We start from the raw sequence: 72,089 nt of genomic DNA on the forward strand, positions 1-72,089 counted from the left end.
TCCTTGGAGCTTGAGAGGGCCGGCTATGGTGGAGAGAAAATGAGGGAATTTTAGTGAATTTTTGAAGATATTTACTAGTTGGGTCAAAAGTCAAAAATTTGTCAAAAGGTGAATAGTGTTTCTTAAGTCATAACCAATGAGAAAGTGACATGTGGCATCTCATTAAATGCCTTCCTATCTTTCTTTTCTCTCTCACATCAATCACTCAACACCCGATAAATTTCTCACAGTATCCGAAACTTAACCTTCCTTGAACTCCTTTGCTTAAAAATTTTCTAGCCCGAATCCCTAAGATAAGTGCAGACGAAACCAATTTACCCCTTACATCCAACTTTAGGGTTGCCTCCCCTGAAATGCACAATTCTACAATCTTTGTTCGGCAGTTTAACTGGGCATTATAACGGGCTAGCCAATCCATTCCTAAAATCACATCATATCCCTTAATTGCTAAACTTATTAGGTCGGCCAATAATTTTCGCTCCCCAACACAGACTTCACAGTCTCTATACACCAGGTTAGCAATTAAACTTTGATCCCCAGTAGGTGTTTTAACCTCCAAATCATACGGTAACTTAACTGACTTCAATTCTATCCCACTCATGAAATTAGGGTTTACAAAAGAATGTGTTGCACCCGTGTCAATTAAAACTCTAGCTAAACGATGAAAGATTGGATTGTACCTTCAACCACTTCAGTCGCTTTAGGGATTTGTTCATAATCCAGTGCATAAACCCTAGCCGGTACTTTCGGTCGACTTCCTCCGGCACTGGTCTGCTTAGAGTTTGACTTTTCTGGTCTCTGAGGGTTACCCCCTGTTTTTGGTGATTTCGGACAGTTGACGACTTGATGTTCGGCACTACCACAAAACAAACATTTCCCAATTTCCTCCAGCAGTCATTTTCAGAGTGGTTGGATTTACCACAGTATCCACAAGTAACTTGAGGAGTCACAGCCGAACCAGTAGAAGGCGCTCCTCTAGCCTGAGCCGGTCCACTGCGACCTCCTCTGGATAAAGCTCCCCTAGAAGCTCCAGTGGTCCTTATTCCTCCCACTCCTCTTCCCATCTTGGAAGGTTGTGCACTTTTACTAGCCTGCCCAGACGCAGAGCTCGAAAAATTCCTCTTTCTATTGTGAAAGTCCCTCACTTGCAGTCTTGCACTTTCAACCCTTTGTGCCTTCTTTAAAGCCTCAGTTAAAGTAGAAATTTGGGCTGCGGGCAAGTTCTCCTGAATTTCCACATTAAGCCCCTGTACAAACCGTCTAATCCTCTTCCGTTCATTGACTACTAGTTCAGGAGCGTACTTAGAAAGTTTAGTGAATTTTCCCTCATACTCTGCCACACTAAGGGCTCCTTGTTTCAACTTAATAAATTCATCCTCTCTCTTTTCTTGAATCAAGGGTGGAAGAAACTTTTTATTAAATTCCCTCGTGAAGTTCTCCCAGGTCCAAGGGGTTTGAGCTCTCTCCCATTTTCCTTTTATCATATCCCACCAAGCATGAACTACTCCCTCAAATTGGAAAGCGGTAAAATTCACTCGCCTATCCTCAGTGCAGTCTAGGGCGGCAAATATGTTGGTCATCCTCTCTAACCAATTCTCTGCTGTTTCAGGATCAGGTTCTCCAAGAAACTTAGGCGGATTGAACTTTAAGAACCTCTCTAAGGCTTTATCCTCTCCTCTTTCCTGACCCCAGGTTGGTTAAGCGGTCCAGGACCTTGTCTATCAGCTAAGCGCTCTAGGATATCAGTCATCCTATTAATGGCAGTAGCCACTTGATTACCCTCAATATTTTCCTGGCTTTGGGTCGATCTAGTTGCCGATCCCTGGTCATCCCTTTGAGGTTGGGCCTGTCTAGCCTCTCGCCCACGACCTCGACCACGGCCTCGACCACCTCTTAGTCCTTCCATAACTTAGGCGTGCCTAGTGCAAGAAATAAATAAATTATGCGATGCAGAGTAGAAAACAGGAACCAATCAAGAAAACATTGAAAATAACAATAATTGATATTCATTAACATATCAAGTTCATACAATTAGTAAGTCATGGGATAGTCACAAAAATATAGCACACAGGTGGCACAAGAGTACTTTTAGTCACAGAAGACTAAAGTAAAAGCAAGTGCTTCAAAAGTAAGCCACACAGTCATGCAAAATACAATGGCCTCAGCACTTAGCATCACTCCTGCTAATTCTAGCTGTACTAGTCAAAAGGGTCAAAAGAAAGGCCAATCAATCCAGACCTAGTCCACAGTAGGACTATCAGGAGGAATCTCCTCCTCAGGATCCTCCTCCGGATCAGGGCTCTGGACTATCAATCCTCAAATTCTTGGCCTATGGAAGTTGATTTACACTTATGAGCTTAGATATTCATGTGGGTGGCTTGTTATCGTTGGAAAATTTTGAATGTTGGCTCTATGAACTCCCACTCTTGGGTTGATGGCTGATATGATGCTTGATGATGGATTTAATGTTGGTTTAGTGCTCAAATTACTAGATTAATGGTGCATAGCTAGTATAAACTTCAAGAAGTGCATGGATGTAAAGTTTCCAATTCTGCGCCTGTTATGATCGTGTCTCTTTTTGCGGAATTTTGAGGTTTTAATGGCTTGTATATGATGTTTATATGTTGTATAGATGGTGTATAAAGTTTCATCGAAAATGGATTATTGCAAACCTGGATTTCCCGTAATGCTCAGACAACCTTCTTGTTTCATCCATAACTCTGTGCTCCAACATTGAAATCAAGTTCTGTCATGGCATTTAAAACTAGACATTCCCAGCTTTCCAACGGTATAAAATGTAACCCCTAATTCCACCCGAGTACCCCGTACCAACCGTTTAAAGATGACTGTCCTGTTTCTCTGTTTTCCTGGAACGAAGTTCAGAAGCTACAACTTGAGACTCAAATTTGAGCTAATTGTGTGCTCAATTTCAAAATGATTTCTTCTGTGCAATTATTTTTTTATGAATTTATTTTCCAACGCCACCAACCATGCTCAATTCTGAGTTGAATTGTGTGATTTGTGATCAAAATACAAAACCTGCCCTGTTCTTGAAAACCCTAAATTTTGGGCAGAATTGATGCTAGACTTGGTGTGGACTTGCCAATTGAGTTTTTTGGAGTTAAACACTTACCAAATGTACCATGAATGTTTCTTAGGCTTTTCCTACACAAATGAACCATGTTTGAAGGATTTTCCTTGACCAAATGTTTGGAATGGAAAACAAAAAAACTCAAGGCAGTTTTGCCTTAGGATTTTTCGAAACTTTGGTTGTTTGGTTGACTACCTTTCCGAAGTTATTTCTCCAGGAAATTTGGTAGAGGGACAACCCTTATATGGTAGTATTATACTGCTAATTATGGTGTTATTCTGAGGCCGTTTCATGGCTCAAATAAATTACCAAAGTTCATGACTCGAATTTGGAAAACCCATGTTTCACAAGGGAATTTTTGTAACTTTGAGTTGTCATATCTTAGTACTCAAAACTCCGTTTCTCGTTCCGCTTGTTTTGTTGTAAACTTGGATTCCGACTCTAAAAGTGTTCCAAATTTCAAAAGCTAGTTCCAATCGAGTGAATTGTCCCAAATTTTCAAAGTTGGCCAAAAACTAACTTAAATCTGCCTTATGAACCAAAACAGCGATTTCGAACTTATTTTTGAATGTTTTCCATTTGGAATCTTAGAAAAGTGTATTCTAGGAACTTTTAGTACCTTGGAAGGAGTTTCCAACGGTACCAATGTTTCCAATTTTTGACATGTGAAATGTGAGATACGATTTTTCAAAATATCGTATCAAAACTGAAATTTTCTGAATTTTAAGGAAATGGAGTTTTTCAAGTACTCCTTATTCCTTTGATATTAGTTGAACATTTTATACCTGATTTCCAAGATGAAAACTAAATTTCTCTTGTACTTTGAAACACCATTTGAGAGCCTCGATTTAGGATAATTTAGGCTCGTTTCACGAGACTTCTAAAATTGTACTATAGTACGATCTTCTTTAATAGTAGGGGTTTGTGAATGATAGTCTTTTATTATTTGCTCAGGCGCACACAAGGACCTTCAAGAGGATCCCACAATGAACGCCTAAAGCTCTGAGGGATATTTCTTCCTCATTACTTATGTTGGTGAGTGTCAAGTGTATGAATACTTGATACAAATTTAATTGTTATGATTGTTCGGAGATTTTGAAAATGAAGGCGAGTATGTACTTTACCACACTCGTCCTTATTTGAAATGAATGACTTAATCGAATGAAATGAAATGATTGAATGATTGAATGTAATGAAATGGTATGCTATGGCTGCATACGTCGTTGGAATGAATCTCCTCGACTCTCAAATGAAAATGGGGGACGCCCAAACTCATAGGCCGACCTTGGACTCGAGCCGGCATGGGTTTGGTCGGGAACCTTGGCGAGCCATGAGATAATGAAGCTCGACCTAATGAGAGGTCTTGCTTGGCATACTCGTGGAGTATCTACGGAATGGAAATACCGACCCGGTTGACGGAGTGTCATCGCGGGAAGGTATACGAATGACATTGGCAAAGCAAGTGGAAATTAGCTCCTGAGAGCTCCGATATCCTTGAATTGTTTCTGCTTACTTTTTCGTTCGAATTGTTGTTTATTGCAATATTGATGCTTTACTTGTTAAATTGGGGTTGCTACTTGATCAATGTGCTTGCATGTGTGTTCTTGGCCTCACGAGCGTTTTGCTCACCCTGTAGATTTGTTTTCCTTAATAGGTTTGGGCTTGGAATGAGGTTCGGAGGAATTTCTCTTATGTGTACTCATGTAATAGGGTTCCAACTCTTTTATCTCGACTTTTGGATATTGTATATTTTGGGCTATATTATGGAAACCCGATGTAAGGATTGGGTGATTGTTAAAAATCATTAAACTTAAACGCTTCCGCACTATTTGTATGTGTATTTGCTGGTTATCGACTTTTAGCACCGTTATAAGCTTGAATAGAAATTGCTTGAGTCCTGGCGAGAGTTGGGCAGGCGTCCCGCGGATATCCTTTGGTTCGCCTTAGGGAGAAGTGGGGGCGTCACAATATAGAAGGGGCATTTTTATCCTAAAACAAAAATAGGGGGTAAAGTGCCTATTTCTTGCGTTGAAGTGACTAAAGTGCAACAGAAGGTAAAGTTCAGGGGTTTAATGCTTTTAGCCCTAATTGCAGATAACTAAAATCGTAAATCAAGATGCCTCTTTTTAAAAGAAGCCTTCAAACTATTCAACCAATATATATAATTGAAATTAAAAAAAACAACTTATATAAATTATCTCTAATTCTGCATGCCAAAGATGATTTATCTCTAATTCTTTAAATTTAAAACATTTAAAGCAATGGAGTTTGAAGCAAAGAAGAATAAAAAACCAACCTGAAAGTTGAAAGCATCCTTCCAAAAATGTTGCATATGTCTTCAAGTGGATATTGGATGGTTCCATTCATTTGCCAAGTTACATTTTGGAAGGGGATGCATTCTAGTTGGCAAACTTATCCAAAGTAATGAAAGCATTCTCTTGGATATTGGCTTGATAATTAAGGATGTTCGTTTAACTTTGTTAGAACACTATATTATTGATGTAAATTGGATTGCTAGACAAGTTAATGAGGTTGTGAATAGTTTAACTCACTTTGCAAAATCGGGCAACTTTGCAGAATTTTTTTGAAACTCCCCACCAATCTTTGTCAAACAAATGGTACTGGATGAATTCCTACAATCTCATTAATACAATTATTCTTGTTTTCTATGAAAAAAAAAGGGGGGAGAATTGGAGTTTTGGTCCCCAATTTATAAACCATGTGTGAAATTAGTCCCCAATCTATTTTAAAAAACAATTGTGGTCCCCAATCCATCCAATTTTGCTCGAAAGTGAACAATTGACGGGTTTTCTTCAATTTTTGCCTGAAACAAGTCATGTGAGAGCACGTGCCGGCAATTAAAATCTGGTTTCAATTTTTTAAAAGTGGAAACTTGTAAAAAATTATTTCGAGCTTTCTGGTCCCCTTTTTTTATTAACAAAGACAAAACACAATCAGGAAATGGAGTTAATTAGATTAATTAGTATTAGTGTACTATATAATTAGGTTATTGCTATGTGGAAGAACAAAATCAACCCAGACTTTCCTTCTTTCTTTCATTCTCTCTATTCTTCCCCAACTGAAGAAAAACCCTTTGTGGCCAAATTCACCTTTTAAGCAACAAAGACTTGTAGAGATCGGGATTGAAGAGCTTCGGGTTTCCTTCATCCATTCACACTTGTGGCAAAATTTTGACAGATTTGTCTTCTAATCTTGTTTTATGTAGTCATGGTGCTAGAAAAGTTTTGCCACTATAAGTTGCAAGTAATGATGATTACCTCTTGGACACACAGTAGCCCTGGAAGAAGGTATTTCAATTGCAGCATGAAAAAGGTATGGGCTATCTCAAATTCTTTCTTCAGTTTTCGAATTTGAAGTTTTTTCTAAAGCATTATTTTCTTAACTGTGAAGGGCAGAAGAGATGAACAAGGTTGCAACTATTTCGAGTGGTATGATCAGATAATGTGCCAAAGATCCATTGCTTTGATTCCTAATTTGCTGTGGAGCAAGAATGCTAAGGATGCCACAATTGAAAGACTAAGAGTAAGGGAAAGAAAATTAGTCTGTGCAATTGTGTTGTTGGTACTGTTGTTGTTGTTTATTTTGCTGGTGTAAAAAGCTAGAAATTAGGATGGAATAGCTTTGGTTTAGCATATTGTAACAAACTACTAGTGATCATTTTGTGGTTCAAACTAATAGCTAAAACACATTCATTCAGAATTTTGTAGTTTTTGCTTGGACTGGGTGAATGTGTAGGCTGGGATGTATTATCTTGCTAGTATGTACTGTAAACTGTAGTGGACATTTCTTGATGCCAAAATGATCAGCCTTGCAGGATTTTTTGAGCCTCTATTTAATAGTGATTTAACATTTGAATTAGTAAATATCTGTCAAGCATCTTATTACACATGTAAAGCAATGGCAATTTTGAGGTCAAATGAAGGCATTATTTTGAAATTATCCCTGTAAAACACAAGTGCATTCGCAAATGAAACCTAGATATTCATAACTCAATTGAGAAAGGAAACTGTAGCAATTCTTCCCAAAAATCATTAATAACTATGAAAATATAACATAATCTTGCAATTTAGTCATTACAACCATCAAAAAGGCATATTTTCCCTACCCAAATTCTTTACAAAATATAAATAGACATGGTTATATTGCCATGAATTCTGGTTGCATTACTTCCAATACAACAAAAGAAATACATATGTATCCACACCTACAGCACAGTCACAAACAAAAGTAGTACATAATTAGTTCAATTTTGCTTTTCCTTTAACATTGGACTTGTCACCACGTTCACAACTAGAAGTTAGCCATGAGGTCCTTGGGAGTTTGAGATGAATTTGAACATCCCTGATTATAAATGGTGTAAAAGGAAAGGGACTAACTAAGGGTTGACTGATACGTGCCACATGTGGATCTGGAATTCCAAAAACCTCATCTAAGTTTGGTTTAGCAGTAGAGGCAGAAGAAATTATATGCAAAAGAAATACTCAATAACGTTGTTTTCAGTAGCTTGTTGGCTATTTTGGGATGAAGTTGCTTTCTGTCCTGCACTTCTGGTGCCTTTTCCCTGCATAATAGTGGTATGAGTAATGAGTATGCGTAGTAGTTATGTTGGTAAGAATATGAAATCAAATTCAAGTTAGAAAAAAAACTATACAGCTTTATTCATTGCTCTTCTTGCTATTTTCTTAGCATTAGAGCTAATGCCTTGAACTTGGAATATGAAAATAAAACCATTATCATTAAACAAATAGACAACATAGTACTTGAATTCAAATATATCAGATCTTATCACTCATAGAGATGCTTGGGTTTGTATCCATTTGTGACAAGTCACCTACACATTGTACTTCAAGCAATCCATCCTGAATATGTTATAGGCTTACATCTTCACTCTCATGAACATTCGCACTTCTTTGACTAGATGTACCATATTTTTCTTGTCTAATTTGCATGTTCTTGTGTTATGATCCTTTTGCCTATAGTATGTACATTTACTGATTTGTCTAAATCTTCTTACTTTTACTCTTTTATCTTTCATTTCCTGCACCTCATTAGCAGATTTCCTTCTTTGTTTTTCGGGTCTTATTGGTGCTCTTCCATATGTTGGTAGGAATGGTGGTTAGATATTCACATCTGCCCAATCTTGCTCTCCATTAAGAGGTAGTATGCATGGCTCATAACACTTGAGATAAGTTTTTGCACTATAGCAATCATCAACATACTCCATTGGATCCTTCATTGCAATCCACAGTGCTGAAATTGCATGATAGCAAGGTATCCCTATCAAGTCCCATTTCCTAAAAGAGCATGTCTTCTCTTCAATATTAATTGTATGCTTTTCACCATAGGGATCAGCAACTTCATAGTTAACTTTGTTGGATTTGCAAGGCACATAGTAAGTTGCCTTATCTATGTTTTCCTTCATTCTTTTCCTGATTTTTGGGTAGATTGCATATTTGTTCCATTTTCACCTAGCTCTATCTCTATTTTCCTGCATTCGCTTTTGCTTATCACTCATTTTTATCCACTCATAGTCCCTTTCAAATTTTAAATCTTCTTTGAGTAATGTTAGAAACCAAATCCAAGAGTCTTTGGTTTCTCCCTTAGTTGTTGCATAAGTTATAGGATACATTCCATTATTTGGATCTATTCTAACTGCTGTCCATAATTTCTATGCTGCCTGAATTACTTTTTTCAATTTTATTGAGAAATGGAGGTGGTTTATTATATTGATCCATCTCACTACCTTTGGCCAAATTCTTTGCAATTTTTTTAGTTCCATACCCTTGATGTCTACTAAGATAATGTTTTTAGATGGGACGATATTACAAAACATGTGTTGGGATTTTTGGAGTTGATGAAATTCTTGAACTGTTCAAATATTTGCTTAGTAGGTTTGTCGCATGTTTGGAAACAATTAGATTTGGTGTTGGAATTTGAAGTGTTTTCTTGGTGGTGGTGTTGTTGCAAATTTGGAAAAAAAAAAAATTGAGGAAACAGTTTTCTTTTGTTTTTTATAAAACAAGGGTAATTTGTCGTGTAAAAGTTAACATCCTACTTAATTATTGGAGGAATAAGCTTGTACACAGAAAGCCATTGGTTCGTGCGTGACTTTTCCTTAAGTTAATATTTGCCCCTTGCTTTATAAAATTATTTCTGGTAGCTGAAATTTGAAAAAGAGAAAACAAAGGTATGTTTGTTTGGTATTAGCGGATGAATAGAACGAATATGGCAAGACTTGAGTCAACTACGGGTGTCAAATACTTTTGAGAATCTCCTCTTTTCTGTTTTTCTTTTTTCAAAAACTAACATTTATTAAAATTTATTAATAATAGTATATCTTCATAGAATTGGGAGAACCATTCCAATAATAAATTGTGAATATAGGACATTTGAACATTGAGGAGCTCGTCATACATCCACAAATTTTGTGGTTATAGTGATATGATCTATGGATCAAAACATGGCTAGCGCAAGGGAGTGCAAAGTAAGGATGGAAGGGTTCAGTCATTATTTCCAATGGTATATTCATGTATCGATTGAAAAGGTATTGAAAGATAGAAGATAGCGGTAATGGAGGAAGAGCAACGTGAATTAATCAAATTTTTTTTAAAAGAATTTGAACTGCTAAGTGGTTTGGAGGAAAATTTTAGGTCGATCATGCCTAATAATTGTTTTCAAACCAATGAAAATGTTCCATGAGAACATACAAGGGTTCCACCTAATTTTATATAACATGTAAGTTAGTAAAAAAGGTCCTCATATATCCGCTTGGAACTTTTCTATCGTTCCTGGATCATACCTAGTAGTTGTTTCGAGCAGATATAAAATTCCTCGTGAAGCAAATGATAAGTTTTTGGTATACTGTTCAACTCCAGTTCAAACATTTAATTGTAAAAGAGAAAAGAAAAATAGTAAATCAGTTCCAGAGTTTGGATTTTACTGGTTGTGGCCGGTTTCATAAACTCTATGAATCATCCGACATATTAACCTTTCTTTCAACAATCGAAATTACTGGAAAGAACACAACAAAGTTAGATTAACACTCAGGGGTAATCGAAATCTTGGTGCAAAGCACAATCTAAGGTGGAACCCACAAACCAATACCATCTAGCCAATTGGTAACTGGAAGTGCGGCTGAGGACCTTAAACCCAGGATAACTACCCCACAATCTTTCGATGTGGGATGAATGACCCACCCCCGCCCCGAGCACAGTCTCACCAAAGTTATTGGTTTTTTTCAACAATCGAAATTACTGGAAAGAACACAACAAAGTTAGATTAACACTCAGGGGTAATCGAAATCCTGGTGCAAAGCACAATCTAAGGTGGAACCCACAAACCAACACCATCCAGCCAATTGGTAATTGGAAGTGCGACTGAGGACCTTAAACCCAGGGTAACTACCCCACAATCTTTCGATGCGGGATGGAATCCGACATATTAACCACTAAGGTGTTAAAAATAGGAAAGATATGCCAAAATAGTAGTTGAAAAAGCAGCCAACTTGAAGTTATAGCGTGGACTAAGTAGAAGTTAATTGTCAAATGAGCATTGAATCAACTTGGTCATAGCAAACATATACATAAGCTCTGAGAGCAACTATTAGTAGAAAATATTGATCTTTGACGGGCAAATTAAACTTTACCCTCCCATGGTATAACTAATTTTTACATAACTCTCCTATAGTTTTAAAAGCTATATATAATCCCTTATAATTTGAATTAAAGTGTCAAAGTGACGGAAATGATCATCTGTAATGGAACTTATAAAAATGTCAAAATTACTTTTGTTTAAAAACTAAAATAGTTGGAGTGACCAAAATATATAAACATAATATGCATGACACTCTAACCTTGTATGATTTTTATATTTTACCATATAACCCCCTTATGATTTAGTATTTTATCATATAATCCCCTTATGACTTTCAGTATATATACAAAACCCCCTATGGTTAATAAATAATTTTAACTTTACATAGGGGTATTTTTTATATTTTAATTCACTCCATTATGGTTTCTAAATTCCGTCATTTTGACACTTTAATCCAAATTATGAGGGGCCTATGTATAGTTTTTAAAATTATAGGGGAGTTATGTAAAAAAAATACTAAATCACAGGGGAATAAAGCGTAATTTGCCCATCTTTGACACTAAAACTAATGATTCACCGCACTCGTAGCATGAACCTCTTCTAGTTGTTATCTACCACTAATCTATATATCTCATTTTTTGGTCATTTAAAGAATTCGCACATTTAATTTTAATAACTTTTTCAGTGATATATTGTCCCTTTTCAATGCCAACATTTTTTTAAAAAAAAAAAGTTTCACAAAAAATTATGAGAAATTGTTAAAAAGAGTTAAATTAATTTGATATTATCATGATCGTTGATCCGAAGGTTCATAGCATTTGGTAACTTCAATTGATTTCTTTTTCCTTTTCCATTGGGCAACCATGTCATGTCTAGCTAATTGCTGACCTTACAAGATATTGTAGAATCAAGAATCGAGAGTTGAATGTGCCTTTTTTGTTTTTTCCTTTCAAAGCCAACTTCAGTGTGATGTTGATAAGGAAACGTGTGTGTGAAATAATAATGTCTCTTGTTCAATGTGGCCATGCAACCATTCCTTTGGTTTACATTTGCCACTTACAATTTTTATTATAAAACATGAATATTACTCTAGTTTTCGGAACCTGAAGCAATTATAATAGAACGACTTTGGCCAAGAACACTGACAATTGTAGTTGACACTCAGAATTTAAAAAAAAAAAAACAAACACCATATGAATTATAAGGAAATAGAATATGATGCTTCATGAATCATGAGTTTGGTTCATTTATTTGGGACCGCAGGCATCCAATGACTGAGTCGTGCAATTGAATATCAATATGCTTGTACAGGGAAAGCCACTTGCAAAAATTAATGGGTAACTTATGACTATGGACCATGGAGACTATTTAATTGTCCTTTGCATTATTGGAAGAGACAGCATCACAACCACTCCTTTTTCCATTGATCATTTGCCACTGTGAAGTCTTGGCCTGCCGACTCTTGAGAAATTTGATTCAGCATCATGGCAGAGAGTGTGGTACGTTTTTTGATTAACCAGCTATCAACCTTGCTTTCCCAAGAGATCACGCTTTTGGGGGAGCTTAAATCAGATGTTCAATTCATCAAAGATGAACTCAGTAGCATGAAGGCCTTCCTCAGAGAAGCTGAAGCAAAGGAAGACAATGATTCTCAACTCCAAGAATGGCTAAAGCAGGTTCGAGAAGTTGCTTATGATACAGAGGATGTTCTCGATGACTTTATCTGCCGCTTTGCTCGTGGTTACATGGATGGATTCTGTGGCAAGTTTGGAAAGATCTATAACTCAATAAAGAATCTGAAAGCTCGCCATCAAATTTCTTTGGAGACAAAAGACATCAAGGCAAGAGTTGGAAAGATTTCAGCAAGGCATCAGAGGTACCAGTCCCTATATGGTACTCGAGAAAGAGGCTTTAGCTCTTCTCGTCAGGTGAATGCAGATTTTGACATTCATGCTCAATCACTCTTCATTGAAGAAGCTCCACTTGTTGGGATTGATAAGCCAAAAGCAGAGCTCATCTCAAAAATCCTTGAGGACCATTCCCAATTGAGAGTAGTTTCGGTTGTGGGAATGGGGGGACTCGAGAAGACTACCCTGGTGAAAAAAGTCTACGATGATGCTGCAGTGAAGAAACAATTTCAGAACCATGCTTGGATAACTGTTTCTCAAAATTTTCAGTTCAGTGACATCATCAAGAACCTGATCCAACAGTTGTACAATGAAATTAGACAGCCGGTCCCTCCCCAAGTGGAATCCATGGATGTTCTTATGCTGAGTGAATTTGTGAAAGACTTCCTCCAGGAAAAAAGGTACATTCTTGTCCTTGATGATGTGTGGAGTATAGATGCCTGGGAAGCTATCAAATGTGTATTGCTTGACTGCAATATCACTAGTCGTGTTGTATTGACAACACGAATTGCTGATGTAGCTTCTGCATCCTGTTTAGGATCACTTGACTCCGTCTATAAGATGGAGCCTCTTTCTGATGAAGAGTCTTGGACTCTATTTTGCAATAGAACATTTCAGAGCAATGACTGTCCTTCAAATCTAGAAGAAGTTGCAAAAAAAGTACTGAAAAAATGTGAGGGCCTACCGCATGCAATTGTTGCAATAGGTGGTGTTTTGGCTCTGAAGGACAAGGAAAATACAGATGAATGGAAGATGATTCTTCATGGTTTTGGTGGCGAGTCAGATGGCAGTGGTAAGCTTGACAGAATGAAGAGGGTACTCTTACTTAGCTACAATGATTTGCCTCACTATCTTAAAAGTTGCCTATTATATCTAAGCATCTACCCTGAAGATTATCCAATTGATATGGATGATAATACTTGAAAAGTGGATTGCACTAGGATATGTAGAAGAGAAAGAAGGAATAACACGCACCGATATTGCTATGAGATATATGAAAGAACTCATCAATAGAAGCTTAATCCAAGTTAAATCCACATAGGATGATGGCAGATTGGTTACATGTGGTTTTCATGATTTTCTATGTGAAATCACTGTTTCAAAATCTAAAGAGCAGAGTTTCACGACTGTAGCCACCAGATATCACACAAGATGGCCTGAAAATGTTCGACACCTAGCAATCCACAACTTCACTAATAATCCACAAGAAATTAGTAGCTTAAAGTGTCTTCGGTCTGTGGTAATATTTGGGTATGAAGATCCTCTCACAGCTACATTTTTATCGAAGTTTTTATATGGTGATCCCAAGTTGCTAAAGGTGTTGGATTTGTATGGAGCTAAATTGGACAGTATCCCAAAGCAAGTCTTCAAACTATTTCATCTCAGGTATCTTAGTCTCAATGGTACTGGAGTTAAAATTATTCCAAAATCTATTGGAAGGCTTCAAAACCTTGAAGTTATAGATCTGACAAGAACCAATGTAACAGAGTTGCCTGTGGAAATTCTAAATCTAAGAAAACTCCGTTCTCTTTGGTTAGGCGGAGTGGGTGATTATTCAAATGAGCATGCAGATTGGGGCTGTAAATGTCCACTCAGAATTGGAAAGCTTATTTGCTTGGAAACTCTGTATAATATAGAAGCAGATTGTGATAAAATAGTACCAGAGATTGGAAACTTCATGCAGTTGCAGCAATTATCCATCACATAGCTGAGAAGAGAAGATGGAAAGGAGTTGCTCTCCCTCTTGAGGCTGACCTACCTTTGAGATTTGGTCATCTCCTGTATTAAAGAAGATGAGATCCTTGATCTCCAACATTCCGTCCCTCTAAAGCTTGGATTCCTCACACGTCTAACATTGAAAGGGCGTTTAGACAGAGTACCACAATGGGTGACATCACTTCAATCCTTGAGAACCTTACAGTTGGCCAATAGTAGGTTGAGAGAAGATGAGAATGTAATAGGCTCCCTCGGACATTTGCCCAATCTGGTATCACTCTCTCTATGGTGCTTATGAACGGGAGACATTATGTTTCAATGCTGGAGGATTCAAAAACTCCAGACTTTAGAGCTTGCGCAATTGAAAAGACTGAAATGGGTGAGAGTGGAAGAGGAATCAATGCCTAGTCTCAGAAATCTGCAATTAGTTGGTTGTAAACTGATGCAGGAGTTGCCTTCGGGCATCCAAAACTTGACCGGACTACGATATCTTGGGGTTCTTTGATATGTCTGATGAGCTAATGCACAAAGTACAAAATTTGGATAAACAAAGTGTAGATTATCAAACAATTTCTCATATCCCCGGTGTTTGCACTGGTTACTGGATTAACAGTCAGTGGGAAGACAAGTTCCTCTAAGAGAAGAGAAGCTGAAAGACAACTCTTGCAGTTCTCAATGCTAACTGATATCCAGTTGACTCATCTCTTCGAAGTACGAGGCTGCTTACCAGCTTTTCCTTCTGTTTCGTTGAGTTCTCGTTTGCCTTTCCTTTCTCTTGATTGTCATATTTGTATCAAATCATATCATGAAACATCAATTCCTCAAATAGGAAAAGATGAAGAGGAGTAAACCACTTACTAGCGAAAGTGCATTACTTGTTTAAGTGTCACTTATATTATCTCTAACTGAATCTGGAAGGAGCGAGTAAGAGTTTTCTGTGCATTTACCAAACATTGACAGATTTTGGTCAGTTATTTCAGAAGATGTAAAAGCAAAAGAGTTAGAATTACTATAGTCATTGTAAAGTTTGAGGAATTTTGCACCTAAATTGAACTTATGGACGACAAATGTACTTTCAAATATTTGTACTTTATATGATATGTAAGTGGGATGTGAGGATCCTATAGGAATTTCCCCCTTTTGTCCTTGTTCCTTTCACTCTTTTATCCATAAAACCTTATCTTATTTCTCATGTTACTAAAGCAAAAAGAACTTGATGCATCCAAATCCAGGAAAAACTTTTCAAACTTCTTTTGAACTTAAAGAAACAGCAAGTGTGATACCCCGACTTTTAGGATAATGTTTTTGTTTAGTCTCAAAGAGGATATTACGGTTTCTTTATTTTATTTTTGTTTTAAAACATTTTTTTTATTTTAAAGATTAGAAACCTTAAAGTCTAATCAAAACCCTAGTTCCACTTGTGACTGACCGTTTTATCAAATTTCTCATATTTTAACCGAAACCCTAAATTCAATTTATGGAATTGTAAAACCCCTCACGTTTTCTTAAAAATGCCCTTTTAATTGAAAATTATGATTTTATAATAGCCCTACCACCCAATCACCCCACAATAAGTGCAAATGAACATGCAAGTAAAGGTTTTCACTTTTCGTTTTCAAGTTGGAGCGAGTTAGGATTTTCACGTTTTTTCGTAGTGTAATTATCCGGTACGGAGTGAGGATCAAATTTGGTGCTTAAGAGTGACTTTTAGGTAAGAAATAATATGTGATTAGAAGCTGATAGGGTGTTAATTGTTGATTATTTTATTATCAATTTCCCCTTTGTCTTTGCCAAATATTGTTTTAATTATTAATATTTACTTATATTTGGTATCTGGATTTAATTTTAGGGAATGGAGCAGAAAATCACAAAGAAAGAGGTATTTTCTGGAGAAAATGGAGACTTCTAAATACTCCACAGACCTGGCCCACATTGCTGAGAAGAACCGGACTTCCATTCCCCTCTTTTGCTGACTAAGAGTCCTCCTACCAAGAGAAAACGTAATACAAGGAATTTGGCAGAGCTTTCTTTTGAGTACTTGGACTCTCAATTTCGGCGGGGACCACGGATAAGAAGCATGAGTCATTTGGACTCTTGGAAAAGAAACGTACAAAAGCTTGTGAAATGGAATTGGACTTTGAATTCATGCGGGGACCACTAGAGATAGCATTAGACTTTCTTTTGGCTTTAAAAAGGGAGAAACGTACAGGAGGTTTTGGTTATCAATAGTTTTAGCTTAGCTTTTAGCATAGTTTTAGTTTTCTTTTCTTTCTTGGCTCTTTTGATGGCCTGGATCTCAGTTAAATTACGGGGAGATTTTCTCATGAGGCGTGGCTAAGTTTCTGATCTAGTTGAGGAACAACGGAGGACTTGGTTCTACTAAATTTGTGAGATCGAATTAGTTTTTATTTATTTCTATTATTCACTGGTATTTGTCTATCTTCTGCTTTATGTTCATATGGTTGTTTTATTATTCGATTATGCAGGGCCCGGATTCTAGAATAATTCAATAACCTGAAGCCAATTAGGGTAGTTAAATCCGTAATTGTTTAATTATTCTAAACTGGTGGCAACTGGCATGATTGGGTTTGTGTCAGGGAGATAGACAGGCTAACTTAAAGAGACCCTTGTAGTGTGTTGATTGGTTAGAATTAGGCTCTTCTAATTATTCATGCAATTAGGGAATTGAACTTCTATGGTCGTACCTAGGGTTGTTTCCTGATTAGAGAAATAGTCAACGGTCGTACCTTGGCTATCGACAAATTGAGGAAGAGTTGGTTGTTTATCGCGTGTATGACAACTATAACTAATTTATCAGATAGTAACTGGAATAATCCTTGCATCTGTGATCGAATTAAGTGAACCATCTCCGAAGTTGTCTCTTGGCTAGAGTTCGTCCATTATTATTTTTATTGTGATAATTAGTTATTTGAGTTGTAGTTATTTTATTTTATTTTAATTTATTCCAAATAATTTAGTTACTCTCATTTTCAAAAACCCCCCATATCTGGAACTTGAGAAGAAATTAAATTATCCCCAGTCCCTGTGGATTCGACCCTGCTTACCGCTATATACAGAATTTGTATTTTATTTGAGCAGGTATTTATTATTGCACAGGTTTGACGCCTGTCAATTTTTGGCGCCGTTGCCGGGGACTGGTGCCAGATTAATTTGTTTCTTTTTGAGTTCATTTTTTTTTATTATTTATTTTTCTCTTATTTTTTTTATATAGTTTATGGCTTCTAACACTCCGTATTTTGGTGATAGACTGGATTTTGTTTCCGGGGAAGGCGATGAGACTAGTTTTTTTGCTAAGTTTGCATATTCAGAGGCAGTAAACTCTATTAGAGAAAGAATGGCTGCTGCAACCTGTAAAATTTGTTATGCCAGGGATCATTCGACCGGTATGTGCCCCGAATATCAAGATAATCTGAGTGTCCCACTCAATAATTATGGAGATTTTTCACCATGGTCTCAAACGTGGTATAACCCTAATCCAAACGGGTATGATCAAGGATGGTGGGATAACTCCAGTTATAATTATACAACAGGGCCAATGAATTTTCAGCAGTATGAGTCTCAAGAATCATCATCTATGTCAGGTATGTCTCTTGAAGAAATAGTTGAATCAATAGCTATTAATACATATCAATTCCAACAGGAGACACAAAGGAGAAATGAGATGATGAAGGAGGCAATGAGTAATCTGGAAGATCAAATGTGTCTATTGACATCCAGAATAAATCGATTGGCTTCTCAATTTGAAGAATTGCCCTCGAAAATCATTGCTGATTTTGAAGAAAATGAGAGTGCAATTTGCCTGACTAGTGATGAGGAGCTGCAAGATTTTCAAGAAGAGAGATGTACAGATGCAGTTGAAAAAGAAGCCGAAAAGGAAGAAATGGAACCCCAACTGCAACCCATTCAAGTGAAAGAATCCAGTGAAGAATCAGCAAATGTGGTGACACCACCTCCATTCCCTAACCTGCATTTTCTTAACTCTTACTCTATGATTTCTGTTAATGAGATTGATTTTGTTATACCGGAAGTTCTTGAGTCTCATGGCAGGAATGAATTAAGAGTAGCTATGATCAAATATCTTGAACCGTCGAATACTCTTGATGGAGGAGTGGATGAAGAATTGCGAGCAATGCTTGATTATTTGGCGCCATCAACTAGTCCATGGAAGACCGTAGCTCGTGTGCTCAAAGATTACTCCATCTATGAGGGTTACCAGGATCACATTGAAGATGAAGCATTGAAACGAGCTACAAGATTTTATCCTCCGTGAACAAGCATAGCATGTCTAGCCAAAGACATTAAAGAAATGCGCTTTTTGGGAGGCAACCCAATTGTTGATTTTGTTATTTTTGTGTTCAATTTCTTAAATATGTCGTTTCTCACTTGGGTACTAATCACTCTTGATGTTTCCTCACTATGACCAGAATAGGTAATCTTGGCGTGCCCACGCGAGCAGGGCACGTGTTAAGCATCTGAATTCAAGTCTCATGGGCAGTGGACGTTTTACAATCTTGACGTGCCCACGCGGTGTTTGACGACCCAAAACAGAATAAAATTTTTTTTTTAAAATTTAAAAAAAACATTATTTTAAATTTAAAAAAAAAACATTTTTTTTTCTTTCTCTTCAAATAGTCAAATTTTGAAAATTTAAATTTGAAAAAAATTTTGAAAAAACATTGAAAAAAAAAAAAACCAAAAACTATTTTTTTTCTCTTTCTTTTTTCTTTTTCTTTCTTTCTTTCTTCTTTTTCTTTCTTCCTTTCTTTTCTTTCTTTCCTTTCCTTTTCTTCTTCTTCTCCGCCGTTCCCCTGTTTTCCACTTTTCCTTCTTTTCTTTCGCTCATCTGCCATCATCTCCCTCACTCTCTCCTTACCCGACGCCACCAGTCTCCCTTTCTCATCCATTGCCGCACGCCGCTGACCAGCTTCCATCGCCGCCGCCTCCGAGCTCCAAGCTCCACCTAACGGACAACCTTCAGCAGCTCCAAAGGCCGCCGCTGCTCCCCTGCCCACGGCCGTCCACCCACAGCTCGCTGAGCTCCTCCGTTCCAAGCTCCACCCGCCACCTCCACTCACCAGCGCCTTTGACCGCAGCCGCAACTCCACCATCACGCGAGCACCGCCAGCTCACAAGCTCGCCGTGGCCTCCTCTCTCCACCACCAGCTTGCACCCCTCTGCCCTCAACCCGCCGCCACCCTCTTCGCCGCTGTCTCCACTCACCAGCTCACCACCACATGCACCTGCAGCTCCAAAGCTCGCCGCCAGCTCTGCCCAGCCGCACCTAGCTCGCCAGCCACCGCTGCCCTGCTGCTCACGCCACCCACTGTCACGCCATTCCTACCTGTCCAATTTGACAGGTGGAGGTATTGACTCTTCCACCTCGATTAGTATTTGTCTGGTTCTTCTATTGCTGGAATTTGCGCTTTTGTTTCGTGGGTTTCTTGATAGCTGAAGACAGGGGGTGATTTAGGCATTTTCTTGGGTTAATTTTGGTGGAACTAAGCTTATTTGCTGCTCCATTTGGGGGTATTCTCTAGTATTGATCCCATTGTTGAGCATTGATTTGGTTTTGCCTACTTGAGGCCTCTATTTTCATCTGTGAGGATCAAATTTGAGTTGGCTATTTGATTTAGTTTTTCCCTGTGCATTCACCAGTGGCACTGGCAATGGAAGTTGTTTTAACATTTGTCAATCTTGGGTTATTGGTTGCCTAATTGATCGAGTTGTGACTGCTGAGCATTTGTGATTGAGTTGTTTTCTGTCCAACTTTTGACTACTTTTGTTGGTTTTGCCATTTTCTTGGGTCAATTGCTAATTTTAGCAGGTTGAAGTGAGTAATTGACTGTCCAATTGGAGATAGGTGTTACGATATTGGGTTCGATTGTGTCTAATTGCTGAAAGTTGTTGATTTATTAAGACACTAGCGCAGTTCCTAGTTTGTTCGAGTGGCTGTTCTGTTGCATTATTGGGAGCTGTGCTCTAGTATTGTGGCTACTTTCCTGCGTTTATTTGTTGAATTGGGTTATGAATGTGCCGTTTGCATTTGCTTGTTGAAGTCGGTTGCCTTTAATTGACTTGCTTGGGGTATTTGGAGCAGTTGTTGCACTTTGGACGGCCTTAATTCTGAATTTGACTACATGGGGTCCATAAGTACTTATTGATTGCATTTGCTATAAGTGTAGGGGTCTGGTTTAATCTGTGAGAGATTGAATTGTGCATTTTGCTCATTGGGATGGCTTTAAAAATTGTTATTGCTTTGAATTTTCGGCTTCCATTATTTGTTGGCAATTGTAGTCTCTTGTTGCTTAGAGTGATATTTAGAGTTCATGGTGAAGCCACGAATGGCACCAGCTCCAGATGCGAGTTGAGAGACTAGTGATTCGGATGACCCACATTGACGTCACCATGCAGGTCTTGATCCACAATTTCCACCTGAACTGCCCATGTTCTGATGACTTCAGGGAAGTACCGTTGCCCCTCTCCTTCCTTCTACTTTTACATTATCACATTGAGGGCAATGTGTGAATTAGGTGTGGGGGGGAGATCAGTTGGGGTGATAGTATTTTTGTTTTTAGTTTCTAGGGGCTTTTCCTTTATTTTTAGTTAGTTTTTGCCTATCTTTCATTTATTTTCTTTTCTTTTTCTTTCTAGTGGTCAGTCCTTAAATGAATACCAAGTTTTGATGCTGGATTGTTGTCTCTAATTATGTTATTGTCAAGTTTTAGTAATAAAAATGTATCAAGTTGATGTGGTTGAGTTCAGGAACATCTCTTTGGTGAATATCAATAATTGCTTAACTTTTCCAATTTTTGGTTAACTTTTCTAGGCATAGGGAATGATTGTTGGCATTCTTCATGTGAATTGGTCCAGTTATTAATTTTAGTTCTCCATATTTGGAAATTTGAGGCTGGCTGCTGTTATTTTGTGTCATTTTAGTTATTGTGCTATATGGTTGTAAATAAGAGTTGACTATACTCCGCTAGTGGTTACTACTGAGTAACCGGAGATCTTCACCTAAAGTGTTGATTTTCACGTCAAAAGGTAGTAGTTGCTATGAGTGCGTGGTCCCGTAGCGATTGGAGCTGAGTAACCGGGCTCCTCCATCTGGCAAATGTTGGAGTTCGCGTCAAAAGGCTCTAAGGGCTATAGACTGAGTCTTTTGTTAATTAAAAAAAAAAAGAAAGAAAAAAAAAAGAAAAAAAAGTAAAGTAAAGATTGTGTTAGTATGTGAATAAGTCAGCTTGCCGGTTTGTGATCTTAATGTCGAGATTTTAGTTAATAGTTGGACCATTTGCTGATAAATGTGAGCAACCATTCCTTTTTCTTAGATCAGTTTGCCTTAAATTGGAGGAGTTGGTGGTTAGAAAGCTAACTGGGGTGATTTGTCTTTGATCTTGACCTGTGATTCTTGATATATGTTTTTCTTGGTACCTTGGCAATACGGCAGTTGGAGCAATGCTCATTTTTAAATATTGGTGTTATTTGTCGTCCTCATGCTTGAGGGCAAGCATGATTTAGGTGTGGGGGGAATTGATAGGGTGTTAATTGTTGATTATTTTATTATTAATTTCCCCTTTGTCTTTGCCAAATATTGTTTTAATTATTAATATTTACTTATATTTGGTATCTGGATTTAATTTTAGGGAATGGAGCAGAAAATCACAAAGAAAGAGGTATTTTCTGGAGAAAATGGAGACTTCTAAATACTCCACAGACCTGGCCCACATTGCTGAGAAGAACCGGACTTCCATTCCCCTCTTTTGCTGACTAAGATTCCTCCTACCAAGAGAAAACGTAATTCAAGGAATTTGGCAGAGCTTTCTTTTGAGTACTTGGACTCTCAATTTCGGCGGGGACCACGGATAAGAAGCATGAGTCATTTGGACTCTTGGAAAAGAAACGTACAAAAGCTTGTGAAATTGAATTGGACTTTGAATTCATGCGGGGACCACTAGAGATAGCATTAGACTTTCTTTTGGCTTTAAAAAGGGAGAAACGTATAGGAGGTTTTGGTTATCAATAGTTTTAACTTAGCTTTTAGCATAGTTTTAGTTTTCTTTTCTTTCTTGGCTCTTTTGATGGCCTGGATCTCAGTTAAATTACGGGGAGATTTTCTCATGAGGCGTGGCTAAGTTTCTGATCTAGTTGAGGAACAACGGAGGACTTGGTTCTACTAAATTTGTGAGATCGAATTAGTTTTTATTTATTTCTATTATTCACTGGTATTTGTCTATCTTCTGCTTTATGTTCATATGGTTGTTTTATTATTCGATTATCCAGGGCCCGGATTCTAGAATAATTCAATAACCTGAAGCCAATTAGGGTAGTTAAATCCGTAATTGTTTAATTATTCTAAACTGGTGGCAACTGGCATGATTGGGTTTGTGTCAGGGAGATAGACAGGCTAACTTAAAGAGACCCTTGTAGTGTGTTGATTGGTTAGAATTAGGCTCTTCTAATTATTCATGCAATTAGGGAATTGAACTTCTATGGTCGTACCTAGGGTTGTTTCCTGATTAGAGAAATAGTCAACGGTCGTACCTTGGCTATCGACAAATTGAGGAAGAGTTGGTTGTTTATCGCGTTTATGACAACTATAACTAATTAATCAGATAGTAACTGGAATAATCCTTGCATCTGTGATCGAATTAAGTGAACCATCTCCGAAGTTGTCTCTTGGCTAGAGTTCGTCCGTTATTATTTTTATTGTGATAATTAGTTATTTGAGTTGTAGTTATTTTATTTTATTTTAATTTATTCCAAGTAATTTAGTTACTCTCATTTTCAAAAACCCTCCATATCTGGAACTTGAGATGAAATTAAATTATCCCCAGTCCCTATGGATTCGACCCTACTTACCGCTATATACAGAATTTGTATTTTATTTGAGCAGGTATTTATTATTGCACAGGCTCGACACCCTGTCAGAAGCAATTATAAAAAGTTAGTGAATAGGAAGTAAAAACCCTGGTACGTGTGATTTAAGGAAAAACGGTGCGAACCGACGTGTACCGTGCACTACCGATTGAACGTACCACTTGACCACCACTTTCTTACCATACAAGCTCATTAATATTTGAGCAAAATATCTCCTTATTTTCAGCTGGCTTTGACCGAAATTTAGGGCTAAAAATGCAAGGAAAGAAAAAGAAATTTTGGTTGGCTTTGGTGGTGACAAGTGTCACTCACCTATGGCCACTTGACCAAGCCAAAAGTCCAACCTTCTTATCCTCCATTTTGCTCCATTCCCCTTCATTTTTCTGCTGGTTGGCCGAGACAAGAGAGGAGAAAGAGAGAGCAAGAAACAACCTTCCTTCATCTTGAGTTTGAGCCATCCAAGTGAGTAAACAAAATTCTAAACCGATTAATTTGTGAGTTGTGACTTTGGGAAGCTAGGGGAACCAAAAATTTCAAGAGGAGGTGAAGTATTACTCTTGCAAGCTTCTTTTGTTGAGGTATAAGGTCTAACCATGGCTTTGGTCCTTTTATTTTTGCTTAAGTTGTTATATAACTCATATTTTGGTTAGATTAGTAGTTATCCAAGTTGTTGGGATGAATTTGAGGTGATGAATGTAAGTTAGGGTTTGATGATTTTCTGCTTAAACTTGTTGTATGGATAGTATATGTTGTATCTAATTTTATATAAGTGATTGTGGTAGTGATTGAAGCAAGAAATGAAGAAAGTTTCCTTTGAAACCGTAAAATTCCAGATTTCTGGAAAATTTGACTTCAGTTCTGTCTGGTTCCAGTTCATGATGTTAGAGGCCAAATTAGGCTTAGCATAAAACATAAAAGTTGTATAGAATGATGTTTTATAGTTTCCTACAAAATTTCAGCCCAATCGGAGCAATGTAACCTGTGAAAAGACCAAAATACCCTCACTGCCCTAGGATGTTTCCAGTGATCCGTTTTAGACAGTTCATCCAGTTGACCATGTCTATTCAATATGATCCGTGCTGATTTAGCCTTTTACCAAAACATGAAAGTTTTAGTACTCTATTTTAGATTTTCAACGCCTCCAAGAACACCTTAAACCGACTTTGGTAGCCTGAGATAGAGCCATTTAAAGGTAGTACGGTTAACTAGCCGATTAGTTGGGATTTGGTTCTGTGAATTGGGAATTTGACTGGGTTACACTGGAAATTGGACTAAGTGATCTTCATGAAAGTTGTAGGCCTTCATCTTAGTTTCGAAACGGTATAAGTTACACCCCAAGCCGATAAGCGTAGCTTCGGTTGTGTCCGTTACGCAAAACTCTATCAAATCTGTCTCTTGTTAAGCTTTATTTCCGCACTTGTTGTTAGCTTGATTTTTGTTCTTGTATTGTCTTGAGCCTATGGAACGGCTATTGAAATGAATTTGTGTTGTGTATAAAATTGGGTTTGATTGAGGGAAATAATGAAGGCATAAATGGCTGGAAATAGGAAAATGCAAAGGGCATGCTGCCCAAAATTACGCTCGAGGACTAGAGAAATAGACTTGCGACTTGAGTAAGGGTTAAGAGTGATTACCACTTGAACTATCTAGGATATTTGCTTCTTCTTTTACCGAGGTATATAAGTAAGGACTTGGCCGAACTTGTACCCTTGAGAAATAAAATAATGATTGCTCGGAGCATGTTTTCCTTGTACTTTCGACTCAAATGGCATTTCCAAGTATAAATGTTACAAAGTTATATAGTTTGAAAAGTGAGCGAGTGTTTCACGAATATTCTCCAAGTGAATTTCCATGTCTTGATTCTTAATGAATGAAACGTCTACGTTTCGAACCTTAGTTGATTTTTAAAGTTTTGAAACAAAGTTTTATGGCAGATTTGGACTCCGAACCCGGAGTATAAACCAGACGTGATTACTAGGGGCACTTCATTTTGGTGAGTGCTTCCAAATACCTGATTGAACTAGACACTTGTTTCCAATACTTGATCAATATGATTAAATGATATATGATTGGCTTGATCAGACAGGAGTGTACTTTATCGCACTTGCCCTTATTTGATATATACTTGTTTATTGTTGAAATTGAATTGATATACTTGTTTATGTTGTGCGCACTTCCTGGAATTCCAGAAACCCTGCGGCAAGTTACTTGGATCGAGCCGGCAAGGGCTTGGTCGATTGGGTAACGAACCCTGGGTCTCTTGATTGTCGAGTGGAGTGATATCTCCTCGACTAATCCGTATACTCGAGTATTACCACCCGTATTTATTGAGGATTTTGGGCCCAGTAGGGGGTTTGAATGGTGGACGGAGAGTAGTGTAAGTGGTGCTCTACTGGATTGGTTCCTTTACTTGAAAGTTGACGGAGTGTCAACTATTACGTGATCAAGCTCCTGATGATGAAATGGGAAGTTGGCTCCTGAGAGCCATCCGTATCCTTATGCCTTGGAATGATTATTGCTTATTGGATTATTGTTTATTCTAAAGAACTTTTACTCTCGCTCATTTTGAGATTGCTATTTGACGTGTTATTGCTCACTTTTATGAACTCTTCATGCTCGTTACTTTGCTATATAAAAAAAACTTGTACTTATAAATAATGGGCAATTTGCTATTTGGAACCTCATTGGGCTTTTAGCTCATTCCACTCCATTTGTTTTCCTTACAGGGGTACGAGCAAGACGTGAGATATGTAAAGACTAGCGTAAACTAGTTGTTTTTGACTTTTGACTTGTACTCGCGCCATCACTTGATTAGGATAATTGTACTTGGATTGTATACACTTTGAACCCGTTTGGGTATATAGAGGCTTTGTATTTTGAATATGCATCGATGTAAATTGTAAGTGTGAATTGCGATGTTATTTATTGTCGACAGTTGTATGCACGTGATACGAGTGAGTGAGTCCTGGCGAGAGTTGGGCAGGCGGTCCGCTAAACCCTAGGGTACGCCCAGGGGGAGGTGGGGCCGTCACAGCAAGGAAGACTACAGAAGTTTCTCATACCAAAGTCAGTAAGCTGAAGTAATTGTTAGACTTGCTATTTATTATCCAGAAGATTGCATTATTGTCTACTGAAAAAAGATGGCAGGATTTATTTTCTAATAATGCATTTCAATGGTGCCTAACATCAGTGAAGGTCATTTCATTGGATATTTCTGTTGACCGTTGAGACCCAGAGGTATGAACTTTCCAAATTGAAAATTATGCAGATGTTTACTTTGTTTCTTGACATTGAATTCGAATAAAAGGACTCAATTTTTATTTTTTTTGTGTTATTTGGCATCTTAAAAATGGTGATTATGAGGTCAATAGCAGGACATTCTAATTGCTTTCAGTTTATCTTAATTTTTTCCATCATTAATTTTCTTGGATAATGAGTCACTTTTAATTTTAATAAGCATAGGAAGAATTGAGTTATGCTTTTGGTTGAATAGAGAAAAAATCAAGCATTAGTTAATTGTTGCTGCCTCAGAATACTACATGGTTGACTAAATAGAAGTAACTATTTGTAATTGTCAATGGCTATGGAAATTATTAGTAACATCTAGGTGAAAAGCAAACAATCTCTCTCATGCACTTCTATGCATGGTATTACCCCTAAATGAATACAAGAGGAGTTACCATTTATTACAGCAACGAAAAATTTTATAGAGCCTGATGTTTAGTAGTTGCAGTCCTTGCAATACTTCAAAGAAGTTTGGATTACATCAAAACAGTCATATTCTTTTCTTGAACACTAACTTTTCGTGCATGTTTAACTTCCAGAATAACTTTAAGTTGCAAAAAGGCAGAATGAGAGAATGATTTACCATATTTCAAAAAGACTTATGGGTAGTGCAAATCCATGGTACCGATTTGTTATGGAAAAGATGCAAAACAACGAGAGTACGAGCCAGTAAAATGTGTTTAGCTTGGCTTAAGATCAGACATTGAACCTTCCAACACACTTGACGCACACTCAAGGGCAAAGAGTCCTACTCTTACAGCATTACTTTCTCATCAGTTAATCCAGTACTTGACACACTGTTTATCCCATGCTTTCCAATCTTATCAGTTACACTGGTGTAGTCATGGTTTAGAGTGCTGGTACAGGAAAACTTGCACGTCAAAAATCTAGGTGGTAGAATGGTACTTGTGGTAGAGAAGCGGAAAGCATAAACACAGCAACTAGGGTGGTCAAACTAGTGGCTCTTTAGGATGGCTTTGGTAGACTACCAAGGTATGCTAATACAGCCATTTCTAAGGCTTCTAAGGTACTTGAACTGTTGTTTCTCTAGCTAATAACGACTAGAAAACTTGAAATAATGCATGAAGAAAAAGTACATTATCAAGTAGTCAAACAAGTTTGCACTTCAGTAGTATCATTTTTCCCAAAACGCAAGGTCTCTGTGTTTTTTGTCTAAGCACATGCCGTCCTACATCCAGGGTTATTGACAATGAAGCTATTCATAATATTATTAGGCATATCTGAGTATTCTCTTTAACTTAATATGTTGTTCTTTATTACAAGCAGATAGGACTAAAATCACTTGTGAAGCATGATATAGTCCTTCACAACTCCAGACCCTTTTCATCACTATCTTCTATCCTCCATCTCCACTATTTTCCTTTCAGTCTTGTGTGTCAACAGACTTGCTCTTTAAATTGCTTGGTATCATCCGTCTGGGATTCTATAGCCAAATAAGGTGATCGGAAGATTACATGAAATATAGAGATCTTGACCGCATTAATAGATCTTTATCCCTGATTACATGCCTGAGTTTCTCCATTTACAATTATACTGGTCATACATGTCTTTAAATGAGAAGTTAAAAAAAAAATCGGTACATAGCACAATCATATTTTGTTTGCTTTTCAAGTTAACAATATGTCCTCTAGTCTTGGTGCATTTTGTTACTTATTTTGTAAACATGATTTCTGTAATTTTGATAGCATAGATAACTAATATTGAATGGTTCCAAGATATTTGGCTCCACTATCTACCTTAATGGGGAAATTAAGACACCATAACACCTACAAGTTTTTATTGTAAGTACCAAATTACAATCTCTTTCTGATTCTCTCATCACTTCTGTGAAAAAGAAAAAAATGATAGATTGTTCTGCTCCAGTTCTCAGACCATACAATAATATGGGCCTGTTGAAAGAAAAAATAGACAATAGAAATAACACAAATTCTTGTACGACTTTTTTAGAGTACACTCTGTTCATTCATTCATTAATTTTTGGGAGGGAAGTTCCATTTCATCTTTTCTCTACCTGCTAATAATTTTAATTGCACAAGTTTCCTTTAGCAATTCTTTGTTACTTGCAATCCACCAAATCTTGCCTTGAACTTTACTCTTGTACTAAGAAGCCAAAACCTTCACAGATACGTACCTCTCACATAAACTATTTGTAGCAAACTGGGTACACAGAAAATTTTTGCTAAAGGCTCAGTTGGGGGGAGAGGGTTGGTGTTTAAGCATATGGGCAGTATTAGAGCCTTTTACGAAGTCAAACAAGGCTAAAGAAGTATGTCTCAGGGATGCAGCTATCATAAGGTACTTTCTTTACTCTTCTCCTTCTATTTACTTCTCATTTCCTATTTTTATAGTCACATATTGTTTTAATAAACTTCTTATTATTTTTTCATGCATACAAGTCATATTACCTGTTCTTACAGACAAATCCGCACCCTCTTCATTTTCTTTGTAGATTGCAGGTAGTTATACATGTTAATTTGCATTATCTGTATGAGCATGTGTATAAACTAAAATACCAGACTTAAACTGTTACCAGGTTCTCCAAAGTCATCGGCCGCATCTTTCCTCTCCAAACTATTGCCAAGTTCCTCCTCTGTACTTACAGATATTCTCCTCTTCTTAGCTGACATATTCACATCCAAACTTTCAGAACCTTCAGCATTTAGAATATTCACAGATCTGACATACTGCAAAGCATATTTAATCGTACAACTGGTCAACAGCTCACAGAACATAAACGCGACTTGAATTAACTTATTTAGTTTACATACACAACAAGGTATGTAAGAAAAATGTACTGCAATTGCAGGTAACAAGACACCAAGCTGATTTCCACACTTTACACCCTCTAGATGCAAGCAGATTTCCCATTGAGATAGTTCAGCTATATGAAATTGGATGAATCAATCAGATCATCTATAAAAAAAAAAAGAAAAAGAAAAAAGAAAAGAAAAGAAAAGATGGTGAAGAAATATCATGCATGCTGATTCTGCACAACTTCAGTAGCATAAGTATATAAAAGACATAGGCTATTGTCTTCAAGAATTACATTTCATTAAATTGCAATTTCTCTGCTAATAATCATATCAAACAATTATGTCAGAATTGCTCCCAAACTTGAGTATTCTGCCCCTAGACCATCTGTTGTACAATCAATTTCTGATTATCCTTGTGCTAGTTGTCTCTCTTTTAACCAAGATTTCATAAACTAACATAGCTATCAAGATAGAACCTGGTTAGCAAAAAAATTGTAGAAAGAATCATTCTTCTAAGATCAAAAGTGCTAAAAGTCAATCAAATTTTGTAAAAAATTAATGAAAAGAAAAAGTAAAGAATGACGACAGATCACCACCAACTAGCCAGACTCACTTCATTTCTCCACCAGTTTCCATGAGAAAACAGTTTACATAGAATAGCCAGCAAGAAAGTTTCCATGAGACTCACTTCAGAGGGACTCTCATCTTTAAAAGTCAATAGTTCGATTCGTCACAGATATTTCTGTTCTCATGGAATTCTTCAGGTTTCAATCACCAATCAGGATATAAAAGTCTTCTATACTTGCAACTGATGGAAGTAGAAGAATACAGATAGTTGTTGTATCCTAGAGCTCTATTTAGTGCACAACTTCAGCAACTCACTATTCCAACAATATAGAGCATGATTCAAGCTTAAGACCCATGCCCAGATGACAAAGCACTTCCCCAGCTTTTGAAATCCATTAGAAGTACACTAACATAGCTTCTGACTTACACAGGCTGCTGATAAGTAAAAATGTCCTGAACTCTTTTAACTGATAGTCTTAAAAGCAGCAAACTCATTGATACAAAATTTGAACAGAAGCTTTTAACACTGAATGTTATTTGACAGTGGGGAAGATAGGTTGAACTCTAACTTTCTCATTGGTGTATATTCAAGGAAAGGAAAAGAAACTACCACATGCAATGGAAGATGAGAGTAAAAAGTCAGGAAGAAAGCCACATATGACACAAAGGTTTAGCACATCACTTCCAAGACAAAGATGCATAAAAAATTCACCAATGAATAACTTAAATAACTCCTTCATGGATGGCCTAACAAAATTGGGTCTGTGGGTGTGTGTACAATAGTACATGCAATATGTACCGGGCTTCAGCTCAGCCCTGGGGACCAGAATATCTTATGACAGGAAATTGAGGTGACGAATCCCAACATTTCAATTAAAAGCCCTTCCATCAAAGTCAATGAATAAGCCTATGGTCTCAAACAACAGCTGAAGTGTCATCCACTGTCAGTTTACCCAATACCCATAACACATAAAATACCCATAAGCTGCTAAAGCACCACAAATTTTAAGTCTACTGAAATATGTAGAATTCAAACTTCTAATAAATAACTCGAGATCCTAAAAAGATTACCCATTCTTCAAAGTGGGTAAATTGGATCTTCAGCCAAGTTCCCAAGAATATTTAAATTTACTCTTCCCTTAAACAATATTGATGGCATGCATAAAAAAGAATAGAACGCATAATGTGTCAATATATCAACATCAGTTTGAAGCCCTAAGAAAACATTCAGCACACACAGCTTTTATAAAAACTCCATGAAGTCAAAAGAATAAAATGTTGCAAGCACCAGATGCACTCCTCCCCATTCTCCAAGTTGGTTCATTACTTGTCTTCCTTTTGCAACAAGAGAGGTCCAACAAATAAAAATGATACACGCTTTGGAGAGGACTTCAAATACAACTGAAACTCATTCATTTCTTTCACATAGTGATAAGCCTCAGCAACACTTGGCTTTTGGTGTAAATATATCCAAAAACAATTCCAAACAAGTTGTCTGCCCCAAGATTTTAAGCTAACTCTAAATTGTCCACTTATTATTTGGGCCCTAGAAGAGTGCAACATCTCATGCCTATACAGTCCCTTTAGGTATGAATAAAAAACAATTATCCAAAGCTGCTGCAATGAAGAATGGCTTTTTAATGTTAAAAGCAAAACTGAAGCTTATATATCTATTTGTTGAGAACTCAAAATAGATGATTGGCAATCAGCTATATATTTCATGCATATAATATCTGATGTCTCAAATGCCTAACAAAATTAGACTAATGGTCTTCTCCTTCCAGAAATATGATCACTTAAGACCATGTCATTCTTTAGAGAAATATAACCATGCACTTATTAAATTGCTTTTATGTTTAAAAACTTTTTCTTACGGCAGAAAATATTGCATATCTTCTATCTATTGTTTCTGATTTATTTTCAAAGAAAACAATGCAAAGGTTCCATATTAGTAAGGTGAATTTGTGCTTCACCTGTATGAGTTATGTGCTCAAGCTTAAGATAAGGTTAATATGTATCACTAAGAAACTTCAAATTCAAGGAAATTGGTAACTCATATATATATATATATATATATATATATATATATATATACTGGAAAGCTGAGTGATAAAGAATTTAAGCAGTGTTGCATTTTGGATGTCGAATCATGTCATTTACTCAAGAAGGCACAGCAGACTTAAGCAGTCACTCGATTGAACCAAGTGACAAATGACAGTGTAAGCAAAACAAGTTGAATAAGACTTGTAAACAAGGACTAAACCGTACTAATCTGTGACCTAAAAATGCACCGGCTACAAATAAATGGATGAAGTGGAAGATCATAAACAAAAAAATTGGAAGCTAGCTACTAGACTCAGAAGTTAATAACCTATTGGCAGGATAATTGACATCTTATCCTTCTGTTTGTCTGCAAACAGAAATCTTAATCAAGTTTAGAACCAAAAAATGATAAACATTTTTCCTAGACTAAGTTCAACAGATGGAAACAGTGTTGCGTGCATAATTTTGCCATTATTCTCACAAATGAAGACCATTAGCATTACACTTCATTTCCAAAAATTTATCACGTTAAAACAGTAAACAACTTTAGTTTGTTTGTTTTTCCTCCCTCAATACCTAATGCATTTGAACAACACAACATGCCTGTGCCTACCTTTTGCATGGCTCACCCAGTTCTCCAAACTTCATCAGTTTTATCAATTAGTCGCCATCCCATTCGCCGTTTACTTATGCTTAATCATTCAAACATCTCTTTCTTTAGAAACCAATTCTGTAACATTGCTACTTTTCATCTTAAACCAAAACAATTACAGCAGCGAACACATTATACCAGTAATTCAAGTCCGCTACAGTCTTATTCACTTACAAATACCCCAAGTTCCCAAACCTGCCCAGAATTTAAGAATCCCATAAAACCAAGTTCACCAAACTAATTTAACCGTCCTGATTCTCAAGTCAGCATGAATTTTCTTTATATCTAAAATTTCCTTATTTTGACATTATTCCAGAGAATTGACAAGAGACAAAACCAGCAGAATTCATTACCTTTTCAAGAATTGACATGGCTTCTTTTGTTGCACTCTTCTCCCTCTCTACATAACAAAGGAAGCATTTTTATCAATCACCACACTGCCCAGGCTATCCCAAAGAATCAAATTGAAAATTTTCAAAAATCCAGATGCAAATTACATAAATAAATGCCAATAAAGTACAAAAATAACAAAAAAGAGCATAACCTTCTGGACAGAAGAGATGGGATGAGAGGCCTTACTGATGGGGCAGGTGATGAGGAATCTGGAGTGGGAATGACTGAGGAGAGAAGGGGCGTTGTCGTCAAAACAAGGAATGGTGATCACAGCAGTGTGCTGCTCCCAGGGCTTCAGCTCCTCCTTGGTTTTCAGTTCCACTTTCATTGCTTCTTCTTCCAATTCTTTTGCTTTTTCTTCTGTTTTTGCTATCAGAAGTTTTTCAGCCATGCTTTTCTGAGTCTATCGGTGTTCATTCCCGGTATTCTTGAGTTAATGGATTGTAATTTGTAATGCCAAGGAGATTTATATTTATATTCCGCCCCCTCTTTTGTATGGCAAATGAGGTATTATACCCTAGTTCTTCCACTTACTTCACTAATAAAATGTGATTTATACTAAATGATTTAGACTCTCTTTAATAACCCAATTCAGCACTTAAATTTAATGAGTTCAGATCTGAACATCTTGAGACACAAATTAATTAAGTAACATTAAATTTTCTAGACAAAACTTACTCTCAAATATAAGTGATAAATTATTCATTTACTCTAAAATACACTCAAATATATTGGATTTAGCGTGCGTTTGATAAAATTGAAATTTGAAATTTGAATCCGAAATTTGAAATTTGAATCTATTAAATTATTGATTTGTTAAGTACTAATGTGATACATTTAAATGTATATCACATTAAGTGATAAGTGAATAACTTATCACTTATTTTTTAGAGTAAGTTTTGCCTAGAAAATTCAGTATCATTTTATTTTTTGAAGCAAGTTTTGCCTAGAAAATTTAGCATTATTTTATTAATTCGGATGTACTATTTTTGGTTATCAAATACGTCTGAACATGTTAATATCTAAATCCATTAACTTTAAGCGTTGAATTGGATTATCAAATAGGGCCTAATAACAATTCAACCACTTAACTTAATGGAATTGGGACTTCAGGCTTCAGTTTTCAAATTTTAATTTTATCAAACACATCCTTCTTTTATCTAAATTCTACCAAATCGAATTTTCTGCAAATTACCACCCTCGCAATTCACAAAGTCATTTTAACAATTCAATCTATTAACTGATGTCAGTCCGTTTGGACCGTTGTGTGATATCAAAGGTGAAAAAAAATCACGTGTGCACAAAAATAAAACAAAAAAAGTGTAGATTTTTCTTTTGGAAAAAGGGAGAATTGTAGTTTTAATCTCTAATTTTTAGCATATGTGCTAAATTAGTCTCTAATGTTTCCACCAAAATAAATTTGGTTGTCAAAGTTTTTGGTAGTAGGTACATTCAACAATGATGAAAACTCAATAATGACTAGTGGTCAAAATTTAATTACTGTTATTAAACAATTTTTGACTTTGTACTTTTGAACCCTAATGTTTGAAATTTTAATCATTTTAGTCGCTTAAGTTTTCAATAGTGATATTGAGGATATTAGGATAAAATAAGATAAGAATTACACCGCAATTGTCTTAAATGGGTACTAGCAATTCTAATTAAACTTTTTTATTTTTTTACTTCATTTATTCATGCCACTAATGTCTCATATACTTCTTCCCTTTGGAATAATTGGTCTCAAATTTGGTATTATATATGTAATTATTGTTTTACACTATTAGTAATTAACTGATAATTAACCCATAATGAGTAAAAGCACTTCATATTAGTATCTATGATTGCTAGTTTTTATAACAATTCCTAACTATAACAATTTAGGCCTATATGCACAAACCATGCAAGAACTGGCATGAAAGATAATAAATTTTATATTAATACTAGAATTTTCCTTTTTTATTTTATATATTATGTATATATTGTCATTTGATTGTAACGTATTCAAAAAATAATAATAAAACTCTTTAAGTTCAACGATGTTATTATCTCGATATAAAGTGTTTTTATGAAATTTATAGGGATTTAGGATGACATTTGTGAGATCTTTAATTCAATTCACACCTTTTTTTTTTTTTAAACTCCTAACAATAACTAGAAACTTAAGAGACCATATTGATTGAAACTTCAAAATTAGGGACTAAAAATGTAAAGTTAAAATCAGAAAATTTAGAGACCATATTTGTTTTGCTAATACATTAGAGACCAGTTTGATCTACAAGTCAAACATTGAGAATCAAATTTGTGTTTCTCCCTTTGGAAAATTTTGAGAAGTAGTAATGGAAAGATTTAAATTCTTAAAGACATATAAGTTTTGGCAAATTCACATATTCCTAATATCTAATAAAACACATGTCATAACCGAAATTACCAAATTAACCTATCCAACCAAGCAAGCCCCCACTCTAACCATCTGATCCCCAACTTCCCTTTCTTACCCATTTTGAGAGGGAAATGAATTAGCATCAAAATCTGTGGCAATCCTTCTAGGACTATTACTAGAGCCGAGTCAGTTTGAACTCGGCTCCAAGAAAAAGTCTAATGAGCCTGACCTTTCATTGAGTTGGGTTAAAATTGGATCTAAATATTAGTCCCGAATTAAATGTGAGCAGAGTTTGGATCTTATTAGGGTCAAACCCGATATAGGTTTGACCCTTTAATATGCATATATATATAATATATATATTTATATTTTGATATATATATATATAAGGAATATTAAATATACAAAAGTATGTCAAAAGATTTAGAAGGACAAATCTCAGTATGAGCAAATTGAGGACCTTTGAAGATGTATTGACTATTGATCGTGTTTTATTATTATTTTCTATGTACATTGAATTAATTGGATATATTATTGTTGAAAAATTTTTGGTTTTATATACTTTTTAATGAATTGTTACTGGATCTTATATAGTTTTAATGTTGTGGTTCTGCAGATATCAAATTAGTTTAAAACTTAATAATTATAGTAATTATATTAAGGAAGTTAAGGAGTTATAAGTGAGCTTGAATTAAGTCAAAATTAAATTTATAATCTGAATATTTTGTAAGTCAAGTATGAGTTTCATGTTTATCACTTCAAATCTCATAATTCGAAACCCAAAAATGGTACTAACTATATGAGCCAAATCTGAGTTTGTTAAACCTCACTTCACTTCAGATGGCCCAATGACAAGCCTAAATCCTTCCCCTTTTTGATTTAAATGAAATTAAATTTAAACCTATAGTTTAGTACTCATATTCTTTTGTACCCAAACAACCTTTTGACCTTTGAAAAAAATTACCCAAAATACTACAAGTTATCTTCACCTTGATTAGAATTATGTCAAGTAATCATGAGAGTCAAGTCACATAATCGATTTTGTTGTCTAGGTTCTATTTTTCTTTTTTGGTTTTTGTTATTCTAACTGCAAAAAAAGGTTCCTAATCGCAATACTACTATGATTGATCATGGAAGTATATTGTTTGGATTGCATTTTCTGGAAGGGTATATTGTAACACTTTTTTAGATGTGATTTATATGAAGTAAAAAGATCATTGAAAAATGTATCAAGGAAATATTCTCAAAAAACATGAGATTTTTTGCCAGAGAATGGCAATCCAAAAAAGCCAGTATATTGGCATTCTAGTGCAAATTGACTTCTTTTCTACAAATATATTATTTTTTATAACTTAAACTATCCCAAAAAAAGATCTCTAATCAAAATATCGACTTGTTATGTTCAAACTTGTAACATATATGCTTCTAACAAAACAACAAAAAAAATGAAAATGTTCAATCTTTAAAAGTAGGGTAAAATACAAAAAATCCCTTGTGGTTAAGCTAACCTACGGAAAAGTCCATTATGATTTCGAATCATACATTTCGACCTCTCATAGTTTGAAATAATTTGAAACAGCAACGGAAATTGTCAAAACCAGCTGAGGCAGACGAAATTACATAATTACCCTAATATATATATAAGCAATAAAAGACCTTTTAACAACCATCCTATTAAGTAAACTTACCGAAAACCCTGTGATTAAGCCAATCTATGGAAAAAGCCCCTCATGGTTACATGTAGTTTTTATTTATTTATTTATTTTGTGCATAGGAATAAGATAAGCTGTATTTGGAAGTTTTATTTATTTATTTTATGTATAGAAATAGGGTGAGTTTTATTTAAGAATTTTTATTTATTTTATATATAGAAATAAAGGTGAGTTGTATTGGGAGTTTTGGGTTGTTTTTGAAAATTTTATGAGTTCTAAGGTATTTAATAGGTATGTCAACTAAAATTTTGAATTAAAAAAATTATTTTTCAAGTCAAGGAATCTCAAACTCGAACTCATTAATTTAAATGACTTTTGCCGATTTTCACATTAATTCAAAATCACGAGATATTGTATTGTATGATTTGAAACCATAAGGGCTTTTTTTGTAGGTTTGATTAATCACAGGGGACTTTTTTGTATTATAACTCTAAGAGTATAATAGGTATATCAATTAAAAATTGGCTTGTTTCTAGCACAAATACTCGCAAAGAAACGCGTGTATTTCAAACCCGTTAATTCAACGATTTCCATCGGTTTTTAAAATAATTTCAAACCATGAGGTACCGGAGTATATGTTTAAAAACTATAGGGGGTTTTTCTATATGTTTACTTGATCTCAAGGGGCATTTCTATATTTTACCCAATAGTTAATGGCGTAATTCAATTAACCCAAATTTGGATGGTTCTCCAGCCAGCCTGCGCCACTGCCAGTTCTAACTTCTAACGGGTCTTTGAACCTGATATCCAATCCTTTTCCACATAGGAAATCATAATCCTAATCCTTACTTAGTTTGGTAATAGTCCTTTCTCCTCTTAGGAATTGGAGCAATTTCTCCTACGTCTATATATAAATACACGTTACGATTCTTCCAACTTCCTCACAGAAACTCCTTCCATCTTTTTCACTGATAAACAACCCTCATCGTTTTCACTGATAAACAACCCTCCAACACCCCTCCCCACAACCATGGTTTTTCAGCTTCCTACAACTGTTTCCAGCCACCACAACCCTGTTTTGCAGCCGAACGAATGTTCATCTACTTTGTTCCAAACTATCGCAGCTCTTGCCTCCGTTGTTTGGGCTCTGGTTTCCGACTTTGAAAATCCTCAATGGTACAAGCCATTCGTGAGATCCTGTAGAATCATAGATGGCCAGGCAAACCAAGTTGGATGCTTACACCGTGTGGATGTCGCGTCAGGACTTCCAGCCTCCTATAACATCGAGCGGCTCGAGATTCTTGATCATGATCAGCGCATCTTCAGGTTCAGCATTGTCAGCAGCGACCACCGGTTGTTGAACTATCGCTCGATCATGAGCCTACACCCCAATGGCGGCAATGAGACGGTGGTTGTGGAGACTTACGTGATTGATGCGGCCGAGGCCAACACGAAAGAAGAGACGTGTGCCTTTGTGGATACAATCGTGAAACTGAATTTGCAGACCTTGTCCAGAGTTGCTGAGGATTTGACGGGCAAAGCACAACAGCAGGTTTGAAAATCTCAATTTCTTTCACTGGTTTATCTGATTATTAGCTAAGTAATTAGGCTAGTAGTAGCTAGGAAGAGAATCAGAAATTTCAAAAAACAATGAAAAAACCAAAAGACAAAAAAATTTTAAAATTTAAGAAAAAAAGATTTTGGTTTCCTCCTTTTTTTTTTCTTTTTTATTTGCTAAAAAAACATTGAAAAAATCAAAAAATCCAAAAAAGCAAAAAAGATTTGGCTTCTTCTTTTTCGTTTAATTTTCTTTGGTAGGAAAAGAATTCTCAAAAAAAAATTGAAAAATCAAAAAAGTGAAAAAAGATTTTCGTCTCTTTTTTTTTCTTTTTTATTTGCAAGCAAAGAACAAAACATATTGAAAAAAACAAAAAAGACAAAAAAAATCCAAAAATCCAAAAAAGCACAAAAATATTTTGGTTTCTTTTTTTTGTTTACTTGTTTTAGTAGGAAAAGAATTTTTTTAAAAAAAGAAAACATTGAAAAATGATTATGGTTTCCTTTTTACTTCTTTATTTGCAAGTAAAGACCGAAAATTGAAAAAAAAAATCCAAAAAACTAAAGGATTTTGGTTTCTTTATTCCTTTACTTTTTTATTAGTAGGGAAAGAATTTTTTTTAAAAAAAAAATGAAAATTTTAAAAAATGAAAAAAGGCATTGAATGTCTTTTTTTCCCCCAAAAATAGAAAATTCGCTTAGCTCTGCCTAACACGTATCTATCAATTGTGCATGAGGTGTCATTGTTTTCAAAAGAAAAAAAGGGTAATGCATAATTTTAAGTCTGCCACTCTAATGTCTCATAAATACTCTACACGATCAATAATTAAATTTCTGTCCTTTTGTTAATTAAACAGCACTTGACTCTTTTTTGCCCTATTTAGCCTGCCTATAAACGCTATCTTCTTAACTTTTTAACTGTTTGTGTACATTTTAATAGCTACTGATGATCAGTTGAGTTCTTATTAGTATGTCTAAGTGAGTTCCCTATAAATGTGCCTAAATAGCAGAGGTGAAAATGATGGGTACTTCCACTTTCAGGCATCAAAGTTAGCTATAATTGGGAATCTGTCTAAAGCTACTTCACACACCTTTGCACGCATAACAACTAGCCCTGTAATTGTGTGATAATGCGACGGTGTAGCTTTTGATGTGAATGAAATACTAATTGGCCTCTTTCCATTTCTACCTTGGCTTAGAAACTGAAAGAAGTATGAGTTAAAACTTGAAGTCTGCGCCTAGTGATTGGAGTTGACATCTTAATATACTTAATAAGTTGGTGAGGCGATAAAGCAATCAGGGGCAGGTTAGTGCCATGTATCTGTTGTGGTTCCCTGTTCGGTTGTTACAGAGTAAGCCAAGTCGGGAGTCTCGCTATACCAAATAATAAGTGAGGGTGCAGTTGTGGTTCCCATGTCAAACATCTCCTGAGTGAGCCAGTTGGATTCTCAGGAGACCTAAAAATGAATAAGTGCAAAAAGAGCACAAAATAGCACCAAAAAAAAGGTGCTTCTGAAAAAAATTGGGATTGCAATTGCCACAAGAGGGACAGCTTTGCAGTCGAAAAACAAAATCTATTAACAAGCTGCAGCCAAGTCCTTGCACTCACACAGCGAGGGACAATGGGGGGAACTCCACCGCAACTATAGTGCAGGCCAACCACTGTCATTACCATTGTTAAGATGAGTCTTTTGGACGTTTTTAACCCAACTCCTGTGAGCGCGCCATCTTTCTTTAATATAATTGTCATATGGGCCAATTAGTGTTGAATTCATATCAAATTGTTATGCTTGAACAAATTCCCTTTACTAGGCTAGATGACATTTCATCCCTCACACATGCTGAAGACTGGGAATTAACCAATTATTGCTATTTGATACAGCCTGCTCTACATGTTTTTGAGTGGGACACTACAAAAAAAGTGTCCTTTTATGACATTCAAAAGCGTCATTAGAGACTCATGTCATGACATTTAGGCTATAATGACGCTCTACTGGAAGCGTCGTTCATTCTAGCGTCACAATAGGTTTATGACAATTTTAAGCGTCACAATTTATTGTTATTATGACATTATTAAATGTCATTATCTATGCCTATTATGACACTTTCAAATGACAAGAAATGTAGGGGTATAGTTACCGTTAATTTCAATTATATATATTAGAAGTGATATTCATAAGTGTCATATATTGGAGCTATGATGATGTTTTTTTGTGTAAGGACAATAACATATCATGACGCTTTTTTAGTATAAGTAGATAGAAATATTATGACACTTTTGAAGTGTAACTAGATTAGGATTTTATGATATTGTCCACTTATCAGTACAACATCCAAATTAAAGTGTTCCAACTTCCTGCTGCACATCATCTGATAGCAGAAACCACATTTCATCCTACTGCACAAGCATCTCAGATCCTAAATTTTGAAGGATTGCAACGTAACTAGTAGAATAATATAAAATAAGCAACACAATCATCCAAACTTGAACAAAAGTATATCATCCAAACCATCCACACCAAAAGTGTCTATAAATTATATACTAATTTAGATGGTTTTAAATTAGTCATGTGTACATATAAAGGAAGCATAGGACATCAACTCAACTACAAAGCAAGGATAATGCCTTCAAAAAAACTGCCACTTGACCCAATGTTGCTTTAGTTTTCTTCAATACTCTCCTACAAGTGTCGTAAACCAAACAAGACAAATTGCAATTCACATAGGTCTTATTTTACAGTTTTAACATCAGAAAACAAATAATAACTATATTAGACAAATGGTAAAGGTATGACAAAAAAAGTACTAGATTTATTGGCCAAGCAATAGCCACTCCAATTGCATCTCCAATCTTTCAGAAATTATGGTATGGCCACATCAACTCCTTATTACTCTCCATTGGCACATTCACATGAACTTCACACCAATGTGACCCCAAAAGTGTGTCACCAACTTTAGCGTAGGATCCAAACTTCTAACCACTCCAACAGCCAAAATTTTGTTTGGATCAATCATGCTCCTTATTGTAACTTTATCCCTAACCTTGAAAATACCAATTTTACAAAGTTTGTGAAAATCACACATAAGAGAGCAACTTCTAAACAGAAATTCATTACATGATACTATAAACCAGCCCAAATTTCAGTGGTTTAGCATTTCATTCCAATAATTGAAAAAGTAAAATCTAAACAATAAATTGTTGCCAAAAATGTCTAGCATTCAAGTAATAAGATTGGAATATAGCTACAGCATTTCAAGTTAAATTTGAACAACAACAAAAACATATTAAGTACTAGTTCCAATTAATGAACCTAAACAATAGTTATGGACTCAATTTATTATAACTAATCATAGGTCTTAGTACTTACCTAACATAAAATGCAGCTAATGAAGTTGGTCAAACCTTTTTCTTCTTCTCCTTGTATCCTCTTTAAGCAGTAGATCCTCTATTGAACTTGATTATGTGTTGTCCAAATATAGGCCCTGTTTGGAATTGAGTTTTTTACCCAAGTTTTTTAGCTACTAGGTTTTTAACAACTTTTGCTACAGGAACCCCAAAAAACTTTTCTTTTTTTTAACAACTTTTGCTACAGGAACCCCAAAAAACTTTTCAAAATTTTTTACCTACACACTCCCAAAAATCTAATGCACAAAAAATTTCCCAAAAACTTTTCTTCTTTTTCCTCTCTCACTCAACCCACCACGCCAGCCACCAATAACTATCACCACCTCTCCCGGCTCCGGTCACCTATTCCGGCGCCGGTCACCTCAAAATTTTTTTTTTGTCCCTCACCCTCACCCTCACCCCCTCTCCTACCCTCTTCCCCTCTCCCTCCCACTCCTGCTAGGTGCGATCTGGTCACGCGTAGGGCTGTCAACGGTCCGGGTCTGGACCCAGACCCGGACGGGACCCGCCAACATTTTTCGGGTACGGGTAGGTATATAGAACCGAGACCCGGACCCGAACCCAGACCTGGACCCATTTTATCTAACAGAAAAGCGGGTCGGATACGGAATATACCATTCCGACCCGTATTAGACCCAAACCCGTTTTAATTAATTAATAATTAAAAAATTTACCAATAAATCACCAAAAGGCATACACCGTGTATTTCATTCCCCAATTTTTTGAACCCTAATACCCCCGCCGCCGCACATCTCCCTCTCATTCTCTTTTCTCTTTTGCTGTGCCTCACCCTCCGCCAGTCCGCCGTGGAACAGGAGAAGCCAAATCCATCTCCGACGCCTGACGCTGACGATTGCAGCTCCAAAGAAGCCCAGCTCTTCAAGGCTTCTAGTAGTTTCTGTTTTGCTCTACTTGTGGCTTCAACTGTGACCAGGAAAATGGGGAGAAAGTTGTCAATGCTTTTCGAGGGAGTTTTGTTTCTCGCGGGGGCTTTGCTCAATGGTTTTGCTCGGAAGGTTTGGATGCTGATTGTCGGTCGTATTCTCCTTGGTTTTGGTATTGGATTTGCCAATCAAGTAAAAATATAGTTCAGCTTCTCTTTTTTACCCGGGAACAAAATCATCCTTTCTTTTGCTTCGTTTTGTCAGTGTGTGTGAGTTTCGGAGTTCCGGCGTTTGGTGTGCAAAAGTTGTGGAATTCTTTGCTTTCTTTGGGTTCGGATAAAGAGATTTGCATGTTTTGATGGTCCCCTTGGTTTGTTTTGTTTTGATGTGGTATGAGTTGTTTATACGGAACAAAGAACTATATTTTTTAAAAAAAATTTCCTTTTTCTAAAATATAGCATCTTCTAATTTTGTAGGCTTGTTTGGCTTTCTCAATATTTTTTTTTTCAGTTTTTGGTTTGTTCCTTTTATGGTCAGTATAGAGGTTTTGAACCAAAAATTGACTTGCGAACTTACAAGTTGTTGGTCAAAAAGCTGTGTCCCAGATCTGATTCGGAGTTTGTTGCACAGATCATGCTGATGATGTAGCAAAGTTCCATTCCGATGATGTAGCAAAACCAGGATTTTTGACGGGCCTTATCCGGGTAGGCCCGACCCGGACTCGGGACTCGACGGGTGCGGTTCCGGGAGAAAGATTAAGAGACCCATCGGGTATTTGGGTCGGGTCCGGAATTTAATACAGTATGATGGGTCCGAGTCCGAATTTATCAATTCTGCCCGGACCCGGCCCGTTGACAGGCCTAGTCGCTCGACCAGATCGCAGCTAAGGGAGGGGGAGGGTGGCGGATGGGAAGAGGAGAGGGGGAGAGGGGGAGAGAAAAAGCTAAAAAAAATAATGGTCCATGACCGGCCTTCCTCTGGCGTCGGAGTGCGAATGGGAGGGGAGAGGAGAGGAAAGGGGTGGTGGTAGAGGGAGAGGGAGGGTTGGCGGGCAGAGGGGGGTGGCGGCGGAGTTCCAAGACTAGGGATGGTGGGCAGAGAGGGTGGCGGGGGGAGAGAGAGGGGTGGCGGGCAGAGTGGAGAGGAAAGGGATGGTGGAAAAGTTTGGGGGTGGCGGGGGAGAGGGAGGAAAGGGTTGACGGGGGAGGGAGAGGAGGGGGAGAGAGGAGAAAAGCAAAAAAAAAAAGAAAAGAAGAAGAGGTGGTGCTGGCGGAGGTGGTGGAGGTGGAGGCAGAGGTAACGGGAAGGGGAGGGGAAGGGGAAGGAAGAAGAAGAAGAGAGGAAAAAGAAAAAGGAAAGAAAGAAAAAGAAAAAAGAAAGTAAAAAAAGAAAAGGAAAAAAAAGTTTTTCACCTTACAAAAATTTCTACAAAATTTTTTCAAAAACTTCTACAGTGCACTACAGTAAAGTTTTAGACAAACTCCTAAAAAACTCAAGTTCCAAACAGGCCCATAGTCACCTAAGCTAAAAGGATAAAGAGGAAAAAAAAGATAGTCTAAAAAAAAAGCAGTGCTTGATAGTCATAAAAGAACGGTGCATCTTTGTCCCAAAGATATAAGAATGATTGAAGTTTACTTACATCAGAAAATGAGATATACCATGAATGAGGGCAAACTAAGATTTGGTTTGACAGTTGTATTACTAAACTATATTGAATCTCTAAACCATTTTAGTAGAGCCACACATTCTAAATTTGATGAGTTTATTTGCTACACCATGCCATATTAGTTCTGCCACAAAATGGAGTTGGTCGAAAGTAAAGACATATTAGTGATGTAACATTTAAAACCTAAAGTATAGTAAGAACCAAAACAGGTGCTAGTTCCTAGTTTTTGAAGAGTTAAATTCAAAAAATTTCAATTTCTACTTCAATATGTCCATCTTCAACAACTATATGTATCAATTCAGTTCCAAATCTTCTCACAATAGTACATATAATCATACAATATCACCCTCCTGTAAGTATGTTACTGCACATTATTAGTCTCTTGATGACTCTCTATCTTCCTAACAAAACACCAAAATCCAATAACAAGGAAGAACAAATAAACCAAATTCCAAGAGCCATCAAATAAACAATGAACAAAGCTGAAAATAAGATGCTTAAACTAGACTAATAAAGCTTAAACTCTATTTGGTTTCTTATCACAATCCGAATCCAAATCCAAGAACTTGATAATTACCAACCACTCAAGTATTGCCCAATATTGCCTTGTTTAGGAGCACATAATTTAAGCATCTTCAAGTTCAACCAGCAGCATTAAAACTAGTTAAACAACTATTCAAACCAAGCAGCTATATTTCGAAAGTTTCTTTTTGGCAAAACAGCAAACACATAGCAGACATCATTAGACTTCACGTTTTTGGCTAGAAAAGTATAACACTAAATGCTTGAAATCAGTCCAAACTCATGACAAATAGAATAACCCACTTAATATCAGAATTTCTAACCTAATTTTGCAAGAAAAACTCAACAGAAAATTGAATCAAGGGACGGAAAAAATTAGGCACGAAAAGCAAATAACTTTCAAAAATCAAATGCAGACTAACCATTTGTCTGCCAACACAATCTTGCCTTCCTCTACCCTTAAATGGCATAATTATCACTAGCTTCAAATGCCCTAATTCCTCTTCGCAATCAAACCACGGATCCGAGAGTTACTTAGAGAGATAAAGAACGGTGCAATGAGACAAGGTGCGAGAGCATGAGAATGGATGTTGTGTATGATGATGCATGATTGGTTCTCTGGCTCGATTGGGATGATTGGTTCTATTCGGAGAAAAATTGGGAGAGGAAAGAGTAGAGCTTGAGGGGTAGGTTCTAGAGAGAGGCTTACAAATTTTCCTGAAAAAAAAAGGCGCCTTAGTGGAGCGCCATTTTGTTTCAGCATTTTCTGTTTTTTTTTTCAATCCATTTCTATCATTACGACATTGTTTTGGTGTCTCCTTTTCCTTTTTAATGACCATTCCTATTGCATGTCATATTAAGATTGTATTATGACATTTTGCTAAAAGTGTCATAATAAGTATGTCACTAAAGACTATTTTTGTAGTAGTGGGAGTACTCGTCAACTTTCCTTGCATTCAATGGCATAGGGAGTATTCATTGTCCAAGGTGACTTGTTTATGATCGTGAAGAGATGGCTTATCATGCTTGGCACTAGAGACATGAAGTTTTTTAACTCCACCTGTGTTGACACAATACATCACACAGCCGGTCCCAAGTAGGCATGGCCATGGTTCCATTTGGAACGGGAACTGGACCGGAACCGGATCAGAACCGGAACCAGAATCGTGGCAGAACCGTGGATAAAGGTTCCGGTTTTGGTTCTCTAAAAAATAGAACCAGAACCAGAACCGCCGGTTCCAGAACCGTTAAAAATAATTAAAAATAATTAATATAAGTAGTGAGATAATTCAAAAAAAATAGTTGTGTTTAATAGGTTTTAAGAAAGTTTAAATTTTATGGACTTTCTATATATTTTACTAATTATTTAATTATTTCTATTCGTCTAATATCTATCATTATAATTTGTAAGTATTAAATTATTACTTACAAATTTTTTTTTTGCTTATTTGCTATCAAAAAATGGCAAGTTTTGATAGTAGTAGCTCATCTTCAAATTAATCAAGCAAGCAAAAAAATATTTTTTACAATAATATTTCTTCAAATGAAATCTTCAACATTGATGATTGTCCAACTCAAGAAAGTCAACACATAACAACCATTTGATAGTGTAATGTATTTTTTAATTTGACAATGTAATGCACTTTTTATAAAATTTGTATTGTCTATTTATTACTTCTTACTTTGTAGAATAATGATAAAATTAAAATATGATCTTTATTTTGTATTTATTTTTGTACATTCTATTTGAAAATTTAAATATATTGTTATATTCGTATTAAAATTGGTAAAGATAAAGAATTAAATAAAATTGTAAGGTACCATACGGAACCAGAACCAGAACTATAAGGAACCGAAATCAGAACTATGCGGTTCTGGTTCTACCTCTTTGAAGAACCAGAACCGTCGGTTCTAAAACTGTGGCCATGCCTAGTCCCAAGTCCGAATGAAAGAGGAGGGATTTTTTTTTATGTTTTAGAAGGCAGCTCTTAGCATACGTTCTCAAAATCCTTATGTGCAGATTATCTATCAAAAGTTGGTGAATGCGAGCTTTTTTGTTTCATTCTTCTTGGTAGTGCTGAATTTCTGGTCTTCATTTCATAGTTGATCTGGATTTTAGCATCTATCCCGGGCAATGATCCAATCACATTTCTTTCGTTCTTTTACTTTGCTTTGTTTTACAACCGCACTTTACTTTTTCAGAGTTTGTATACTTGTTCACATAAATCTGTTGTGTGTTAGAGCTGCCAATGAACTGGTTTACTGTGAGTAATCAACATGCACTAGTACATTTGGCATTGGAAATTGACAGGAGCTTTTAAGCTGGTTCTCTTCTGTTCATTGAGTCACCTGAATTGTGTTGTAATATGTTCTTAAGCTCACTTGCTGTTGCAAAGGTAATGAACTTTGTTTTATCTCATGCTGATCTTTCATACATGTGTAGTTTATATCGGCAAAATATGATACGGAAAAAAGGTTACGCTACTGATACTTCAGACACAAGTTGTACTATTTGGTGTGGCCGAAGTCTGACTGCATAGTGGCTTTCATATCTTGAATTTCTTTCCAAAATTCGTGTGCTATAGGTAGATTTGCAGCACCATTTTAGTCAGAATAGATGTTTAGAGCGAAGTGATGCTAATTACTTTCTAATTTTGCAATTCTTGGCAGGGATAATTCTATGGGATCAGTCTAATGCAATTTTGTGTTGTTACAGTTTAATTAAATGAACAAGCTTTTATAGAACTCGTGGGCTCACATATGGATTTGAAGTGCTGTGTAGATTAGAAACTCTGTGAGTGGAAAGTATGTCTTTCAGGCAATGTGATTGATTGGAAACTCTGTTGGTGATAGCCTGCAGACGTGGTTACAACTGCATGTTAGGTGAAAATCTCCATATAGTTCTTTGCTTTTCAATCAAGAGTTCAAATTTTCCTCAATTATGATGATTTTATGTGGTCAAAGATGATAATGCAAACAGGGTATGTGAACTATTGTATACTAGGCCGAATTCAAAGAGAAGAATGTGATTCAGGAAAAGAAAATATTGTCAATCAGGTCTTAATGCTCATTGGTCTCAAGTACTGAAAAATGTTCACAGATATATATATATATAGGCTCAAGCTTCTGGGCCATTCCTTGACCAGTACATAAACTGATTATTGTATACTGGCATTTTTATAGAGCTTTAAGAAATTTTCATAATTAACTTGACAATTTACTAATTTGACATAGCCAAATTGCAGATTGAAGGGGGCAAGATTTTGTTGTTCAAATCATCAACTTGATCTACTAGCTAATAGCTTATTTTCAAACCTGCACTGAGAGTTTTCGTTCAGTCCAAAACTGAGCCCCTTTTTAGTACTAGTACACACAAATGATGGCCATTTTCCTGCTCCAATAGTCCCAAAAAAGTTCATATGCCAATGTCACAAATCTCATGCATAAAATGTAGGCTTTAAAAGAACTATTTGACCAAATAAACTATTCAAATACTCAGAACACCTGTAACAAACATGGGAATCATTACTCTAACAAAATGTTTAGTCCAATGACTACTATAAATAAAACCAAACATTACAAGATTTTCCAATGACTACTTCTTTATTAACTTCTTGGAAGAAGAACAGTGAAGCCAACGGATACTCCAAAGAGGAGGATGAACAGGCTAGTGAAGTTGACCACCAATGCTTCTTGCCCCCTTCTTAAGCCCGTGAAGATGAATTTCTCAATTAAGCCGGTCACATCACTCAATATTGCCATGAAAAATATAACTATGCCAAGCAGGACATGCCATGGTGCAAAATTTGCTCTAGTTGTGGAGTCTCTAGCTCAGAACCAAAAGGTAAAGAAGCCAAACAGCCACTGAGAAAAAAACTTCTGAATCTTCCATTAGATTCTGGCTCTAGTTGTTTTAATAAACTTGTTCTTATTTTTTCATGCATACAAGTCGTATTACCTGTTCTTACAGACAAATCCCCACCCTCTTCATTTTTTTTGTAGATTTGCAGGTCGTCATACATGTTAATTTATCTGTACGAGCATGTGTACAAAATAAAATACCAGACTTAAACTATTACCAGTTCTCCAAAGTCATCGGCCACATCTTTCCTCTCCAAACTGTTGCCAAGTTCCTCCTCTGTACTTACAGATATTCTCCTCTTCTTAGCTGACATATTCTCATCCAAACTTTCAGAACCTTTAGCATTTAGAATACTCAAAGATCTGACATACTGCAAATCATATTTAATCGTACAACTGGTCAACATCTCACAGAATATAAACGCAACTTGAATTAACTTATTTAGTTTTACATACACAACAAGTTATGTAAGAAAATGTACTGCAATTACAGGTAACAAGACACCAAGCTGATTTACACTTTACACCTTTTAGATGCAAGCACCTTTTAGATGCAAGCAGGCTTCCCATTGAGATAGTTCAGATATATGAAATTGGATGAATCAATCAGATCATCTATAAAAAAAAGAAAAAGAAAAAAGAAAAGATGGTGAAGAAATATCATGCATGCTGATTCTGCACAAGTTCAGTAGCATAAGTATATAAAAGCCATAGGCTATTATCTTCAAGAATTACATTTCATTAAACTGCAATTTCTCTACTAATAATCATATCAAACAATTATGTCAGAATTGCTCCCAAACTCGAGTATTCTGCCCCTGGACCATCTGTTGTACAATAAATTTCTGATTATCCTTGTGCTAATTGTCACTCTTTTAACCAAGATTTCATAAATTAATACAGCTATCAAGATAGAACCGGGTTAGCAAAAAAGTTGTAGAAAGAAGCATTGTTCTAAGATCAGAAGTGCTAAAAGTCAATCAAATTTTGAAAAAAAATTAATGAAAAGAAAAAGTAAAGAATGACGATAGATCACCACCAGCTAGCCAGACTCACTTCATTTCTCCACCATTTTCCAAGAGAAAACAGTTTACATAGAATAGCCAGTAAGAAAAGATTATCTATATTTGACACATAATTCTATTATCTCCATAGGAGGATTCAGAGGGATTCTCATCTTTAAAAGTCAATAGTTCGATTTGGTAGCAGATATTTCTGTTCTCATGGAATTCTTCAGGTTTCAATCAGCAATCAGGATATAAAAGTCTTCTATAGCTGCAACTGATGGAAGTAGAAGAATACAGATAGTTATTGATGCATATGAAAATAACATGAGATTTGGAGAATCTGCAAGGTTGTCCACTGTAGGAGTGATGTATCAGATCTCTATGTTGGCAGTTTGAAAAGGAGAACTGGTACAAAATAGTATCCCCATGGACGCAACGGTTTCTAAATTTCTTCTTCCCTACTTCTGTTCTAATTTTCTGCACCGATTGTATCCTAGAGCCCTATTTAGTGCACAAATTCAGCAACTCAATATTCCAACAACATAGAGCATGCTTCAAGCTTAAGACCCATGCCCAGATAACAAAACACTTCCCCAGCTTTTGAAATCCATTAGAAGTACACTAAAATAGCTTCTGACTTACACAAGCTGCTGATCAATAAAAATGTCCTGAACTCTTTTAACTAATAGTCCTCAAAGCAGCAAACTCATTCACACAAAATTTGAACACAAGCTTTTAACACTGAATGTTATTTGACAGTGGGGAAGACAGGTTGAACTCTTACTTTCACATTGGTGTATATTCAAGGACGGGAAAAGAAACTACCACATGCAATGGAAGATGAGAGTAAAATGTCAGGAAGAAAGCCACATATGACACAAAGGTTTAGGACATCACTTCCAAGACAAAGATGCATAAAAAATTCACCAGTGAATAACTTAAATAACTCCTTCATGGATGGCCTAACAAACCTGGGTCTGTGGGGTGTGTGTACAATAGTACATGCAATAACTGGGCTTCAGCTCAGCCCTGGGGACCAGAATATCTTATGACAGGAAATTGAGGTGATGAATCCCAACATTCCAATTAAAAGCGCTTCCAACAAAGTCAACGAATAAGCCTATGGTCTCAAACAATGGCCGAAGTGTCCTCCACTGTCAGTTTACCCAATACCCATAAGCTACTAAAGGACCATAAATTTTAAGTCTACTGAAATATGTAGAATTTAAATTTTTAATAAATAATCGAGATCCCAAAAAGATTACCCATTCTTCAAAGTGGGTAAATTGGATCTTCAGCCAAGTTCCCAAGAATATTAAAATTTACTCTTCCCTTAAACTCTTCATTGGTTGCATCAGTCGTGAATATTGATGGCATTCATAAAAAACGAATGGAACGCATAATGTATCAATATATCAACATCAGTTTGAAGCCCTAAGAAAACATTCAGCACACACAGCTTTTATAAAAACTCCGTGAAGTCAAAAGAATAGAATCTTGCAAGCACCAGATGCACACCTCCCCATTCTCCAAGTTGGTTTATCATTTGTCTTCCCTTTGCAACGAGAGAGGTCCAAGAAATAAAAACGATACAGGCTTTGGAGAGGACTTCAAATATAACTGAAACTCATTCATTTCTTTCACATAGTGATAAGCCTCAGCAACGCTTGGCCTCTGGTGTAAATATATCCAAAAACAATTCCAAACAAGTTGTCTGCCACAAGATTTTAAGCTAACTCTAAATTGTCCACTTATTATTTGGGCCCTAGAAGAGTGCAACATCTCATGCCTACACAAGTCCCTTTAGGTATGAATAAAAGACAATTATCCAAAGCTGCTGCAACGAAGAATGCCTTTTTAATGTTAAAAGCAAAACTGAAGCTTATATATCTATTTCTTGAGAACTCAAAATAGATGATTGGCAATCAGCTATATATTTCGTGCATATAATATCTGATGTCTCAAATGCCAAACAAAATTTGACTAACAGTCTTCTCCTTCCAGAAATATGATCACTTAAGACCATGTCATTCTTTAGAGAAATATAACAATACACTTATTAAATTGCTTTTATATTTAAAAAATTTTTCTTACGGCAGAAAATATTGCATATCTTCTATCTGTTGTTTATGATTTATTTTCAAAGAAAACAATGCAAAGGTTCCGTATTAGTAAGGTGAATTTGTGCTTAACCTGTATCAGTTATGTGCTCAAGCCTAAGCTAAGGTTACTATGTATCCATAAGCCTCTTCAAATTCAAGGAAATTGGTAAGTCATATATATATATATATATACTGGAAAGCTGTGAGTGATTAACCAGTGCTGCATTTTGGATGTCAGATCATGTCATTTACTCAAGAAGGCACAGCAGACTTAAGCAGAGTCACTTGATTGAACCAAGTGACAAATGACAGTGTGTAAGCAAAACATGTTGAATAAGACTTGTAAACAAGGACTAAACCATACTAATCTGTGACCCAAAAATGCACAGGCTACAAATAAATGGATGAAGTGGAAGATCATTGGAAAAATTTATTGGAAAAAAAATTTGAAGCCAGCTACTAGACTCAGATGTTAATAACCTATCGGCAGGATAATTGACATCTTATCCTTCTGTTTGTCTGCAAACTGAAATCTTAATCAAGTTTAGAACCCAAAAATCATCAACGTTTTTCCTAGACTAAGTTCAACAGATGGAAATAGTGTTGCATGCATAATTTTGCCATTATTCTCACAAATGAAGACCATTAGCATTACACTTCATTTCCAAAAAGTTATCACGTTTAAAACGGTAAACAACTTTAGCTAGTTTGTTTTTCCCCCATCAACACCTGTTGCATTTGAACAACACAACATGCCTGTGCCTACCTTCTGCATAGCTCACCCAGTTCTCCAAACTTCATCAGTTTTATCAATTTGTTGCCATCCCATTTGCTGTTTACTTATGCTTAATCATTCAAACATCTATTCCATAAAATTGCTACTCTTCATCTTAAACCAAAACAATTACAGCTGCAAACACATTACATCGGTAATTCAAGCCCGCTACAGTCTTGTTCACTTACAAAAACCCCAAGTTCCCAACCTTGCCCGGAATTTAAGAATCCCATAAAACCAAGTTCACTAAACCAATTTAACTGTCCTGATTCTGAAGTCAGCATGAATTTTCTTTATGTCTAAAATTTCCTTATTGTGACATTATTCCAAAGAACTGACGAGACAAAACCAGCAGAATTCATTACCTTTTCAAAAATTGACATGGCTTCTTTTGTTGCACTCATCTCCCTCTCTACATAACAAAGGAAGCATTTTTATCAATCACCACACTGCCCGGACTATCCCAAACAATCAAATTGAAAATTTTCAAAAAACCCAGAAGCAAATTACATAAATAAATGCCAATAAAGTACAAAAATAACAAAAAAACATAACTTTCTGGACAGAAGAGATGGGATGAGAGGCCTTACTGATGGGGCAGGTGATGAGGAATCCGGAGTGGGAATGACTGAGGAGAGAAGAAGAGGCGTTGTAGTCAAAACGAGGAATGGTGATCACAACAGAGCGCTGCTCCCAGGGCTTCAGCTCCTCCTTGGTTTTCAGTTCCGATTCTTTTGCTTTTTCTTCTGTTTTTGCTGTCACAAATTTTTCAGCCACTCTTTTTTGAGTCTATCGGTGTTTCATTCCCAGTATTATTGAGTTAATGGATTGCAATCTGTATGGCAAAGGATATTTATATGGATGTTGCTGCAGTATGTTTAGGAATCAGAGAAGAGGTGTGGAAAGTTGCTGCGGTATGATTGTGACCACAAATGATAGGGGAAGTGTGGATGATGGACACCTGTAAAGGGTTTCTTTACCTGCAACCTGGAGGGCTGTTGGGTGTTGGGGGATTACAACTGCAAATGTAAAATGTGGAGTGCCTAAATTAGGCAACTTCCAAAGTGAGGGGGTCGTACGCTGAAGTAAGGGCAGGGAAAAAAGGCGCGAAGCTTGGCGGATAAGCTAAACACAGTATGTATAGTAGTAAGGAAGAAGCGCGAAATCGGACGAAAGCATTGAAAAGTGGGGTTCTTTTAATAAACACCGATGTGTTTATTTTGTATGCTTTCCGATAAATGAAGTACCCAATTTAAGAAAATTGGGTACTCCTGACTCTATGATGGACGAAAGCCATAAAGAGCTGGTCGTTTATAAGACAACGGGTTTAACTATACTTTTTTTTTCGATAAATACATTTCTATTTAAGGCACCTTGCTACTCTGTTCGTGTAATGGTCCAAAAGACATAAAGAGCTGGTCTTTTATTCAACAACGGGATTATTTTCATTTTATCTGATAAAACATTGTGTCTTTAAGGCACCTTGGGTATTATGTTGTTGTAAGAGAGGAAAGCCATAAAGAGTTGAAACTTTTAAATTGAAACACACGTTTGAATATATGAATGGACCTCTACGGAAAATGGGTTTAATCTTTACTTATAATGGGGGAAAGCCATATAGAACTGGTTTTATTATCGAAAAATGCATTTCAATATAATGTTGTCAGATAAATAAATATTTATTTAAGGAAAATGGGTACTCGTTCTTATACTTTTTTTCGATAAATACTTTTATACATTTCTATTTATTAGTAAGAATTACTATTTATGTATAAAAACTTACTATTATTTGAACTAAATTTACTCTTTTAAAAGTAAGTTTGGGATATAAAGTAGTAATCTACTTATTTAAAAATTAAGTTTAATATTTATTCCAATTTACCTTTTGAGATATAAAAGTTACTAATCTATTAGGCTTAACTTACTATTTTAGATAGGAAACTTATTACTTCCATAATTTTAGGTGTTATTCTATTTAGATGAATAGGTCCAACAATAAATCAAATGATCGCTAAAAGTGCAACAACATGTTATATTAGGTAAAAACTATTTCGCTACCATAACTATCATTTAGTATATCTATATGTATTGCTGAGGGGGTTTTGGATAGGGAGCTTCCAAAATTGTCAAAAGTTTGAATGTTATTTTAATAGAATTTTACATTTTTATAATTAAAAAATGTTTATCTCTTAACTAATCATGTAACCGCTCCTACAAATCCTATAATTATGCTCATATTTTTCCCACATTTCCCGCACGTTTTTTTCACTACCCCGTAAAATTCAAACTCCTAAACTTTAACTAACAGATAATAACCACCCCTGTAAAATGATATCTGCAAATTTCAATTCACATCTCACATTTATTACTGACACTTATCATATCACTGATAGTAATAACTAACCGTTAATTTAAGAAATTCGCAACTACGAAAGTCAAATATCCAAAATTTAGTAGCCTGTTTAAATTACAATTTTCACAATTCAACGTATCTTATTGTCATAATATATTTTACTCTCACAATCATTCACAAATTATAAAGGGATTAAAAAATAAAAAAATTTTAATAAAAAATTAATTCAAAGGTAGTTAATTCACACACACACACACACGCATACATATATATACATATATATATTCATAATATAAACTAAAATTATAAAAAATTAGAAGGGCTAATTTTTTTTTACACAAATATTTACACAATATGAATTAAAATTTTTAAAACTTTGAAAAGAAGGGACCTATGGCCCCGATTAGCCCCTATTAGTTTGGAAGTGTTTGGATAGCAGATTTTTTCAAATAATATTTTGCTTATATTATAAACACATTTTTCAATCCATTTTTTTATCTCACATACATCATATCACAAAAAGTGCTATCATAATTATTTCAAATAATATTTTAAATAACACTCTATCCAAACACATTTCAATAGCGTCTTAGTTCCAAACCTGCAAGATTACAAAAGAGAAAATAACTTATCACAAAATGAATTTTACACTATGGTGATCCCACCCAAATGTAGTTATTTCACGCATACACGTACATATATATACTTATATATTCTCATAATATAAACTAAAATTATAATAAATTTGGAGGACCAGTTTTATTTTACACAAATATTTATATAATTTAAAATTTTTAAAACTTGGGGAGGAGGGCTATGACCTCCATTAGCCCCCATTGGTTCCATTATTGATTTCAACAGCATCTTAATTTCAAACCTGTAAGATTACAAAGAAAAAAAATAACTAATCACAAAGCGAATCCCACACCATAGTGATCCCAATGAAATATTTTAAAAAGATTCAGCAAGTTCACTTCAAAAAAATACAAGTCTTGCTGAACTTTTTTTGTAGTACGAATTCTTCAAAATTCAATAGAATTAATTAAACCACCAATATTAATTTTCATACTAAAAGTTGATTGGTGTAAAAAATATTCGCGCCTTTGTACAAGATTATCAAACCGAATGCATAATATTGGTAAGTATTTCATTTGAAAATCAAATAAAACATGCAATTACATTTATTTCTATCCAAATATCATTCATTTTCTAATATAAATTATTATTATCATTTTAGGATTCATCTTTCGCAAAAACACAATTCTTGAATGATTTACAGTTTTTGTCATATTTTGAACTATTGTTAGTCAAATCTTAAATTTTAATTATGTTGGTATAATTTTTTTAACTTTTTTCAAATTAAAATGGTATAATCTTTTAATTTATTTTAATAATGTAAGCACCGTGCGTAGTATGGATATTCACACTAGTTGTCCTTGTATGACCGAGCCTGAGAGTTTGGGCATGTTTTGGTTGAATGTTGTAATTCAAAATTTGGGGTTTGGAGGGAATAGGTTATATCCATTGTAATCAAAATTCAAACAAATGTGGGAATAAGCCTGGTTGTCACAATGAACTATATAAAGTGAATTTTTTTATTTATTTGCACAATGCTACCTTATTTTTACATGCATCAGAATGGATTGATTACAAGTTGCATTTGCTTGCCTTTTGCTAGAATTTTGGCTAATTAACAAATTATACTAATTGTAGAAAAGTAAGTTTGTAATCATTTTCAATTTTTAAAAAGTTTGAAAGTTTGGATAACAATAACAACAAATCTTCCTAGTTACATGTAGAATATCACATGTAGAATATTAAATTATACATATAATCATATATTATACAAGTATGTTACGAGTACTTACTAACTAATGTACTAAGTTTTAATCATTTATAAAATATTTTATTGTTATTTCAAATAAGCTTCCTAGTATTGATTTAGTATAAGTCATAAAGGATTGAGTGATTTGAGTCAGCTACTTCTGTGTTAATTTTGACTGTGGTTAACAAACTCAATGATTTAGTCCGTCTAACTTAGGTTAGTGGGAAAATGGGTCACAGTTGGCTGGAATAAAATTATAATAAATCCGTTTTTCAATAAAAAAAAATGAACTCTTTATGACTTTCTTCCATTATAAGAGCAGAGTACCCATTTTTCTAAAAAAAATTATTTATTGGATAAAATAAAAATAAACCCTTTTTTCAATAAAATCCTAACTCTTTATGCCTTTCCTCTATTATAAGAATCGTGTACCTATTTTGCCATAAATAAATTTATTTATCAGATAAAAAATTATTTATCGAAAAAATAAAAATGAACCCGTTTCTCAATAAAACATCAGTTCTTTATGGCTTTCCTTCCTTATAAGAAAAGAGTATCCATTTTGCCATAAATAAATTTGTTTATCGAATAAAATAAAAATAAACTCTTTTTTCAATAAAAATCAGTTCTTTATGACTTTCCTCCATGATAAGAATATAGTACCCATTTTTCTAAAAAAAATATTATTTATCGAATAAAATAAAAATGAACCCGTTTTTCAATAAAATACCAACTCTTTATAGTTTTTCTCTATTATAAGAACAGAGTACCCATTTTTTCATAAATAAATTTATTTATCGGATGAAAAAAAATATATTTTTCAATAAAACACCAGTTCTTTATAACTTTCCTCCGTTTACTAAAACAAAAAGGGTATTAACGACAACAACTTTAGCAAGAAGTAGAAAGCTTGACACTATTAAGAGACTTATAGCAAGGAAAAGGACAATAATACCTCATCAAAAATTGGAGCCAAAATGAGTGCGGGAAAGCTTCCCTCCAAATACTGATTCGAGTGGGCCAAAGTTTCATGTTATTGGTGGAAAATCATGGGTGCTTTTTTGTGAAAATTTCAAAATTTTGGTCCCTTTCAATTTTTAGCAGAGCCGCGCATTGAAAATTTTTTAACCATTCCCGGCACAGCACTTGTCAAGCGTAGCACCACATGAATTCCAAGCCTTCCATACTTGCAAGGCTACTTTTTCAAATATTGTTCTCAGATCAGAGCTCTCGAAAGTTCAATCGCAACCTCCTCTGCACCTTTCTCCTTCTATTTCTCTTTCCCTTTCTATCAATTTTCAGTTTTCGTAGACATATGGTTCCCCTCTTCCTCTCTAGCACCCAGATCTAAATTTATACAATCATGGACACACTTTAAAGACCCTTCCGATGCAATGGCAGACTTCAAGGAAAAGCGATGGTGTAGGTTTTTTAAGTAGATATGTTATTTTCATCTCTGTTTTGTCAATTGCTTTTTTCTTGCATTTTTGGTCAATTTAACAATCACAAGATAAACTTTTTGAAATTGTAAGCATCTACTTCAGTGGATTAGAATGAATGGGCATCTCGGTTGGAGTAGAGAAAGGGGTCTTACTGGAAGGCAAAATAAAAACTGCCCGTCAAAATTTCAAATCTAAGATTTCAGGTAGTCTCCAATATATTTTCATACTAGAATTCTTCTTCCACGATTTGATTTTTCCCTACTTTGTCGTATTGTTCAATCTCCTCTCTTTACCACTCTCGCTTCCATTCCTCCGTACCTCTCGTTGCCCAGCTCTAATTGTCCCAAACCCCCTGTATCTTACACAATTTTTGAATGCTAAACACTGATTATGACATGTTCTAAGATTGAAGCCTTATTTATTCAGTGACTTAACTTAAATTTTGGATGATTTTCTACTCCGATTGGTGATTAGGATTGATGGTGTAGGTGATTTTGCTTGTCTTTGGACTGGTTTGTGGTGCTTCATCATTATCTATTGTTTTATGTTTCAGTGTTGTAGGACCATTCGTGAAGCATATTTTTTCCCTTCCTTTGGGCTAATTCTAATGCTTTTATTGCGCTGCATGTGATTCTCCTAGGTGATAACTTCTCCTCCTCCTGAATGTTTGTGCAAGTTTTAATGCATTTGATTTTTTTGCTATTTGATGATTTAATTTTATTGTTTATTTCTTAACTAAAGATCTAGAAAATAGAATATAGTTTTCTTTTAAGTGAACATACTGGACAAAAATAATAAAGATTAGAAAAAAGGATCTCATTGGCTATTTGCACCTTAGAAGCCTTGTTGGCAGTAAAATGTAATTCCTTTTTTCAAGTTCATTTCATGCTTTCTAAGTTCGAATGTTACGCTTGCTTAGCTACTTCTCAATTTTGAATGAACTGCAATGGGTGAATGCATTTACGATTTTTGTGTTGAAGGAAACAGTCTTGGCGTTACTTTGCAATTGATTTCATGTTAATTGGGGTCATAATGATTTCTTCATCTTAAGTACATGCTACCAACTTGTAGTTTGAAATTCAGTTCACATTTTGTACTTGTGGTTAATAAAAGTGATCCTTAGCATTTTTTTTAAAGTCCCTCATTTTCATTTCTTTTCATGCAACAATATAAGGATCAATGTCCTAGTTGATATATTAGGCTAATGCAGGTTTAATTTATCTAACTATCAATGTAAATTTCTGTTTAATAATTTTTTTTTCATTGGACTCTGTAGGTTGATGGTGGATTGTAGTAAACCTGGCTATGAAGCTCTTACAAGCTACTTCGATTATGGATTTCGCCAATTAATGCAAACATGATACTCATTGTATATCGGCACATGGTCTATCTTAGCATTTGTTATTCCTGACAATTTTGGTTGTACATATTAAATCCTAATTAGGATTTGATTTGAGTATCTTTGTGCTTTGTACTGTTGATAGTATTGATTGTAATATATTGTTGCTCGTTTTGTATTTGTAATGACAAATTGGTTTGTTATTTCGTATAAAATTTTTGCTATATCTCAATATTGACATTAATGATACCTCTTGCTAAAAAAATGGTTGAAAAAAAGTAGCAACTACAGTCACAAAACTGTTTTTGGCAACTTTCTTGCAAGAAAATCATCTAATCGCATTTGATCGTCTTTAGTAAGGGGTCGATGGTTTCCAATAAAACACCAACTCTTTGTGACTTTTCTCCATAAAGTTTTTATTTTTTTTTCACGGAAGTAATTTATTACTTGGATAAAATCAGAAACTCCATTATAAGAAAAGGTTTGGAGGGAATAAGTTGTAAGCGATCCATGACAATTACCGTCCCTACACACATGTGAAGGAATAAGGGCCATGACAATTTGCTACATAAATTTATTTATGATAAAATGGACACTCTTTTCTTATAATGAAGAAAGGTCATAAAGAGTTGGTGTTTTATTGAAAAATGAGTTTATTTTTATTTTATCCGATAAACAAATTCCTTTTTACCTTCAAAATGAGTACTCTATTCTTATAATGGAGGAAAATCATAAAGAGCTGGTCTTTTATTAAAAAACGGGCTTATTTTTATTTTATCTGATAAATAAATTTGTTTATGAAAAAATTGGTACTCTGATCTTAAAATGGGAAAAAGTCATAAAGAGCTGGTCTTTTATTAAAAAATGAATTTATTTTTGTTTTATCTGATAAATAAATTTGTTTATGAGAAAATAGCTACTCTGTTCTTATAATGGAGGTAAGTCATAAAGAGTTGGTCTTTTATTAGAAAATGAATTTATTTTTATTTTATTCGATAAATAAATTTAGTTATTAAAAAATGGGTACTCTGTTCCTATAATGGAGGAAAGTCATAAAGAGCTGGTCTTTTATGGGAAAGTGATACTTTACAGAAAGTGACCGCGATTTGGTTTATGAAATAATCCCAAATAAAAATTTAGAATGAATTTATTTGTTTTGAAAGTTATATAACGGTCGTTAAAACTCCAGAGATTGACAAAAAAATTTTGCGGTTGCAGAAAGGCAGAGGGAAGAAGGAGAAGAATTGAGCTTTTTGTCCGTTGCAATTGTTCCATTAAAAATGACTCCATTCAATTTTACCCATTTTTTGTTGGGTAAAATCGTTGGTTCTAACGATCAATTCTTCATTTCCCGTCAATTGTCCTTAATTGGCCAAAATTACGAAACTTTGAGGATGCAATATGTTTGGGGTGAAACTTTGAGAATGAAATTGGTCAACCATCCAAATTTTGAGGATGAAAAGTGCATTTTTTCCTATAAGATATTTAATCAAATGTTATTTCTTGTCTTAATTTTAGTTATGACTATACTACATATTTATTAAATAGACATACCTTTATAATTAAAGTTAATATTTGGTATTTTAGGATGCCATATATTTAAATAGATGAAAATTATTTTGAACATAACATATTAAAATAATTTTATTTGTCAATCATTTTGGCCCTTCCTCCAAGGAAAAAATATTGGTTTCGTCATTGCCTAGGAGAAAATTGGAGTCTATTGCTAACAAAAGATTGTGAAAATTTACCTTTATATCCTAATTATTTGAAAAAATCCAATAAAAAAATTTTGTAAAAGAAACCTTGTTTCTTACCAACAAATTAAGTAACTAATAAAATCACCTTTAATATTACTTTAACATATTTAATTTATGTTAAATACAAATTTTACCTGTTTCTCTTTTGTAAAAATATAGGTGTAACACTTTTTCAATTTTAGTTACAAACATTTATGTAGTTTACATAAATATAGTGATTCAGAGTAAAATGCCCATAAATAGCTTGTATTTTGTTCATGTAATGCTTAAAATTTTCATAAAGTGCTGGTACGTTATGGGCGCAATCTTTTTTACTTTCACATATTTAAAATTTGTAAAATGCAAAATCTACCAGTTTTCCTTTCGTAAAAATCTAAGTATAATACTGTTTCAATTTTAGTTACAGACATTTATGTATTTTACCTAAATATAATGATTCACAGTAAAATATCCATAAATAGTTAATATTTTGTTGATGTAATGCAAAAAATTCATAAAGAGCTGGTATGTTATGGGCAAAAACTTTTTTACTTTCACATATTTAAAATTTGGTAAATACAAAATTTACTAGTTTCCCTTTTGTAAAAATATTAGTGTAACACTTTTTCAATTTTAGTTACAAATATTTATGTATTTTACATAAATGTAGTGATTCGGAGTGGAATGCTCATAAATAGCTAGCCTTTTGTTCATGTAATGCAAAAAAATCATAAAGAGCAGGTATGTTATGGGCAATATGCTTTTTGCTTTCACAAAAATCAGTTTATGTTTAATACAGAACAATCAATTTTCCTTTCGTAAAAATATTAGTGTAACAGTTTTTCAATTTTAGTTACAAATATTTATGTATTTTACATAAATGTTATGCTTCAGAGTAAAATGCCCATAAATAAAAAGTATTTTGTTGATGTAATACCCATAAGTAGATAGTACTGCTTACGCTTTCTTTTCGGTGTTTTATTCGTAAACCCATTATATTTATGTTAATTCCGTCACACCCCCATACATTTCGAACTTCTGCAGTACGCTATTCACATTTCCAAACCGCGGTTATAGGTCACCACTTGCCTTTTTACAAATATTCATTCATTGTCCGTACCTGTCAGGTTGCTACGTGCCAGCTTCTTTCCCATATATTTTACTTTCCACACCTATCTTTGAATTATGTGAATACACTACAGAATTTACCTTAAATATTTAATATTCCGTTGTTAAAATGCATTTAAAATGCAATCGCTAACATTTGTATTCAACGAAAATGGGTTATTCCGTTGTTATTATGGACGAAAGAGTTGAAAATTGGGGTTGTTTTAATAAAGTTACGGGTTTATTTTTACTCCTTAGCCCATTATATTTATGTTAATTCCGTTTCACCCCAATGCATTTCCAGCTTGTGCAGTACGCTACATTTCCAATGTCCAAACCGCGGTTATAGGTCATCACTTCCTTTTCTGGAATTATTCCCTTTCGGGTCCGTACTTGTCAGCCTGCAACGTGGAGGCTTCTTTGCCATATTATCTGCTTTCCACACGTATCTTCTCCCTTTGTGAATGCACTACAGAAATTACCATATTTATATTTATATTTCGCCCCCTCTTTTGTATGGCAAATGAGGATTTATATTTCTTCCACTTACTTTACTGATAAAATGTGATTTATACTAAATGATTTAGGCCTTGTTTGATAATCCAATTTAACACTTAAGCTTAATGGATTCAGATCTAAACATCTTCAGATAGATTTGATAACCAAAAATAGAATGTCTAAATTAATTAAGTGGCATTGAATTTTTTACGTAAAACTTGAAATATTAAATTTGAAGTCTGAATCGGTTAAGCTATTAAATTGCTAAGTACTAAATGTGACACATTTGAGTGTATATCAAAATGAAATATTAAATTTAAAGTCTGAATCCATTAATTTATTGAATTGTTAAGTACTAAATGTAATACATTTGAGTGTATATCACATTAAGTGATAAATGAATAACTTATCACTTATTTTTTGGAGCAAGTTTTACCTGGAAAATTTAGTGTCATTTTATTTTTCGAAGCCAATTTTGCCTAAAAAATTCAGTGTCATTTGATTAATTCAGATGCACAATTTTTTGGTTATCAAATGCGTTTGAACATGTTAATATCTAAATCCATTAACTTTAAGTGTTAAATTGAGTTATCAAATAGGGGTTAATACTTAACAATTCAACAACTTAATTTAATGGAATTCAGACTTCAAACTTCAATTTTCAAACTTTAATTTTATCAAATGCACTCTCCTTTTACCCAAATTCTACCAAACAGGATTTTTCTATATTACCACCCTCACAATTTACAAAGTCATTTTAACAATTGAATCTATTAACCGATGTCAGTCGGTTTGGACCATTATGTGATATCAAAGGTGAAAAAAATCACATGTGTGCACAAAAATAAAACCAAAAAAAGGTGTAGATTTTTCTTTCGGAAAAAGGGAGAATTGTAGTTTTAGTCTCCAATTTTTAGATTAAGCGTTAAATTAGTCTTTAATGTTCCGATCAAAATAAATTTGGTTTTCAAAGTTTTTGGTAGTAGGTACATTCTACAATGACGAAAACTCAACAATGACTAATAGGCAAAATTTAATTATTGTTATTTAACAATTTTGACTTTGTACTTTTGGATTGAAATTTTAATCATTTTAGTTGCTTAAGTTTTCACATAGTGATATTGAGGGTAATAGGACAAAATAAGATGCGAATCACAACGCAATTGTCTTAAATTGGTACTAGCAATCCTAATTAAACTTTTTTATTTTTTACTTCATTTATTCATGCCACTAATGTCTCATATACTTCTTCCCTTTGGTATACTTGGTCTCAAACTTAGTATTATATATGTAATTATTGTTTTATCCCTTTCTTACTCATTTTGAGAGGGAAACGGATTAGCATGAAAATTTGAGGCAATCCTTCTAGGATTATCAATGGGGCTGAGTCAGTTTGAACTCGGCTCCGAGAAAAAGTCTAATGAGTCTAGCCTTCATTGAGTTGGATTGAAATTGGATCTAAATATTAGCTCCAAATTAAATGTGAGCAGAGTTTGGGCCTTATTAGGGTCAAACCCGATATAGGCTTGACCCTTTAATATGCATATATATATATATATATATAATATTCATATTTTGATATATATAATTATATATCTAAATATATAATACAAATACTTATGAGTTATTTGTCAAAATATATTAATATATATATATACGTAATATTACATGTACAAAATTATGTCAAAAGATTTAGAAGGACAAATCTTAGTATGAGCAAATTGAGGACCTTTGAAGATATATTAACTATTGATCATGTTTTATTTCTATTTTCCATGTACATTGAATTAATTGGATATATTATTGTTGAAAAATTCTTGGTTTATATACTTTTTAATGAATTGTTACCGATTCTTGTATAGTTTTAATGTTGTGGTCCTATGGATATTAAATTAGTTTAAACTTAATAATTATAGTAATTACATTAAGAAAATTAAGGAGTTATAAGTGAGTTTGAGTTAAGTCCGAATTAAACTCACAATCTGAATATTTTGTGAATCAAGTACGAGTTTCATATTTATCAATCCAAAACTCATAATTCAAAATCCAAAAGTGGTACTAACTACTAACTATAAAAGCAAACCTGAGTTTGTTAAACCTCGATTCAAATGGCCCAATTGATAGGCCTAAGTCCTTTCCTTCTTTTGATTTAAATGAAATTAAATTTAAACCTATAGTTTAGTACTCATATTCCTTTGTACCAAAACAGCCTTTTGACCTTTGAAAAAAATTACCCAAAATACTACAAGTTATCTTCACCTGGATTAGAATTATTTCAAGTAATCTTGAATGTCAAGTCACATAATCGATTTTGTTGTCTAGGTTCTATTTTTCTTTTTTAGTTTTTTATTCTAATTGTAAAAAAAAGGTTCTAATCGCAATACTACTATGATTGATCATGGAAGTATATTGTTTGGATTGCATTTTCTGGAAGGGTATATTGTAATACTTTTTTAGATATGATATATATAAAATAAAAAGTTCATTGAAAAATGTATCAAGGAAATATTCCCAAAAAACATGAGATTTTTGTCTAGAATGGCAATCCAAAAAAAGCCAGTATATTGGCATACTACTGCAAATTGTCCTCTTTTCTACAAATATATATTTTTTTATAACTTAAACTATCCAAAAAAAAGATCTCTAATCAAAATATTGAATTGTTATGTTCAAACTTGTAACATATATGCTTCTAATAAAACAAAAAAAAATGAAAAAGATCAATTTTTAAAAACATTACCTATGAAAGATAGAAGCAATTGATAAAATTCAGGAATTCTTCCAGACTTGTGGTTTTCAAATATCATTGATTTCCTCTAGTTTCATGTGATCTAGTAGGCCCTTGCAATTTTAATCTTTTGCCATTGCTAGAAAATGTACAATGGTAGGGAAAGAACGGTGTTGGTAGTGAAGAAAGAGGCAAAGGAACTCTTTTATAGCAACTGTGAAGCTTTAGGGTAATTGCAGTAGTTAACGAATAGACACAACTGATAAACGGGCAATATTGCCTTTTTACACAGTAAAAAGAAGAGAAAGAGTGCGCGAGACCTTTTTTTTGGGAATGCTAATATTATTTGCCTTTTGAAAACTCCAAATTTGGGAAAGAATGGTTTCAACTTTCCTTCTCTCATTTGTTGCTATTGAGAGAACTCCAATAGGTACCACCTTGTTACACAATATGAAGGGTTGTTTTTAGGTTCTTCTTATTGTTTGCATTGTAAGTATTGAACCTGTAGTTAAAACTCTACCAGATTTTGATTAGTTGGGATTTACAATGTGTTCATGCGTTCGTGATTCTTGGGTTTCTTTCCGTGCATCTTAAGTCATGATTACGATAAGAAGATTTCGTTTGATTACTTTTGAGGCTATAGGTACGCAAGTTTTAGTAGGGTTTAATGAAGAAACCTTTTCTTTTTAATTGAGATTGGTAGTTCAGAATATATTGATGAAAAGAATTTAAGCCTGACATGAATAGAAGTTATTCAAACATTATTCTTCTTTCCATTTTTAAATGAAGTTCTTTCTTCGCATGTAAAGAAAGAAAAAATAAGTTCAACAAGTATGTTTAGGATTATTTAAAAATCAATTCAAAAGGTTTATTCTGTCGAGAAACTCAAAGAAGAGATAGTGAAACAAGGAAGAAACGCAGTTTGATTCCTAATGTTTAGCTTGCACACCAAAATGATCCTTAATATTTTGACAGAAAAAAAAAATCTTCTCCATCAAATTTGTGATTTTAGGCAAATATAGAACAATTGACGAAAAATTTCAATAATTGACGGGCAAAATTAAATTGGTTTAATCCATTGACAGACATAACTAACCCATGACCGCAATCTCATCTTCCATTTCTTCAAAAGCATGTTTAGTTTGTGCGCCGAAATGATCCTTAATGTTTTGACCAAAACAAATCTTCTCCATAAAATTTGTGATTTTAGGGAAATATAGAACAACTGACAAAAATCAAATTGGTTTAATCCATTGACATGCATAACTAACCCATGACCACAATCTCATAGTCCATTTCTTCAAAAGCATCTTCATTCAATTTTTTTTTTTAATCTTTAGCAACTTGTTGGTCAATGTCATCATTATTTTGCAGATTCTGTGCCTAAAAACTCAAATGCTAAACATTGTTAGAAAATGTATGAAGTTACAATAGTGACTTGTCAAACTAATATAAGATTAAGTGATTAATCAAGTTTTCTTCTTACTTGCACAATGCTCGTTGATGCATGTTGATGTGTTATTGAACTCAAAGACACCACTTCATAACCTTAGTAGAAGTTTGGGTCCAAAGTCTACCAAAACAAATAGAAAAACACCCAAATAAACCAAAAAAAATTAGCTTGCAAATCTATTATACCAAGAAAAAATTAAGATAGCTAAGAAACAACATGTAACTAACAGTTCATATTATATAAACGAAAAGCATGCTATTTATTTGTGATAATTGTGCCATATTTCTAGTACTTTGTTCATATGGTAGATTTTTAAAAAAGGAAAAGAAACTCCATTGCAAGTTGCTTGCAAACGTTTATGGTAGATGGCCCCTGGCAAATGCCTTTACCTGTTGAAGTCTTGCACTGGTGGTTATGATAAATGTGGCTTTGAACACTTTTGGACTTTTGAATATGCAATTTTCGTGATCGGTGAACATTGAGGCTTTTAAGAGAGATGGGGCAACGAGAGTGGGATGGAGTGGTGTGAAATATGAAACAGATGTTTGAAGCTAGTTTCTTGATAGTAAACTCGAATATGAAAAACTTTTCAGCCGAACAAGAAAAAATCTCATCTTATAACTTGGCAGTCATAATGCTGCATTGCAAAAACAAGATCCATAATTAGCATACATGGTAAATAACTATACACTTAGTGTGGTTTCATCTATCACCACATTATTCTTTTAAAGTTTAACCTTTCAAAATATTCATATAATCCCCACTATAATTTTATATAAAGTGAAAATTTGACATAAATGAGTCTTCCTACAATCGTTATTTGAAATGTTTGTATTGCCCTTATTCAGGTACCAAACAAAATATTGGGGGAGGGAAGGGGGAAGAGGGGAGGAACAACTTTTCATAAAATTATTGGGGAATTTTGTAGATATATATGAAATAATAGAAGGATTAAGTAAATATTACTCCCTCCGTCCCGTTTTGTTAGTCTTGGTTTTTTTTTCACACAGATTAAGAAAGTGTAATTAATTTGGTTGGAAACATAAATTTAGATTAATAATTTCCTAAAATACCCTTATGCTAATCACGAAGAGTGCCAATTAATATCAGTTACAGCTAATGGGTTAGTATTGGAAAAGTTCAATGTATTCAATGTAGTGGATTAGTATTTAATAACAATGTATTAATAACAAGATATTTAATAAGGGTATTTTAGACAATTTGAAAGATTACTACATTTCTTAATGGGAAAGTGGACTACAATTTGGGACAGACGAAAAAGGAAAACAAGACTATAAAAGTGGGACGGAAGGAGTATAACTTCATTACACGCTTTCCTGGAGTGCGTTTAGGTCATTTGTTATGATTAGAGTTATTTTCTTCTCAATTTTCATTTTATATAAAACTATATAGATTTATATGCTTATGTGATTATATATGAAATAGAGAAGAAGGGGGGGGGGGGGGGGAGGGAACTTTCTGCAAAAAAGCACGTTCTTGTATACAAGTTCTTCTGCAACTGCCTATAGATGTTTTCCTCAAATACACCCCAAATAGTTCAGTTTTCCAATCTCCATTGGCATTTGAAATGAAATATGATGTGGTTATTATCATGCTAAAATCATTATAATTTGTAGATCGTCTTTTTCATGTCAACCTTTTCTTTTCAGCCGGTTTTATTTAGCATATTAGCTACACATTTAGAAGCCAATCAAAACAACATAGAAGGGGAGTTGAACATTTCTCAAGAATATTGTTAGATTGACTATGACAAATACCTTGCTTTCCAACTTAACTAATCAAAATTTTATCATTACCTTCCTTAGCATGAGAATATGTGTATTCTAATAAACTTGGCCCATTTCTTAGGTTATGCTCAAATGCTTTTCGTTGCAGGTAGGCAAACCTTTCTTTGTTTCATTATAATGATTTTATGTTACTTTGCAAGTATTATTGAAGTACCAATTTCAAAAATGATCTTCTTTGAAATTAATATCATTTTGGATTGGCTAGATCGTAAAATGCATCCTTTATAGATGAAAAAAGAAGGCATATTCTTTCCCAATGCTTGAAAGTGAGAAGAGATAAACGGAAGGCATAAGAGGCAAATCAAGGACTTTACTTTTACCTGATTATCATCCCTACCAAAGTAAGTTGGATTTTGGGGACAGCATATTCTTTTCTCTATCTAGTTTGATAAGAAGATTAAGTTTGATTACTTTTGAGGCTAGGTATGCAAGTTTTAGTAGGGTTTATTGAAGAAGTCTTTTCCTTTTAATTGAGATTGGTAGTTCAGAAAATTGATGAAAAGAACTTAAGCTTAACACCAATAGAAGGTATTCAAATATTTCTCTTCTTTCTCCACATGTAAGCAAAGAAAAAATAAGTTCAAGGAAGATGTTTTCGATTGTTTAAAAAATCAATTCAAAAGGTTTATTCTTTTGAGAAAATCAAAGAAGAGATAGTGAAATAAGGAAGAAACGCAGTTTTGGCCAATGTTTAGCTTGCGCACCACAATGATCCTTAATATTTTGACCAAAAAAAAAAAATGTTCTCCACAAAGTTTATGGTTTTAGGCAAATATAGAACCATTGATGAAAAATTCCAATAACTGACGGCCAAAATCAAATTGTTTTAATCCATTGACAGGCATAACTAACCCATGACCACAATCTCATCGTCCGTTTCTTCAAAAGCATCTTCATTCAATTTTTTTTCTTTTAATCTTTAGCAACATGTTGGTCAATGTCATCATTATTTTGCAGATTCTGTGCCTAAAAACTCAAATGCTAAACACTGTTAGAAATTGTATGAAGTTACAAGCATTGCTCATTTTAGAGTTGGAAGCCGGACGTCAGTTTCAGATTATGATTTTGAACATCTTTTTGATCTCATAACATCCGTGCCAGAAGAAAAAGACGTTTGAAGCTAGTTTCTTGATAGTAAATTCACATATGAAAACTTTTCAGCCGAATAAGAAAATGCCTCATCTTATAATCCGGTAGTCATAATGATGCATTGCAAAAACAAGTTGCAAACAAAATCCATAACTAGGATAAATGGTAAATAACTATGTGCTTCATGTGGTTTTATCTATCACCACATGATTCCTTTAAAGCCTAACCTTTCAAAATATTCACATAATCCCCACCATAATTTTATGTATAGTAAAAATTTGACATAAAAGAGTCTTCATAGAATCGTTATTTGAAATGCTTGTATTGCACTTATTCAAGTGTGGAATAAATTTTTGGGGGGTGGGGTAGGGGAAAGGGGAGGAACAACTTTTCGTAAAATTAATTTTGTGGGCATACATGAAATAGTAGGACGATTGAATAAATATTATAACTTCATTACACACTTCTTAGAGTGCATTTAGGTCATTCAATATGATTGGAGTTACTTTCTACTCATTTTCAATTTTATATAAAACTATATAGATTTATATAATTATGTGATCATATTTGAAATCAGAAAAATGAGAGAGAGAGAGAGAGAGAGAGAGAGAGAGAGAGAGAGAGAGAGAGAGGACTTTTATGCAAAAAAGCACGTTCTCATGTACAAGTTCTTCTGCAACTGCCCATAAAAGTTTTCCTCAAATACATTCCAAATAGTTCAGTTTCCAATTTCCATTGGCATTTGAAATGAAATATGATGTGGTCTTTTCCTTGTCAACTTTTTCTTTTCAGCTGGTTTTATTTAGAATCTTAGCTACATGTTTGGAAGCCAATCAAAACAACATAGAAGGGGAGTTGAACATTTCTCGAGAATATTGTTAGATTGACTATGACAAATACCTTGCTTTCCTACTCAACTAATCAAAATTTTGTCGTTGCCTTTCTTAGCATGAGAATATATGTATTCTAATATGCTTTGCCCATTTCTTAGGTTATGCCCAATATGCTTTTCGTTGCAGGTAGGCAAATCTTTCTTTATTTCATTACAATGAATTTATGTTACTTTGCAAGTATTACCAAAGTGCCAATTTCAAGAACAATCTTCTTTGAAATTAGTATCATTTTTGGATTGATTAGATCATGTAAAACACATCCTTTATGGCCCAAAAAACAAAAAAGACATTTTTTTCCCAAAGCTTGTAAGCGAGAAGATATAAAGGAAACGCATAAGAGGCAAATCAAGGACTTTACTTTTATATGATTATCATCTCTACTAAAGTAAGTTGGATCTTAGGGACAACATATTTCTTTTTCCTATCTATTACTTTTACTTAGAATCATAGCTAGCCATTTCTTTTGGGGCAAATTATGAAAACATTAGAAGGGAGCTGAACATTATCTGAAGATTGTTAGATTCCACATGACAAATACCTTCCTTTCCAATTTAAACAATCAAAAGAAATCCAAAATTTTCTCTATGCCTTTCTTAGCCCAAGAGAATAGTTATTCTTTACCTATTTTTTTAGGTTATGCTCTGTATACTTTTTCTTTTGAGTAGACTGACATTTCACTTTTTGACTACAATAACTATTGATATGTACTACCAAAATGCCAAATAAAACTCCTTGTTTATACCACAAAGGGCAAAAAAAGCATACATTCCCAAATTCATATCATTCTTGAACAGCTATTCTTTCAAATTCATATAATTCTAGAATTTGCTAGCTCATATAAACCGCATCCTCTATACTACAAAAGAAAGAAAGAAAAAGAAAAACAGCATATTTTCTGAAATTTGAAACAACTCTCAAAATTTTTTTGATAAGAAAACTGATTCTTGAGAAATTTGACTGAGCATTATGGCAGAGAGTGTTGTAGGTTTTTTGATTAACCAGCTCTCAACCTTGCTTTCCCAAGAGATCACACTTTTGGGGGGGCTTAAATCAGATGTTCAAT

General features: G+C 34.6%; 3 protein-coding genes across 6 annotated transcripts in view; 2 read left to right on the forward strand and 1 right to left on the reverse strand.

The window, feature by feature from the left end:
- Nucleotides 1-12,189: 12,189 nt before the first annotated feature.
- Nucleotides 12,190-14,320, forward strand: LOC113752221 (disease resistance protein RPM1-like). Its single transcript, XM_027296348.1, has 2 exons — nucleotides 12,190-13,428; nucleotides 13,655-14,320. The coding sequence occupies exons 1-2, from the start codon at nucleotides 12,190-12,192 to the stop codon at nucleotides 14,318-14,320; spliced, it is 1,905 nt and encodes a 634-aa protein (XP_027152149.1).
- A 13,378-nt stretch (nucleotides 14,321-27,698) lies between these two features.
- LOC113752953 lies at nucleotides 27,699-53,585 on the reverse strand. 4 transcript variants are annotated; one of them, XM_027297012.1, is made up of 4 exons: nucleotides 33,127-33,356; nucleotides 32,901-32,947; nucleotides 29,063-29,216; nucleotides 27,699-27,955 (listed from the first exon to the last, which is right to left on the reverse strand). In XM_027297012.1, the coding sequence occupies exons 1-4, from the start codon at nucleotides 33,329-33,331 to the stop codon at nucleotides 27,909-27,911; spliced, it is 453 nt and encodes a 150-aa protein (XP_027152813.1). In that variant the 5' UTR covers nucleotides 33,332-33,356; the 3' UTR covers nucleotides 27,699-27,908. The 4 variants fall into 4 exon arrangements, 2 of the variants coding, with proteins under 2 accessions (XP_027152813.1, XP_027152814.1); XM_027297013.1 differs by lacking the exon at nucleotides 27,699-27,955 and adding an exon at nucleotides 28,336-28,421; XR_003464936.1 differs by lacking the exons at nucleotides 27,699-27,955; nucleotides 33,127-33,356 and adding an exon at nucleotides 53,343-53,585 and having other exon boundaries at nucleotides 28,443-29,152.
- Nucleotides 53,586-71,978: 18,393 nt separating this feature from the next.
- LOC113752222 (disease resistance protein RPM1-like) overlaps nucleotides 71,979-72,089 on the forward strand; it is a 2,795-nt gene continuing 2,684 nt past the window's right edge. The window contains exon 1 of the mRNA XM_027296349.1: nucleotides 71,979-72,089. This exon is cut by the window's right edge and continues 2,684 nt beyond it. Coding sequence (XP_027152150.1) covers nucleotides 71,993-72,089 — 97 coding nt within the window. The 5' untranslated portion in view covers nucleotides 71,979-71,992.

This window comes from Coffea eugenioides, chromosome 11, assembly GCF_003713205.1.
Source record: "Coffea eugenioides isolate CCC68of chromosome 11, Ceug_1.0, whole genome shotgun sequence".
Classification (NCBI taxonomy): domain Eukaryota; kingdom Viridiplantae; phylum Streptophyta; class Magnoliopsida; order Gentianales; family Rubiaceae; genus Coffea; species Coffea eugenioides.

What these genes read in the sequence shown, in the direction of transcription:
- LOC113752953 (XM_027297012.1), bottom strand. Translation starts at nt 33,331, where the DNA reads ATGGCTGAAAAACTTCTGATAGCAAAAACAGAAGAAAAAGCAAAAGAA. An exon ending in CCATGTCAATTCTTGAAAAG is followed by an intron (nt 29,217 to 32,900) that starts GTAATGAATTCT and finishes TATGCTTTGCAG; the next exon opens with TATGTCAGATCTGTGAATAT. An exon ending in CGATGACTTTGGAGAACCTG is followed by an intron (nt 27,956 to 29,062) that starts GTAACAGTTTAA and finishes ATTTGGCTATAG; the next exon opens with AATCCCAGACGGATGATACC.
- LOC113752221 (XM_027296348.1), top strand. Translation starts at nt 12,190, where the DNA reads ATGGCAGAGAGTGTGGTACGTTTTTTGATTAACCAGCTATCAACCTTG. An exon ending in AGCTTGACAGAATGAAGAGG is followed by an intron (nt 13,429 to 13,654) that starts GTACTCTTACTT and finishes AAATCCACATAG; the next exon opens with GATGATGGCAGATTGGTTAC.